General features: G+C 39.4%; 1 protein-coding gene across 1 annotated transcript; it reads left to right on the top strand.

Moving 5' to 3' along the window:
* Positions 1-14,455: 14,455 nt before the first annotated feature.
* Positions 14,456-67,394, top strand: LOC137294982 (uncharacterized). Its single transcript, XM_067826216.1, has 3 exons — positions 14,456-14,589; positions 59,701-60,628; positions 61,610-67,394. Exons 1-3 carry the CDS (start codon positions 14,566-14,568, stop codon positions 62,902-62,904), a joined length of 2,247 nt encoding a protein of 748 aa, XP_067682317.1. The 5' UTR covers positions 14,456-14,565; the 3' UTR covers positions 62,905-67,394.
* Positions 67,395-72,089: the final 4,695 nt, after the last annotated feature.

Genomic DNA, 72,089 nt, shown 5'->3' with positions numbered 1-72,089 from the left:
TACGACTGCATTTTCAACAAAGATTCTAAAAGTACCAAATTGCACTTCGGGTTACCCTGCCCTTAGTCGACAGATAAATAAAATTGATTATCTTGTTTTCATCGCTCTGTGGCTGTAATATTGCCGGTACGATGTAAAATTTAACTAACTTACTCACACCTCCCCCGCACGCACGCACGCACACATACATACATGCAATGAAGACTTTGTACTTTTCCAAACTTATATTCACACTGGTTTATAGATGGAGGTCTAAAGTGGATATTATTTTTACTTATTAGTACAAAGTTTCTATTTCAGCGTCCAGTTATGAAGAGAATTCAGCGGTTGTTGCTGAGTGTTTTATCAGGAGATAACATCACAGTGTCAGCTGTAAATAACAATACTATAGTTTTCTCATCAGTTATGTTTACATCTTAGTTCTAATCATTTATTTCTTGAGCGAGATCAGTGATGTAAATTGTAAATAATGTCAGTGATGGTGTACATCCCTGTTTAAGATCTGTGTAAAATGGGTCAGTTTTGTTAGTGTTCAGTTTGACCTCACCAATTATATACTAGTATATAGAACGGATAGCATGAATCATCTTACCGCTCATAACACACACAGTTAGCTACTCATCATACACAGGAATCTTTCAGTGAGATGGTAATATATTTGGGAATGGCTTTCGTCCGTATTACAGCTCATTTAGATAACCCTGTTATCTGATTAGAACGACGATCAGGCTGCAACTGCGAACTTCAGTTACTCGAAACTTTATACAGTGCTTGTTATCCTAAGCGATATTATCATTATAACTCAGTATTTGCAAAGAAACACGATATTTACCTACCTTTCGTGGGCAAGTATCCATGTGAAATGAAGTGAGTTTTTGTTAATCCCATATATTCTTCCATATAAATTTTCCTTATAGAATTTCATAGACGTATAAGGCCTAGGCATGTAACTATTATAAATAATTATCATGTAATTTCCAAATACATCTCATCACAGATACTGAGGAGTGTAATGCAAACAGACATCCATTGTCTAGGCACCCGTGGCGAGCCACCTCCTCGTGGTGGGTGCTGGGTAACGCCAAGAGCTCGCCGACACCCCCGTTGTGGACCCGGGGGGATATTTGGTCCACCAACCCGTTTGCCGTGGGTTGCGGCCCTGTGTCGGTGGAGGAGGGGGTCCTGGTGGTTGAGGGCAATGGGAGCAAGACCAGTGTTTCTATTGCTCAACATACCCCTTCGACCCTTACTTCACCTAGACGGGAGGTTGAATGGGCCCGGTTCAACAAATCGGCTGGTCACGCCAAGCCCTGAGCATTACTGTATGTAATGTTACACAAAATTTTGAGAATCGTAAGATGTATATTATTAGGTCTTGGCCGATTTTTGGATCTTCTGAATTTCAAATTTTACTAATTCATATTTTTGCCTAGAGTCGTATGCCCAGAAGGCGGTGGCTCATGGGCCAATCTGGTGGAATTATTAATGTTTTAATTCTTCTGCTGGAGTATGTCATCCGAGTATCCTTGGTGCTGTAAGCTGGAGGCCAGCTTACTTTAGCATTGTCCTTGTGAGACTCCGTGGCGGGTGGGGAGCTCGGATGATGAACCATTTAAACTAACCATGGCTTATGAGAACCCAACAAAAAAACCAAAACGTCCACTTGATATTGACCCTGTTGATACTGACCATAGACCGTCTGCATCGATTGAGTATTGGCCACGTTTCATTGTCATTGAGACTCCTGATAAGACACCATTGAAATTGAACCCCTTTGCTGTATCCGAGGGTATTCAAGGTATTGCAGGGGATGTGAAGAACATAAGACGCTTACGTTCAGGTGCCCTGTTAGTAAAGTGCGGGAAAAAGCAACAAACAACTAGTTTGCTGAACATCAAATCTTTCGTGGGCATTCCGGCCACAGTTTCTGCACACAAAACATTGAACTCAAGCAAAGGTATCGTTAGAGATCGAGACCGATTGTTTGATGATATGTCGGAACTTGATATAGGATCTGAAATGAAGGATCAAGGTGTACTCTACGTCAAGCGCTTTTCAACTCGGAGAAACAGTGAAACCATCAAAATGAACACCTATCTGTTTACTTTTTCATGTCCTAATGCTCCGAAATCAGTGAAGGCAGCCTACTGTAACATTCCAGTTGATACATACATCCCCAACCCGCTAAGGTGTCTGTTGTGTGTGCTCACTGTGGTGAGAAGACACACACAACAGAAGATTATGACAGTGATTATAAAAAATGCACCAATTGCTCAGGCGACCATTCTTCCTATTGTAAACAGTGTCCAATTTGGAAAGAGAAAATGGATATCAACAAAATAAAATTTACACAAAATATCTCTTTTTCTGAGGCCAAAAAAAACTGGTAAAGAGATCTGAACTTTCGGAAAGTTATGCTACAGTATCAAAAACTTCATCGGGGTGTAGCTCTTGACTTGGGTCAATTGTGATTCTCCACAGCCTTTGTGCACTGCTATATCATCAGAGACTGAGGAATCTTTTCCTAGTACCTCAAAGTCTTCTTCTGATCAAAAATCATCATCTTAGTCAATCTCAAAGTCTCAGTCGACAGCTGATAGTCAACAAACTGTGAAAAGTAAACCGAAGCCAAATCTGATGCTTCAAAACAACAAAGTGGCAGAGCCTAAAGGGTCACAGAACAAAATCCAACTGTTTAATAAATATGGGTCTCTTGAAGACAAGGACGTTTCTGAAAACGTCCATTCTAGGGCACATAGCTTGTCCCCCTCCAAAAGAGTGCGGGGTAGATCCCCAATAAATCCCGCCAAAAGATAGGTTATTCCAATAATATTGTACAATGGAACTGCAGAGGATTTAAGACTAATTTACATGAATTACAGCTATTAGTCCAAGATTTCACACCTTCAGCGATATGTCTCCAAGATACATATCTAAAACAAACAGATACATTTGACCTTCGTCAGTTTAATGCATATCATTGTTTTTCACCTCCGGGTGATAGAGCCACTGGCGGGTCATCAGTTCTAGTCAGACAAAACGTTATTCAAAGCCCTGTTTCACTTATTACTAATATGCAGGCTGTTGCTGTGAGAATTACTTTACATGTAGCGTTTACGCTATGCTCACTTTATATTTCGCCACCTTCCACATTTGTCAAAACTGATCTTCAGGCTCTATATGCCCAACTCCCGAAGCCCTGTATTAAATGTTTTTCTGATGAACTGAATTCCATAGCTGATGAGTGTATACCAAAGTCCTCTGTAGTTCCACACATAAGAAAACCATGGTTCAGCGATGAGTGCAAACAAGCTAGGAAGGCAAGGAAAAAAGCTGAACATTATTTCCGTTGCCATCATATGGTGCATAATTTCAATAAATTTAAAATTGTAAATGCTAAAGCACGGCGTACTTTTAAACAGAATAAACGCCAATCTTGACAAAATTATGTATCCAAAATAAATTCTCGGACACCCATGTCCAAGGTATGGAACATGGTCCAGAAAATCAAAGGTAAAGGTACTAAATCTACAGTTCATCATCTTAAACATGGAGATCAATTACTTTCTGATAAATCAGATATTGCAAATAAACTGGGCGAAACTCTTGCTAAACATTCTTCCTCTTTTAATTATATACCTAAATTTCAGCAATATCAAAAACAACAAGACAAGAAAACTATTAATTTCAATTCTGATAATGGGGAAGATTATAATGAAACATTTTCTATTCATGAACTCCATACAGCTCTTGATCAAGCTCATGACACTGCTACTGGAGCTGATAACATACATTATCAACTCCTGAAGCACTTACCAGAATCCTGTTTAGAGACGCTCTTATCAATATTTGATGATATTTGGACTTCCGGAAATGTCCTTCTTCATGGCGTGATGCTATAGTAGTACCAATACCTAAACCTGGACATGATCATACGGATCCATCCAATTATCGTCCGATTTCATTAACTAGCTGTGTTTGCAAGACCATGGAACGTATGATAAAAATAATCGACTTGTTTGGTACTTGGAAACTAATAATCTTATCACAGATATACAGTGTGGTTTCCGGAAAAACAGAAGTACTGTCGGTCACTTAGTGCGTTTAGAATCATTTGTGAAAAACGCGTTGATTAATAAACAACATGCTGTGTCTATCTTTTTTGATCTTGAGAAGGCATATGACACAACCTGGAAATATGGCATTTTAAGAGATATACATGATTTCGGTTTGCGAGGTCGTTTGCCTCAATTCATAGCTAAATTTTTAAATAACAGACAATTTCAAGTCCGCGTGGGTTCTACCCTGTCTGATCATTATAATCAGGATCAGGGTGTTCCACGAGGCAGTATTTTGTCTGTCACTCTTTTTAGCGTCAAGATCAACAGTTTATCTAAACGTTTAAACGATTGTGGATGATTTTAATATTTCGTGCCGCGGTAAGAATATGCATACTATTGAACGGCAACTGCAGCTGTGTTTAAACAAAATTGATAAATGGTGTCTTGAAAACGGCTTTAAATTTTCTAAATCAAAAACCAATTCTATACACTTCTGTCGTAAATACAAACCCCATAAAGAACCAGAACTATTTCTCAGTGGTGCCCCAATCAAAGTCGTCAAGGAGACCAAGTTCTTGGGACGTATTTTCGACTCATATTTGACACTTTTGCCGCATATTAAATCCCTTAAAGCCTGAAGGCACTCGATTTATTAAAGGTTGTTTCAAATTCAAAATGGGGACTGGATCAATCTGGCTTGTGCCACTGTCATTGGATCCAGAACAATATCTTCTAGATTACCAGATAACAGTTCTATTTTTACGACATCGTCTTCTATGGGTTACCAAGCCACGTAGTCATTTCTGGTAACACAATGGCCGATTTTGCTGCCAAGGCAGCACTCAACAAATCTGTGACACCACTTCTTATTCCTTACAGTGATTACAAAGCCATGATTAGATCTTATATCCGCGATCTGATGCAGAAGAAGTGGGACACCCAAGTAGGTACAAATAAATTACATGAAATAAACCGTATATTGGTTACACCTACTTGGGTTGTCAGTCTAGATTTGAAGAGGTTATTTTAAGACGATGTCGTATTGGCCATACACGATATACTCATTCATACCTTTTAAAGGGTGAGGATCCTCCATTTTGTATCTCTTGTGATGAGAGAGTTACAGTCAAGCATATCCCGCTTGACTGTGTTGAATTCTCCATCACAAGGGATAAGTATTTTACAGTTAAAACAATTAAGGATCTTTTTACCTGCGTTAGGTCTCATTTAATTCTTGATTTTTTAAAAGAAATGGATTTTTTGGTGGAATTTTGAAATTATGTTGTGTAAAGAGATGTATTTTAATTATTGGACGTTTGGACTGGTAACTTGAATTGTTGGTGGCTGTACTCTCAAAGGGGGTTGAAGTATTGTAAAATTATTGTCCTCCCGAGAGGGTACGTAAGTCCAAAAACATTCACAGTAAATTTAAACTTTCCACTGTAGTATATCTGTATTTTTAATTTTTGGCTAGATATGTCTAAATTGTTAACAGCTGAGGGGATGATGTAAATCCGACTAGGCTCCATGCAGGTAGCAAAGGTACTGTAAGTTCCCATGATCCCTAGTATGGTGATCTACCTTCAGTTGTTGGCAACCTATAGCCTGATTTTATATTGTATTGTCCGAATAGTGATATTATTTTTAGACTTTCCACACTAGTTTTAATCTCATTTGTGATATTCTGGTTGTTTTACTGTCCTTCGCCGACAGGTTTTTATACGATACATGTATTTCATTTCAGTATTAAATGTTCTCGTCACGATATGGCTGAGACATTGCCGATGTGACGTTAAATTTTAACTCACTCATTCACCCACTCCACTGTCTACATTAGGTCTTCTTTCGTATGTTTTACCACCAAACAGACATCCATTGTCTACATTATGTCTTCTTTCGCATGTTTTACCACCAAACAGACATCCATTGTCTACATTATGTCTTCTTTCGCATGTTTTACCACCAAACAGACTTCCATTGTCTTCATTATGTCTTCTTTCGGTAATTATAAAGGGTTCACATGTTTCGGGTTTCAGAGGCCGTTTATAACTTTTTATGTGTGAATTTAATGTTTCTTGTTGGCACCCGTGAACGGCCACCTCCTCGTGGTGGGTGCTGGGTAACACGAAGAGCTCGCCGACACCCCCGTTGTGGACCCGGGGAGATATTTGGTCCACCAACCCGTTTGCCGTGGGTTGCGGCCCTGTGTCGGTGGAGGACGGGAGTCCGGGGGTTGAGGGCACTGGGGGCCTGGAATCGTGTTCCCTTTGCTCAACATACCCCTTCGACCCTTACTTCACCTAGACGGGTGGTTGAATGGACCCGGTTCAACAAATCGGCTGGCCATGCCAAGAACTGTGTATGGACTATATATATGTCAATGCACAATTTTTATTTGGAATTGTTTGATTTTCGGACTTGGCCTTATTATTATAGTGACATTATTTGGATTTTGCAATATGATAATATGTACTTGAATTTTGCCTAGAGTCTTATGCCCAGAAGGCGGTGGCTCATGGGCCAATCTGGTGGATTAGTTATTCATAATTCTTCCGCTAGAGTATATCATCTGAGTATCCTTGGTGCTGCAAGTCGGAGACCCACTTGCGTTTAGCACTGTCCTTGTGATACTCCGTGGTGGGTGGGGAGCTCAGATGATGAAATCTAACTAACAAAACATGGCTTACGAAAACCCTCAAAAAAGAGCAAACGTCAACTTGATACTGATCCCGTTGAAACTGACCATAGACTGCCCAACTCAATTGATTACTGTCCACGTTTTCTTGTTGTTGAGACTATTGACAAGACCCCTTTAAAGGCATCGCTGGTGATGTTAAAAACATTAGGCGATTACGTTCTGGTGCCCTTCTGGTTAAGTGTGCAAAAAGGCAGCAAGCCACCAATCTTATGAGCACAAAATCTTTTGTCAGCATTCCAGTTACTTTCTCGGCTCACAAAACACTTAACACGAGCAAAGGAATTGTCAGGGACCGTGAACGTTTGTTTGCTGACATGTCAGAACTTGACATCGCCTCAGAGATGAAGGAGCGAGGTGTCCTTTTTGTCAAACGTTTTACAACCCGTAGAAATGATGCTACTGTCAACACAAACACATGTTTGTTTTCGTTCTCTTCTCCAAATGTTCCAAAATCACTGAAAGCAGGATACTGTAATATCAACGTTGAAATGTACATTCCAAACCCTCTTCGATGTTTCAAATGCCAAAAGTTCGGCCATGGGGTTAATAACTGCACATTGTCTGTTGTTTGTGCTCACTGTGGTGAAAAGACACATACAAGAGAAGATTGTGACAGTAACGTTAAGAAATGTACAAACTGCACTGGTGCCCATTCATCCTTTTCTAAAGAATGTCCTGTCTGGAAGTATCACATGGAGATCAACAAACTACAATTCACCCGAAACATTAGTTTTGCAGATGCCAAAAAACTGGTCCAAAGTTCTGAACCTAAAGAAAGCTATGCTTCTATAACTAAAACACCGTCGGAAGCACGTACAACAAAATCAACCACAAGCTGTCAAACTAACTTGACGTGGATTACATCAGAAGCTCCTCTGATAACTTCACCTACAATATCTACCCAAACGCCAGAGTCACATTCGTCTCAAATCCAATCAGTAGCATCCTCTGATCATGAGGCATCTTCTCAGTCAACTCCAAAATCTTCGGAAACCGTTAAAACTAAATCTAAAAGGCCAGATCCTTTGAAAAAGCTAAGTGGCAGAGCCCTGAAAGGGTCACAAAACAAAATTCAGTTGTTTAATAAATATGGGTCACTTGAAGACATGGACGTTTCTGAAAACGTCCGTTCTAGGGCACATAGCTTGTCCCCCTCCAAAAGAGTGCGGGGTAGATCCCCAATAAATCCCCCTAGTTTATTCCAATAATATTGTACAGTGGAACTGCAGAAGATTGAGGACTAATTTACATGAATTACAGCTATTAGTCCAAGATTTTACACCTTCAGCGATATGTCTCTGAGAGACATATTTAAAACAAACAGATACATTTGACCTTTGTCATTTTAATGCATATCATTGTTTTTCACCTCCGGGTGATAGGGCCACTGGAGGATCATCCTTTCTAGTCAGACAAAACGTTATTCAAAGCCCTGTTTCACTTAATACTAATATGCAGTCTGTTGCTGTGAGAATTACTTTACATGTAGCGTTTACGCTATGCTCTCTTTATATTTCACCGTCTTCGACGTTTGATAAAACCGATCTTCAAGCTCTATATGCCCAACTCCCGAAGCCCTGTATTGTAATGGGAGATTTAAATGGGCACAACCCACTCTGAGGTAGTGTAACTACAAACACTAAAGGTAAGTTGTTGGAGGACTTTTGTTCTGACAACGATTTATGTATTTATAATGATGGCCCCAATACGTATTTACACCCTGGTACAGGGACCTATTCTGCTCTTGAGTTGTCACTGACAAATTCAGAACTACTTAATGAATTCGAATGGTCAGTCCACGATGACCTCTGTGGAAGTGACCATTTTCCTACTATATTAAAAGCTGTAACTCCATCTGATGTTCCTCCATCATCAAAACGAAATTTTAAAAAGGCTAACTGGACTTTATATGAAACACTGTGTGCTGAAAAGCTTAAAGCTGAACGTTTTATTGACGTTCCTGATGCTATTAAATGTTTTTCTGGTGAATTGAACTCCATAGTTGATGAGTGTATACCAAAGTCCTCTGTAGTTCCACACATAAGAAAACTATGGTTCAACGTTGACTGCAAACAAGCTAGGAAGGCAAGGAAAAAAGCAGAACATTATTTCCGTCGCCATCCAGTGGTGCATAATTTGAATAAATTTAAAATTTTAAATGCTAAAGCACGGCGTACATTTAAACAGAATAAACGCCAGTCTTGGCAAAATTATGTATTAGAAATAAATTCTCGGACACCTATGTCCAAGGTATGAAATATGGTCCAGAAAATTAAAGGTAAAGGTACTAAATCTAGTGTCAATCATCTTAAAAATAGATATCAAGTACTTACCGATAAATCAGATATCGCAAATAAACTGGGTGAAACCCTTGCTAAACACTCTTCCTCTTCTAATTATTTACCTAAATTCCAGCAGTATCAAAAACAACAAGAAAAGAAAACTATTAATTTCAACTCAGATAATGGGGAAGATTATAATGAAACTTTTTTTATTCATGAACTCCATACTGCTCTTGATCAAGCTCATGATACTGCTGCTGGAGCTGATAACATACATTATCAACTCCTGAAGCACTTCAGGTATTGATATTTGGACATCGGGTAACTTTCCTTCTTCATGGCTTGACGCCATAGTAGTACACATACTTAAACCTGGAAGTGATCATACCGATCCATCCAATTATCGGCCGATTTCGTTAACTAGCTGTGTTTGCAAGACCATGGAACGCATGATAAATAATGGACTTGTTTGGTACTTGGAAACTAATAACCTTATAACTGATATACAGTGTGGTTTCCGTAGAAACAGAAGTACCGTCGATCACTTAGTGCGTTTAGAATCATTTGTTAAAAATGCACTAATTAATAAACAACATGCTGTGTCTATCTTTTTGATCTCGAAAAAGCATATGACACAACCCAAAAATGTGGTATTTTAAAAGACTTACATGACTTCGGCTTGCGAGGTCGTTTGACTCAATTTATTGCCAACTTTTTAAATAACAGACAGTTTCAAGATCGAGTGGGTTCTACCCTGTCTGATCATTACAATCAGGATCAGGGTGTTCCACAAGACAGTATTTTGTCTGTCACACAGCATAAAGATAAATAGTTTATCAAAAGTTTTAAACGATTCAATTGATGGATCGTTATGTGTGGATGATTTTAATATTTCTTGTCGTGGTAAAAATATGCATACTATTGAACGGCAACTGCAGCTTTGTTTAAACAAAATAAATAAATTGTGTCTTGAAAACGGTTTTAAATTTTCTAAATCCAAAACTAATTGTATACATTTTTGCAGAAAATATAAACCACATAAGGACCCTGAACTATCTCTAGATGGCACTCCCATCAAATTTGTAAAGGAGGCCAAGTCCTTGGGCCTAATCTTTGACTCCCATTTAACGTTTCTGCCTCATATCAAGTCCCTTAAAACTAAATGCCTGAAGGCTCTTGACTTGTTGAAAGTTGTTTCCAACTCAAAGTGGGGAGGGGATCAAGCAACCCTCTTACACCTATATCGATCACTGGTCCGTTCTAAACTTGATTATGGCTCCATCGTATATGGTGGAGCCTGCAAAAACAACCTTAAACTTCTTCATTCTGTCTACCATCAAGGCTTAAGACTTTGTCTTGGGTCTTTCAGAACTTCACCTATTGATAGTCTCTACGTTGAGGCCGATGAACCATCTCTTACTCAACGTCGTATAAAATTGTCTTTACAATACATTACTAAATTATATTTTAATGAATCTAACCCTGCCTATAAATGTGTGTTCAATCCCCTTTATGAGGATTTGTATAACAAAAAGTCTTCTCTTGTTCCACCTCTTGGGCACAGAATTAAACAATTTATATCTGCTGCCGGTATTGAGCTGGAAAGTATATCGCCTTCCCGTCTTCTTTCTTCTCCTCCTTGACAATTGGTTAGGCCACAAGTTGACTACATTATTTAAGCAATTGGTTAGGCCACAAGTTGACCTAACATTATTTAAGAAATCAGAAACAAATGACTTACAATATAAACAAGAATATCATCAATTAAAGCACAAATATAACAATTACAAACCCTTATTTACAGATGGGTCCAAGGACGGTGGCGCTGTGGCTTGTGCCACTGTCATTAGATCCAGAACAATATCTTCTAGATTACCAGACAATAGTTCTATTTTTACAGCAGAAGCTAACGACATATCAACAGCTCTTAAATATATTCAAAGACACCCTAAACGTAAACAATATATAATCTAATCCGATTCTCTTTCTTGCCTTCAGGCTATTAAAAATATTTCTTGCAAACATCCACTTTTAATAGAAATCATTGAATTGTATAATGATCTTGCTACTGGTCAATACGACATCGTCTTCTGTGGGTTACCAAGCCATGTAGGCATTTCTGGTAACACATTGGCTGACCTTGCTGCTAAAGCAGCACTCAACAGATCTATGACACCACTTCTTGTTCCTTATAGTGATTACAAAGCCACAATTAGATCTCATATCCGTGAACTGATGCAAAAGACGTGGGACACCCAAGTGGGTATCAATAAATTACATGAGATAAAACCTTACATTGGTTATACCCACTTGGGGTTGTCAGTCCAGATTTGAAGAGGTTATTTTACGACGATGTCGTATTGGCCACACTAGATATACTCATGCGTCCTGTTAAAAGGTGAGGATACTCCATGATGAGAGAGTCACGGTCAAGCATATTCTGCTTGACTGTGTTGAATTCTCCATCACAAGGGATAAGTATTTTACAGTTAAAACAATTAAGGATCTTTTTACCAGCGTTAATTCTCATTTAAGTATAGTTTTTTTAAAAAGAAATTGATTTTTGGTCGAATTTTGAATAATATATTTCTGTAAAAAGATGTATTTTAATGACTGGTAGTTTGAATTAGTAACTTGAATTGTTGGTGGCTGTACCCTCAAAGGGGGTTGAAGTATTGTAAAATTATTGTCCTCCTGAGAGGGTACGTAAGTCCACAAACGTTCAAAGTAAATTCTAAATTTCCTGGTTTTTAATCGTAGTACAAGTGTTTTTTTTATTGTTGTATGACTAGATTTCCGAAATTGCTGACGGCTGAGGGGATGATGTAAATCCAGCTAGGGTCCATGCAGGTAGCAAAGGTACTGTAAGTCCCCATGGTCCCTAGTATGGTGATCTACCTTCAGTTGTTAGCAATCTATAGCCCAGTTTTATATTGTATTGTCCTCTAAATTGTTTTAGGCATAGCTACTAGTTTTACATTCTTTTCTGTGATGTTCTTGTTGTTTTACCGTCCTTCGTCGACAGGTTTTTATAATACCCATAAATTCCATTTTACTGTTACGTTCTCGTCACGACATGGCTGAAATATTGCCGATGTGACGTTAAATTTTAACTCACTCACTCACTCACTCTTCTTACGCATGTTATACCACCAAACAGATATCCATTGTCTACATTTTGTCTTCTTTCGTATGTTGTACCACCAAACAGACATCCATTGTCTACATTATGTCTTCTTTCGCATGTTTTACCACCAAACAGACATCCATTGTCTACATTATGTCTTATTTCGTATGTTTTACCACCAAAGTCAGTTACACTCATTCATGTGAGATTTGCGAAGAAAAACTACAAATATGCCTTTGTATATTGTACGTTTTAAATAATAGTTTTATTACAAAATGTTATTTGATTTATTTGAGGATACGTTTACACAATGGAAGAAACATTTCACAGGTATTCTAACCATAGCAGATATCGCGTTACTATTTTATGAGTCACTAAATTAGGAACACAAACTGTATTTTCATAAGACAAGTTGAAACTTGAATATGACTGTACAATAGAAATATTTTTGTTATTTGATATGTCATAGTAGGTGACGTCAACACAAGCATAAATTTGTTACACTTTGTTTTTCACACAGGGAGGTTAGTTTAACAACATAGAATTGAATTAACGCAATAAAAGTTACTGACATCATCAAGATGTGAGCGACAGTCACATTTGTCAAAACGTAATGCTGGATTTTTGAAGTTCTCAGCATGTTGTGTAATCCCATCGACTAGTTATGTGTATATGAGCATGTCGACCCGGGTTAACACGCACTTCACCAGAGTCTAACCAAACAGGTCTTGTAAAAAGACCATTGTATTATGGCTAGATGAGCTAGGCAGTTACCTTAAGTCAGTGAAGCGCGAGCCTTTATTTTTTAACAAAGCATTACCTGGTAAGTTTAGATTGATTTGAAAGTTTAAAGTCTATATCTACAATGTGACATAATTCAAGAGTGAGTAAGTTATTATTTTACATCACATCGGCAATATTTCAGCTATATCGCGAGGAGAACAGTTAACACTGAATTGTAATATGTGAATATTATACAGACCTGCCGACGATGGACAGTAAAAGAACAAGAATATCACAATTAAAATTAAAACTAGCTTGGAAATTTAAAAGTAATATCACTATTTGGATGATACAATATAAAAACAGGCTATAGATTGTCAACAACTGACGGTTGATCAACTGACGGTTGATCACCAGACTTGGGAACATGGGGACTTACAGTACCTTGCTACCCACAGGGACCCTAGCTGGATTTACCCCATCCATTCAGCTGTTAGAGATTGCAAGAAATGTTAGCCAAAATTAGAGCAACGAGAATACTACGTTTAGTGAGTGAGTGTTTAACGTCACATCGGCAATATTACAGCCATATCGTGGCGAGAACATGATTATAAAGAATATGTATGTATTATAAAAAACCCGTCAAAGTACGGTAAAATAGCTAGAGTATATCTCAATTCAAAGTTACAACTAGCGTATGAGGTTAAAATTAACAGGACAATTTGGACATGACATATTATAAAAATAGGCTATAGATCGCCAGCAACACTAGGTAGATCGCCATACTAGGGGCCATGGGTACTTACAGTACCTTTGCTACCTGCGTGGACACTAGCTGGATTTACATCATCCCTTCTGCTACTGGCGATTGTAGGAGAATTTAGCCGAATTTCTAAAATAACAAAAATACTACATTTAAAAAAATGCCTGTTAAGTTCACATTGATTTGAAAGTTTTGGGACTTACATACAATGTAAAGTTATATCTTTTTAAGTTTTAAAAGGTTAAGAAGGTAAATTTTAACAACATTTTAATTCTGCATTTAATTAACAGTGCTACACAACTTTGACGAGCATAACAATATATATACAAACATTTCTAAATTAACATTTTTTTACAAAATAGTAAACCATATGGTTCCTGACTGTCCTTGTGCTCTTGCTCCAGGGAATGTTTCTGATAACAGTAACTACAATCTTAGGAATAATGAAAATTATTAGACTATGAGATACATTATTATAGTGGACACTATCACTGTTCCTAGACTTACTACAAATTTGGTAACCAAAGTAAAGTCAATATTGATCTATAAGACAGTTAGGAAAGAAACTAGGAACTTGTGCATTTGCCATATCTGCAATGACATAAAGCGAACGTATCTCTTTCTTACACTCCACCTTAAAGAAAAAAGACATGCCACCTTATCAGTAGAACAGTGTTGGCTGAGTGGATAAGTGGCAGAAATCGACTGTTAACTGAACTGAACTTACTGAAACTGCCTATAACGGGCGGCAACCCACGCGCAACACTTCAACTGGATTACCAGATCAGATTACCAGACCGGACAAGTGGGACGACTCCAATGAGACGACACCCGTGCCCGGGATATCGAAAGTCCACGCACTATGAGCGTGTAACAAAATATTTGACTGTTACACATTGACATTACCAACGATGGTTGACTATTCCACTAGACAGGTATCGTTCATTTGCCTTTGTTTATTATTAATTATACAGAATTTCAGAATTTTTTTTACAAATGTCGCATTACATAAAAAAGAAAGGTTTGTATTTTTCGTTCTCATAATTATTTTACTTGTCATAGACCACTTGTAAATGTACATGAAAGCCGGGTATGTAACCTGTGATAAATTTAACTGTTTAATCACAGAAAAGATAATTGACATTTACCTAAAGTTTAAACATATTTGTATTTCACAACAACTGACACATGGATAGACGAACACGCCTGGTAGCTTATGTGAACATTGCTTCACAAAACACTAAAGTCATCATATCATTGTTCATCCTCCAAATTTTTATATGGTGCTGTTTTCGCCATAACATTTGAAGCCGTTTTCGCCAAGGGGAGGTTCCATTATGCCAAAACGGTGCCGTTTTCGCCAGGTGACGTTTTAGCCTGAACCCTTTTCCTACCTGCATGGACCCTAGTTGGATTTACATTATCCCTTCATGTAGCCATAATCAAGCTTCGAGCGGGCAAGTGATCTGTATAAGAGTAGGAGATTGGCTTCATCTTCTCCCCACTTTGAGTTTGACAACCCGTGAAGGTCCCGGGGTAGAATGGGCCTTCAGCATCCCATGCTTGCCATAAAAGGCGACTATGCTTGTCGGAAGAGGCGACTAACGGGATCGGGTGGTCAGGCTCGTTGACTTGGGTGACACATGTCATCGGTTCCCAATTCGATGCTCATGTTCTCGGTCTTTGGATTGTCTGGTCTAGACTCGATTATTTACAGACCGCCGTCATAGGGCTGGAATATTGCCGAGTGGGGCGTAAGACTGGGTTCGGAATAGATTCTGTATTGTTTATGTTTAACATGCCTTTCAATATACTAGTATTTAAGAGCCGTTAATATAGCGTTTGCTTCCGTTGTGAAAATAGAACTATTGCATGAAATAAAACCGTATATTGGTTACACCTACGTGGGATGTCAGTTCAGATATGAAGAGGTTATTTTACCACGATGTCATATTGGCCCTACTAGATATACTTTTAAAAGGTAAGGATCCTCCATTTTGTATCCCTTGTGATGAGAGAGTCACAGCCAAGCATACCCTGCTTGACTGTGTTGAATTTTTGCATCACAAGGGATAAATATTTATTTCAATGTCCAAACTATCAAGGATCTTTTTACCAGCGTTAGTTCTTATTTAGTTATTGGGTTTTTAAAAGAAATTGATTTCATTCTTGAATTTTGAGAAATATGTTTCTGTAGATAGATCTATTTTAATAATTGGTAGTTTAGATTAGTTACTAGGATTGTTAGTGGCTGTACCCTCAAAGGGGGTTGAAGTATTGTAAAATTATTGTCCTCCTGAGAGGGTACGTAAATCCCAAAACATTTGATGTAAATTAAAGTCTACCAGGTTTTTAATCGTAGTATTCATGTTATTTTAATTTTGGCTAGCATTTCATACACTCTCCAGCAGCTGAAGGGATGATGTTAATCCAACTAGGGTCCATGCAGGTAGCAACGGTACTGTAAGTCCCCATGGTCCCTAGTATGGTGATCTACCTTCGGTTGTTGGAGATCTACAGCCTGTTTTTGCATTGTTTTGTCCAGATAGTGATATTAAGTTTAACTTTCCACGCTAGTCTTAATGATAACTGTGATATTCTAGTTCTTTTACTGTCCTTCGTTGACAGGTTCTATAATGTCGGTATGGTCGTTTTCATTGCTCAATGTTCTCGTCACGATATAGCTGAGATATTGCCGACGTGACGTTAAATATTAACTCGCTCACTCACTCACTCAATAGCTGTGATGATTCGGGTCGAGCCAAGTGCAACTCTCTATTCAAAACAGCACACTATAAATAACTCTATTCATAACACCTTGCCGGTGTTGGACTGAATAGACACACATAGCTGAATAGGTCACCCTGACTTGCACATCCAATGGATGACACCTTTGTTTATTGTCTAACACGGCGTTTCTGGGCTACTTCTTGCCCCTTCTTCGGGTGATAGAGACAGAAGAACAAGACATATTATATACATTGTGTGCCAGTATTTACAGGAAGAAGATGCATATAAGGCCGGGCGGGACAACTTAGGAATGGCCAGCGAGTCCTAACTTGACACACAGAAGGGAGCAAGCTACAAAGACATATTTTATATCATTGGAAAGATCTCGAGGAGATGAACACGAAAAGGTCATTTGCCAGTGTGTTCACTTGTTAAAAAGCTCACAAATTGGCTCTGAAAATGCATTTCTGCAGAAATTTCTGGTAGAAATTATTTTCCCGCAGAAATTTTTTTCCTGCTGAAATTTCTGGCAGAATTTTTTTATTTCACTACCAGAATTATCTTAATTTAACAAAATTAGAGAGTATAAGGAATGATACTGCTGCGTGAGTGGTAGTTTCATGTTTATTCCAAGTAATAAGCACTTAGTGTGATCAACTGATCTGATATTTTTGTTTCGCTACCAGAATTATCTTAGTTGAATAAGATTAAACACAATCGTTATATAATTCAATATAGATTTTCTTTAAATGATGCCATTTAACCTGTTTAAAGCCTATTAGTACCAGACAACCGAGTATTTCACAGTGTGAATTTAACCGTATTTAATTATAGCGTTTACAATTTAAAAGGCTTATGCATTATTCCCATCCTTTTCATTACAACACAGTTGTAACTTCTTAGTGGATTCACGTCGTGCAAGATTAATTTAACAGTATCGGGGTGCATTTCCTAATCCCAATAAGCCTACATTGTTTTTGTATGCGACATGGGTTGAAGGCGAATAGAGACGAAACCAGACATATACTACATACATACAATAATAACAATATAAGACGTGTGAGCCATAATTTGAATTCATCAACATGCCCGAAAAGACCAGCGTACCAGATGAGATGATAAACAATACCTATGTGACAATGCATCAGTGTTCAAAGTGTCAATACCCGCGAAAATGTAATTGCCTCGTTGAAACAATGATTTATGCGGAAGTGGCCACCGAGTATTCACACCTGTTAATCCCATTCAAGAATGACTAATGTGGTACAATGTCCCCTTTATATTTGTTATTCCTACCTTTTTTTAACCAAGACCCTAGTGAGTGAATTATTGTCCCATCATGACAGAAGCTAGTGAGATAAGTTGATTGGCGTGTTTTCGTAACACAGGCCAGTGTTTGAAATGTTAAATTGTATAAATGTGTCTGTGATGATGTCAGTTTATATCACTGTTCTAGTGTACCGTCGGCATATTATCAGTTACATGTTTTTAAATAGGAATAGAAAGAACTATGTTGGTCACTGGTGGGTTCGTACAAAATACAGCGTTAAACAGTTTGAAAATATTCCAATCATTATGATTCATCCATCTAAGCATACACAATAGAAAAAGTTGTTATCCATAAATATTATATATTGAAATGTTGGGTTTTGTACATACAGACCTTGAAACTGACAATTTTGCACACAGTTCCGTCCGAACCAATCATCCGGGAAAAATGGAGGTAGTTTGTTTGCAACCCACAGACGTAATAACATGTCATGTGTACAGGAATCGCACCTGCCTGTATGTGTAATTACATAATGTGACAGAGACAGACCCCAGGTGCACGAGTCATAAAGCAGTGTAGTTTGTTTACGGTGTATAGCCTGATAGGTGTTGGTAAATGATTGAAGTTGAGTACTGCATATTGTCGTTAGCAGACAAGCAAAGTGCCAGGTGACAATAAACAGACGTTGCGCTTTGTCTGTGACATAGGCTGCTTGTCACAATCAATGTATTCTTTGTTTCCATATACATGATTTAAAGCAGTTCAGTTTTCAGACTGAACTATGAAAATAGCATTTCTAATACTACACATATTTTTTAAAACATGGGTTGAAAATATGCAGCTACTGTACCAGTCTATAGTTATTACTGCCGAACCATGATGCTTGTATCCACAAGAAACATCTCTTGTTCTCCCACTTCGACCGCAAAAATAATCTTGTACACATCACTTGTGTTTATACGAGTTCGAGGCACCCGTGGCGAGCCACCTCCTCGTGGTGGGTGCTGGGTAACGCCAAGAGCTCGCCGACACCCCCGTAGTGGACCCGGGGGATATTTGGTCCACCAACCCGTTTGCCGTAGGTTGCGCCCCGTGTCGGTGGAGGACGGGATCCTGGTGGTTGAGGGCACTGGGGCTTTTAACTGCGTTCCATTGCCCAACACACCACTTTAGCCCTGACTTCACTTAGACGGGTGGTCGAATGGGCCCGGTTCGACCAATCGGCTGGTCATGGCAAGCCCTGTGCATGGAGTATATATATATCATTGCACAAATTTTATTTGGGTTTTTACTTTCGGTCTTGGCCTATTTGTTCATTGAGCTTTTCGAATTTTAACATGCATTTTTGAAGTTCTGAACTTTTGCCTAGAGTCTTATGCCCAGAAGGCGGTGGCTCATGGGCCAATCTGGTAGACTAATTATTTCTAATTCTTCTGCTGGAGTATATCATCCGGGTATCCTTGGTGCTGTAAGCTGGAGGCCCGCATGCTTTAGCATTGTCCTTGTGATACTCCGTGGTGGGTGGGGAGCTCGGATGATGAACCGTATTACACTAACCATGGCTTATGAAACTCCAACAAAAAAAACAAAACGTCCACTTGATATTGACAGTAAAACAACTAGAATATCACAAATGGAATTAAAACTAGCATGGGAAGTTGAAAACAACATCACCATTTGGACAATACACTATAAAATCAGGCTATAGATCGCCAACAACTGAAGGTAGATCACTATACTAGGGACCATGGGGACTTACAGTACCTTTGCTACCTACATGAACCCTAGTTGGATTTACACCATCCCTTCAGCTGCTGGCGAGTGTACAATATGCTAGCCAAAATTAAAACAACAGGAATCCTACGATTAAAAACCCTGGTAGAATTAAATTTACTATCAATGTTTTTGGACTTACGTACCTTCTCAGGAGGACAATAATTTTACAACACTTCAACCCCCTTTGAGGGTACAGCCACTAACAATTCTAGTTAGGAATCCAAACTACCAATTATTAAAATACATCTTTTTACAGAAACATATTGCTCAAAATTCAATCAAAAAACCAATTTCTTTTACAAAACCAAGAATTAAATGAAAACTAACGCTTCTAAAAAGATACTTAATTGTTTTAACTGTAAAATACATATCCCTTGTGATGGAGAATTCAACAGTCAAGCAGGAAATGCTTGATTGTAACTCTCTCATCACAAGGGATACAAAATGGAGGATCCTCACCTTTTAACAGATACGCATGAGTATATCTAGTGTGGCCAATACGACATCGTCGTAGAATAACCTCTTCAAATCTGGACTGACAACCCAAGTGGGTATAACCTATGTAAGGTTTTATCTCATGTAATTTATTTATACCTATTTGGGTGTCCCACTTCTTCTACATCAGGTCACGGATATAACACCTAATGATGGCTTTGTAATCACTGTGAGGAATTGGCAGTGGTGTCACAGATTTGTTGAGTGCTGCTTTAGCCGCAAGGTCAGCCAATGTGTTACCAGAGATCCCTACATGGCTGGGTAACCCACAGAAGACGATGTCGTATTGGCCAGTAGCAAGATCATTATACAATTCAATAATTTCAATTAAAAGTGGATGTTTACAAGAAATATGTTTAATAGCCTGAAGGTAAGAAAGAGAGTCGGAATATATTATATACTGTTTACGTTTCGGGTGTCTTTGAATATATTTAAGGGCTGTTAATATTGGCGTGAGCTTCAGCTGTCAAAATAGAACTATTGTCTGGTAATCTAGAAGATATTGTTCTGGATCCAATGACAGTAGCACAAGCAACTGCGCCACCGTCCTTGGATCCATCTGTAAATAAGGATTTATAATTGTTATATTTATGTTTCAATTGACTATATTCTTGTTTATACTGTAATTCATTGGTTTCTGACGTTTTAAAATGAAGTTAATGTTAGGTCAACTTGTGGCCTAACCAACTGCCAAACAGGAGAAGAAAGAAGACGGGAGGGAGCTATATTTTCCAGCTCAATGCTAGAAGCAGCAAGAAATGGCTTAATTCTGAGCCCAAGAGGCGGAAGAAGGGAAGACGTTCTGTTATACAAATCCTCATAGAGAGGATTAAATACACAATTAAATGCGGGGTTAGACTCATTAGATGCTAATTTTGTAATGTATTGTAAAGATAGTTTGATACGACGTAAGTTGAGAGAAGGCTCATCAGCTTCGACGTATAGACTGTCAATAGGAGAGGTTCTAAAAGAACCGAGACAAAGTCTTAGGCCTTGGTGGTGAACAGGATCAAGTAGTTTCAGGCTGCTTTCACAAGCTCCACCATATACGATGGAGCCGTAATCAGGTTTAGATCGCACCAGTGATCTATCTAAGTGAAGGAGGGTAGTTTGACCCCCTCCCCATTTTGAATTTGAAACAACCTTTAGTAAATCGAGTGCCTTCAGGCATTTGGCTTTAAGGGATTTAATATGCGGCAAAAAGGTCAAATGTGAGTCGAAAATAACTCCCAAGAACTTGGCCTCCTTGACCACTTTGATTGGAGTACCACTGAGATATAGTTCTGGGTCTTTATGGGGTTTGTATTTACGACAGAAGTGTATACAATTGATTTTTGATTTCGAAAATTTGAAGCCATTTTCAAGACACCATTTATCTATTTTGTTGAAACACAGCTGCAGTTGCCGTTCTATGCATATTTTTACCACGACAAGAAATATTAAAATCATCCACAAATAAAGATCCATCTATTAAATCGTTGAAAACTTTAGATAGACTGTTGATCTTGATGCTAAAAAGAGTAACTGACAAAATACTGCCTTGTGGAACACCATGATCCTGATTGTAATGATCAGACAGGGCAGAACCCACACGGACTTGAAATTGCCTGTTATTTAAAACGTTGGCTATGAATTGAGGCAAACGACCTCGCAAACCGAAATCATGTAAATCTCTTAAAATGACATATGTCCAGGTTGTGTCACATGCTTTCTCAAGATCAAAAAAGACAGACACAGCATGTTGTTTATTAATCAGCGCATTTTTAACAAATCATTCTAAACGCACTAAGTGATCGACTGTACTTCTGTTTTTACGGAAACCACATTGTATGTCTGCGATAAGGTTATTGGTTTCCAAGTACCAAACAAGTCGATTATTTATCATGCGTTGCATGGTCTTGCAAACACAGCTAGTTAGTGAAATAGGTCGATAATTGGATGGATCCGTATGATCACGTCCAGGTTTAGGTATTGGTACTACTATGGCGTCACGCCATGAGGGAGGAAAGTTACCCGATGTCCAAATATCATCAAAAATATTGAGTTTCTAGGTAGGATTCTGGTAAGTGCTTCAGGAGTTGATAATGTATGTTATCAGCTCCTGTAGCAGTATCATGAGCTTGATCAAGAGCAGTATGGAGCTCATGAATAGAAAAAGTTTCATTATAATCTTCCCCATTATCAGAATTGAAATTAATAGTTTTCTTTTCTTGTTGTTTTTGATACTGCTGGAATTTAGGTAAATAATTAGAAGAGGAAGAGTGTTTAGCGAGGGGTTCGCCCAGTTTATTTGCGATGTCTGATTTATCAGCAAGTAACTGATCTCCATGTTTAAGGTGATGGACTGTAGATTTAGTACCTTTGCCTTTAATTTTTTGGACCATGTTCCATACCTTGGACATGGGTGTCCGAGAATTTATTTTAGATACATAATTTGAAACAGGGCTTTGAATAACGTTTTGTCTGACTAGAACTGATGACCCGCCAGTGGCTCTATCACCGGGAGGTGAAAAAGAATGATATGCATTAAAATGACGAAGGTCAAATGTATCTGTTTGTTTTGAATATGTCTCTTGTAGACATATCGCTGAAGGTGTAAAATCTTGGACTAATAGCTGTAATTCATGTAAAATAGTCCTCAAACCTCTGCAGTTCCACTGTACAATATTATTGGAATAAACTATCTTTTGGGGGGGATTTAACGGGGATCTACCCCGCACTCTTTTGGAGGGCGACAATATATGTGCCCTAGAATGGACGTTTTCAGAAACCCGTATTTATTGAACAAGTGAATTTTGTTCTGTGACCCTTTAGGAGCTCTGCCACTTTGATGTTTTGAAGCATCAGGCTTTGGCTTCGGTTTACTTGTCACCGTTTGTTGACTATCAGCTGTCGATTGAGACTTTGAGTGTGACTGAGATGATGATTTGTGATCAGAAGACCTTGAGGTACTAGGAAGTGATTCCTCAGTCTGTGATGACATAGCAGGGTACAAATGCTGTGGAGAATCGCAATTTACCCAAGTCAAGGTAGTTTGGCAGCCTGTGGTTGATGTTGTTTTAGAGCTAGAACCCGATGATGTTTTTGCTACTGTTGCATAACTTTCTGTAAGATCAGATCTCTTTACCAGTTTTTTGGGCTCGGAAAAAGAGATATTTTGAGTTATTTCTATTTTATTGATCTCCATTTGCTCTTTCCAAATAGGACACTGTAATCGCTGTCACAATCTTCTGTTGTGTGTGTCTTCTCATCACAGTGAGCACACACAACAGACAATGTGCAAGTATTTACACCGTGTCCATGTTTCTGGCATTTAAAACACCTGAGCGGGTTGGGGATGTAGGTATCAACTTGTATGTTGCAGTAGCCAGCCTTCACTGATTTTGGAGCATTTGGACATGAGAAAGTAAACAGATACGTATTTGTTTTTACGGTTTCGTTGTTTCTGCGAGTTGAAAAGCGTTTGACATATAGTACACCTTGATCCTTCATTTCAGATCCTATATCAAGTTCCGACATGTCATCAAACAATCGATCTCTATCTCTCACGATACCTTTACTTGTATTCAAGGTTTTGTGTGCAGTGACCGTGACGGGAATGCCCACGAAAGATTTAATATTCATCAGATTTGTTGTTTGCTGCGTTTTCCCACACTCGACTAGCAGGGCACCCGAACGTAAGCGTCTTATGTTCTTCACATCCCCAGCAATGCCTTGAATACCTTTGGATACAGCAAAGGGGTTCAACTTCAAAGGTGTCTTATCAGGAGTCTCAATCACAATGAAACGTGGCCAGTACTCAATGGATGTAGACGGTCTATGGTCAGTATCAACAGGGTCAATATCAAGTGGACGTTTTGGTTTTTTTTGTTGGAGTTTCATAAGCCATGGTTAGTGTAATACGGTTCATCATCCGAGCTCCCCACCCACCACGGAGTATCACAAGGACAATGCTAAAGCATGCGGGCCTCCAGCTTACAGCACCAAGGATACCCGGATGATATACTCCAGCAGAAGAATTAGAAATAATTAGTCTACCAGATTGGCCCATGAGCCACCGCCTTCTGGGCATAAGACTCTAGGCAAAAGTTCAGAACTTCAAAAATGCATGTTAAAATTCGAAAAGCTCAATGAACAAATAGGCCAAGACCGAAAGTAAAAACCCAAATAAAATTTGTGCAATGATATATATATACTCCATGCACAGGGCTTGCCATGACCAGCCGATTGGTCGAACCGGGCCCATTCGACCACCCGTCTAAGTGAAGTCAGGGCTAAAGTGGTGTGTTGGGCAATGGAACGCAGTTAAAAGCCCCAGTGCCCTCAACCACCAGGATCCCGTCCTCCACCGACACGGGGCGCAACCTACGGCAAACGGGTTGGTGGACCAAATATCCCCCGGGTCCACTACGGGGGTGTCGGCGAGCTCTTGGCGTTACCCAGCACCCACCACGAGGAGGTGGCTCGCCACGGGTGCCTCGAACTCGTATAAACACAAGTGATGTGTACAAGATTATTTTTGCGGTCGAAGTGGGAGAACAAGAGATGTTTCTTGTGGATACAAGCATCATGGTTCGGCAGTAATAACTATAGACTGGTACAGTAGCTGCATATTTTCAACCCATGTTTTAAAAAATATGTGTAGTATTAGAAATGCTATTTTCATAGTTCAGTCTGAAAACTGAACTGTTTTAAATCATGTATATGGAAACAAAGAATACATTGATTGTGACAAGCAGCCTATGTCACAGACAAAGCGCAACGTCTGTTTATTGTCACCTGGCACTTTGCTTGTCTGCTAACGACAATATGCAGTACTCAACTTCAATCATTTACCAACACCTATCAGGCTATACACCGTAAACAAACTACACTGCTTTATGACTCGTGCACCTGGGGTCTGTCTCTGTCACATTATGTAATTACACATACAGGCAGGTGCGATTCCTGTACACATGACATGTTATTACGTCTGTGGGTTGCAAACAAACTACCTCCATTTTTCCCGGATGATTGGTTCGGACGGAACTGTGTGCAAAATTGTCAGTTTCAAGGTCTGTATGTACAAAACCCAACATTTCAATATATAATATTTATGGATAACAACTTCTTCTATTGTGTATGCTTAGATGGATGAATCATAATGATTGGAATATTTTCAAACTGTTTAACGCTGTATTTTGTACGAACCCACCAGTGACCAACATAGTTCTTTCTATTCCTATTTAAAAACATGTAACTGATAATATGCCGACGGTACACTAGAACAGTGATATAAACTGACATCATCACAGACACATTTATACAATTTAACATTTCAAACACTGGCCTGTGTTACGAAAACACGCCAATCAACTTATCTCACTAGCTTCTGTCATGATGGGACAATAATTCACTCACTAGGGTCTTGGTTAAAAAAAGGTAGGAATAACAAATATAAAGGGGACATTGTACCACATTAGTCATTCTTGAATGGGATTAACAGGTGTGAATACTCGGTGGCCACTTCGGCATAAATCATTGTTTCAACGAGGCAATTACATTTTCGCGGGTATTGACACTTTGAACACTGATACATTGTCACATAGGTATTGTTTATGATCTCATCTGGTACGCTGGTCTTTTCGGGCATGTTGATGAATTCAAATTATGGCTCACACGTCTTACATTGTTATTATTGTATGTATGTAGTATATGTCTGGTTTCGTCTCTATGTCTTCGCCTTCAACCCATGTCGCATACAAAAACAATGTAGGCTTATTGGGATTAGAAAATGCACCCCAATACTGGTACTGGTACTAATAGGCTTTAAACAGGTTAAATTACATCATTTAAAGAAAATCTATATTGAATTATATAACGATTGTGTTTAATCTTATTCAACTAAGATAATTCTGGTAGCGAAACAAAAATATCAGATCAGTTGATCACACTAAGTGCTTATTACTTGGAATAAACATGAAACTACCACTCACGCAGCAGTATCTTTCCTTATACTCTCTTATTTTGTTAAATTAAGATAATTCTGGTAGTGACATAAAAAATGTCTGCCAGAAATTTCTGCGGGAAAAAAATTTCTGCAGGAAAAACATTTCTTGCTTGCTCCCTTCTGTGTGTCAAGTTAGGACTCTATGGCCATTCCTTAGTTGTCCCGCCCGGCCTTATATGCAAACAAATCACAGAGGACAGATGAAATGCAGTTATGAAAACAATGATAACAGGGATAAAGTGAAGCTAACAGATGTATACACAGCAGAGTGACATACAGATAATATGATTTACAGGAAACTTGAGGTATACATGTGTATACAATCAATGAGGTAGATCAAATGGACGTTATATAAACAATGATGATGGGGAAATGTAAACACAACAGAGTGATATACAGATGATTAAATGACATCAGGGGTGGCTTTTGTGATGTTCCAGACATTGAGGAGATAATCCGCCCTTCTAAAGCACATCAAAAACAACCCCACCCATTCCCTTGACTGGCAACAGACTAGCATCCTGGCTACCAACGTTCACGATTGACGCAAACGAAAACTACAAGCCACCAACATCAGGAGATTAACCCCAGAGATTAATGTGTATATCTCCCCGATGCCTGAAACATCATAAAAGCCACCCTTGATGTCATTTAAAAAAAGAAATTGTCATCCATATACTCGTACTTATTATATTCACTAACTTCTAAATGCCTCTCAAGAATCACATCCAAGGATGGCTCGAGCCCATAAACCATCGATACTTTGCTTCATAGTGGGACCCTTAATAAGCTTAAACATACCCCTAAGGTGCGTGAATTAAAATTTAACGTTACATAGGCAATATTTCAACCATACCGCGACGAGAACCATTAATATGCATAATAGTGAATGGTAAAAAATCTGTCAACGAAAGACAATAAAACAACTTGATTATCACAGATAGTAATTAAATATAAAATAGTCTAACTATAGAGGACGGATTCGTCAGGTGACCAGCAGTGTTGACAGCTGGGTGTGTTGTGTCCGAGATAAAATTGGTATAAGTCAAGAAATAGGGAACATACTGCCACATATTTGGCGTCAGGACGAGACGGATATATGAGTGAGTACCATGGCAGTTTCAACTGATGTTTGGAGGGCCACCATCGGAACGTTTTGTCAAAGATTGAAAAAACGTGACTGGAAGACCTCCATCATTACGCTACCGCCGGGTATCAAGATGGGTGCGAGATTGTTTGTGTACTTGTGTATGCTTATTGTCTTGTCGGGTGACGTTGAAAGCAATCCTGGACCGAGAACTGGTGGTCGGTACTACAGTAGTGACTCCAGTAAGAACGGAGTACAAACGTGGCGGGCGAATGTTTACTGGGTGGGAACGAACAGGCACAGTCCGACCTGACTAGTATGGCTGCCATTGCAAAGACCTTGAAACAATTCAGGATGAGATATCAACTATGAACTCAAAGATTGATATATTTCTCAAGACTTTGAAGATAAATTAGTTGACCTGAAGGCAGAAAATGAGGATTTTAAACAGAAACTGTTTGATTTAGAAATTAAATCTGAAAACATCGAAGCACAGTTGTTACGGTTAAGAATTTACTGTGACAACAATGTATGAATTCCCCTTGTAAACCAGCAAAACTGAACAAAGACAAGTTTAAAATATTCAGATATTTTTTACAGATTGAGATAGAAATGCAGCAGAGAGGGTTTGGGTGGTCCTGGCACAGTCAGGCTGGTGAAGCTCATCATCAGCTCAGGGCCCTCGCCCCCTCTACACGCAGCCCAGACAGCGAATGGGACTTCTCCCAGGAAACACTGCCTAGTCGAACCCACCAAGAACTTTCCGGAGAATATGGAAGCTCCCCAACACTGCAGCCTTCTGCATTACCCAGATTGTCAGAAGGACTGTGCTCCCGGTGGAGAACCCGGGCACTCTCCTCATCTGCGCTAAGAGATCAGGAGGTACCAAACCAAGGGCACCGAGAACAATGGGGAGCCTGACGACAGTGTACTTGGGATGCAAGCGAGACATTTCGAAGGCGAGGTCCGCATATTTATCATGCTTTTCCTGAATCTTGCTAATCACACTGCTGTCAAAAGGGACAGAAAATTCAATGACACAAATAATTTCATTGGTTTTATCAAAAAGGACAAGATCAGGTTTGTTGGCTGGAATTCGTCTCAGGCTGTATATTGGCCTATTCCAGAGAAGTTTGAAAGCATCATTTTCCAGGACGCCCTGGACATGTTCAGGGTCGTACCATGGATGGACCTCGAAGTCAAAGCCACAGGCATGGCGGAGACGATAATAAAAGCAGCGAACCATGCCATCATGTCTTTTAAGATATGCAGTTTGTGCCAAGGAAGGGCATCCACTGACAAGGTGTTGGACAGTCTCTGTAAATTCATTGCAAAGACGACATTTCATATTGATATTTTCTTTAAGAATAACATTCTGGCGATTGCGAGTGGGAAGTGACTGGTCCTGAGCAGCAAAAAGGAAGCCCTCAGTTTCACATTTGAGACCAGCCGACTTCATCCAGGCGAAAGAGTCAGTTGGATTGCTGTTCTGTTCCACACACTGCATGTAAACACGATGCAATGGCTTCTCAGAAAGCTTCTCCACAAAGGACCGACTCTGAGCAGACTTGGTGAAGGACTTCACCTGGTTTACTCCCATCACTGTACCGTCCAGCAGTACATCGCCATGAGCAAAATCAACTTCAAATTTCAAATTGTGTCCAACAACCTTGGCACGCTTAAAATAGCTATGGAATTCCTTGCTTTCATCGTGAGTCTTGACGTGCATCACCAGAGGATCATCCGATAAATAAATATGTGCAAAAGTACACAATAAAATTCTATCATGAAGAGCTTCCACATTAATCAAACCATGACCTCCAGAATTGATTGGCATGTATAAACGATTAAGAGAGGAACGAGGGTGGTGTGCTCTGTTATCAGACATGATCCTTCTGGTCAGGTGGTCAAGACTCTGGATGTCTTGTTTTGTCCAATCAACTACTCCAAAGGAATAGGAGAGGACTGGCACAGCAAAATTATTGGTGGCTTTGACTTTGTTTCGAGCATTTAACTCTGAACTCCAGATTTTCTTTAAACGATATTTATATTCAACCCGAAGTTTATCTTGAATCTGGGCATTCTGGAGCTTGTCTCGAACTTGCATTCCAAGATAGGCGTAGGCCTGATCTTCCACGAGATGCTCAATAACTCCTCCCCCTTGTAACTTGACCGATCCATCATTAGTTACCTTGCCACGTTTCAGATGAAGAGTATTACATTTGTCGAGCCCAAAAGTCATGCCAATATCATTAGAGAAGGACTCGACAAGGAGAACCTGTTCTTTCAAATTGGTATCTCCTTTGGCAAGGAGCTCGATGTCATCCATTTAGAAGAGATGAGTAAGAGGTGTTGGGGATCTGTGCTGAGGAGGCCCGGGATGGTAACCTTCCTCCCTATTGAGCAGGAAACTCAAAGGATTTAGAGACAGACAAAAAAGCAAAGGACTGAAGGAGTCCCCCTGGAAAATTCCCCTTCTGATTGGAATAGATTCCGAAGTCTGCACCTCTCCTTGCGAGTACATCTCAAGTTGAGTCGACCAGCAACTCATTAAAGACTTGAGTAAATCAAGTAGTCGTTCAGGGAGGTCAATACACTGAAGAGACTTCAGAATCCATTCGTGAGGGACAGAGTCATATGCCTTTTTGTAGTCTATCCAGCACATGGAGAGGTTCCGGTGGTATGTCTTAGCCTCTTCCAAAATCATTTTCTGTACAAGAAGTTGATCCTTGCACCGACAACATCCCTTCCTCGCCCCCTTCTGCTCTCTGTAAATTATCTCATTGGACGAGCAGTAAGATGACACGAGGTTTGTCAAACACCCTGTGAATAATTTATATTGAGTATTCAAACACGTGATAGGGCGGAAGTTTTTGGGATCAGTCAAGTCTCCCTTTTTGGGGAGGAGTATTGTGCGACCTTTGCAGAACCATGGAGGAACATCACCTTTGTCCACAAGAGAATTGGAACAGTGAAGTAATGGTGCTTGGACACAAGGAAACAGTTTCCAATACCGGTTTCGAATGCCATCAGGCCCTGGAGCTGTATTAGATTTGGACTTCTTTATAACAGTCTTCAGGCAATCTGGTGAGATGTAACAGACAAACGACCTGGTTAATTTCTCATGCATTGCATGGTCATAATCATCGACCCATGGTGCCTCCAGGTTACAGTCGCCGGGTACAGACCACAACTGTTTCCAGAACCTTTCATTGGCAGCCATGGGAGGCCGTTTATCATGCTCATCAACACCACTTGTCTTGAGTTGCCTGTAAAATTGCTTTTCATTATTTCTAAATAGTTTATTTTCTTTGATAAATTTGTTTCTCTTTTCCCATTTTTTCTTTCTTTCAGTCCAAATTTTTATTTTTGCCTTAAGGGAATCGACAATTTGGAGAAGTACCTTTTCTTTTGTTGTTTTGTACTGTAATTTTAATTTTCTCCAAATTGTCTTTTGTCGTTTAGACATGGGATTCCCTGATGATCTTAATTTCAGGCACAGCTCTATCCAGGAAATATATTTTCTAGTTTCTCTTAATTTTACTTGAAACCGGTTTTTTCTTGGTTTATTGTTAATAGTATTGGGAGATTTTTCTTTGGAAACTGTGTGAAGTTCCTCCAAAGTTCGAGCTGCAGCATAGACACAACAATTTACTTCATGTAATGAACAGTCCGCAGGGAGTTTTAGAGAGATAATTTCATTAAGTAAATCAATTTCCTTTTTGGGAAAAGACACGTTTAGTTGTTTCACTGGCCTCCGTTTCTCTAAAGGTAAATCACAAATTTCCTCATAAATAGATGTAAACAAAATGTACACAGGATTTTCGGTAAGGTCTGCAACTGAAGAAGAGGAAGAGTGAGGGTCCAAAATTTCGGGGCCAATTGGCTCTTTGATGGCTATGGCAGAATGTCAACACAGAGATCAGTGCGACAGTACATAATGTAGATTCAGGCGTTGACGGGATTTCAAGCGTGGCAGTGATGTGAATGAGTCTGAGTGTCGCCCTCAACATGGCAACCGGCCCTTTTATATATGTACAGTCATTTCCCGAAAGTTCGGGCACAAACGAACATCGTCAACACTGTAGAATGCCCTAGAATAAGTCTCCCGGAAGTAAACATCGAAAACTAGGAGCAGATAAATTCCAAAAACCAGAATCTTAAAAGTGTTGACCAGATATTAAAACGAAATGTGACCCATCATAATTAATATTCAAAACACTAAATTTTGTGAGCCAGTAATAATTATTACTCAATTAATAACAAAAATATACAGAAAATACACACTTGTAACACAGTCACGTAGATCAAATTTAATATTTCATGGACTCACTGAACAAAGGCGGAAATCGTGGGAGGATAGTGAAGCCAAAGTGAGAAACTTCGTTCGTAATACCCTTAAACTAGAAAGCTCTGATACTTTACCGATAGAGCGGGCACATCGATTGAAAGCCAAAACAGCAAATCGCCCTATACAAAGATAAAAGTAACATCCTTAAAGCTGGAAAATCGCTCCTGAAAGGTGATGCAAACTTTCGAATAGCCGAGAATATGACGTGCGATAACTCCTACAGCATGATGTCAGAGACATCCAGTCCAGGGCGACCGGATACTGCATAGGAGCTTGGCCGTGGCCCCAGTGATGCTCATATGATGAAACTGCTTCCTTCTGTACCTGGAACGTAAATGGGTTGCGATCAGCTCTAATCTTTCAAGACTGTGTATCCTTTGACGAAATAGGCTTTACATAAATTATGTGTAATGATACACAAGCTCTGCTTAGCACTACATTGCCTAACTATTTCTGCTTTGCACGCAAAGCAAAACGTCGCCACAATCACAGGAAAACTGTAGCATAAACCGGGTTGCGCAGCATAGAGAAAATGGCCAGCCTTCTTACATGCGAGCGAAGCGAGCAAAGGTTGGCAACATACTTTCCTCGCTTCAGTTCGAAAAATATTTTTCGTGTGAAAAGTAACCTCAAAATACTTGATTCTATCCATCACCAAGGTCTAAGATCTTGGATCATTCCGAACTTCTCCTGTTGACAGTCTATACGTTGAAGCAGACGAACCTTCTCTTGGCCACCATCGTATTAAATTATCTTTACAGTATCTCACTAAACTGTATTCAAATAAGTCCAATCCTGCATATAACTGTGTCTTCAATCCCCCGTATGGGGATTTGTACAATAAGATGTCTTCTCTTGTTCCGACTCTTGGACTGAGAGTTAAACCTTTTCTTTCTGCTGCTGGCATTGAGGTGGATAATATAGCTCCTTCTCGCTTGTTTTCTTCTCCCCCTTGGCAACTGGTTAGACCACAAGTTGACCTTACATTAAGTAAATATAAAAAATCAGAAACTAATGACTTACAATACAAACAGGAATATAATCAATTAAAAAGTAAGTATAGTACATATAAATCCTTATTTACAGATGGGTCCAAGGATGGTGGCGCAGTTGCTTGTGCCACTGTCATTGGATCCAGAACAATATCTTTTAGATTACCAAATAGCAGTTCCATTTTTACAGCAGAAGCACATGCCATATTAACAGCCCTAAACTATATTAAAAAACACTCTAAATATAAACAATATATCATTTATTCAGACTCTCTTTCATGCCTCCAGGCTATTAAAAATGTATCTTCTCAGCATCCACTTTTAGCTGACATTGTTGAATTGTATAATGAACTTGCTACTGGCCAATATGACATCGTTTTCTGTTGGTTACCCAGCCATGTTGGAATCTCTGATAACACAATGGCCGATCGTGCTGCCAAGGTAGCACTCAACAAATCTGTGATACCGCTTCTCATACCCTATTCTGATTATAAGGCTGTCATAAGATCATATATCCGTGATCTAATGCAAAAGAAGTGGGACACCCAAGTAGGTATCAATAAATTACATGGAATAAAGCCCTATATCGGTTATACCCACTTGGGTTGTCAGTCCAGATTTGAAGAGGTTGTTATACGACGATGTCGCATTGGCCATACGCGATATACTCACGAACACTTGTTAAAAGGTGAGGATCCTCCGTTTTGTATCCCTTGTGATGAGAGAATCACTGTTAAGCATATCCTGCTTGATTGTGTTGATTTTTTTATAACGTTAATCATCATTTAATACTTGGAAATTTTAACTATAAATTGTATATTTATATACTTATCCTATCTCACGATTTGCACTTCTCTCTCTTGCTTCGACGCTGAGTGGAACGAATTAGAACTTTCCTGTAGGCCTCTCTTGTCCACATGCCCGTGTTCCCCAGGCTGCTCTCCTTACAGGACGGGTCCCTTAGCCCATGCAGAGCATGCAGCATGCTCCCCTATCTACCCACGTGACTACCTCAGAGAGATCATTCTTTCTTGGAGCCCACATCTAAATCTGTGTAGTGGGGAGGCTGGATGGGCATACATCGCGTGAGATAGGATAAGTATATAAATATACAATTTATAGTTAAAATTCCAAATTTTTAAACTTATCCTATCTCACGTATGCACTTATCCCACGGTTGGACGGCGGGTAGCAGATTACCCTATGTCTCAAAGCGCTGACAGTATTACTGTATAGGCTAATGACAACCGTAGGTAGCAATGAACAAGATAGGTCGCATCCAACTAGCATAGAACCTATACTAGTGGTGGGTTCTCCTGAACCCCTTGGCTTACTAGACGCCATCGCTCCCAAGGAGTGGGTACTCCTGAACAATGTGGTGTTCGGCCGCAACCCTCGCATATGCAAGGAGACGCAACTAGGCGAGTCATGTCACTTCGTTGCGATTTATCAGAGTACCCCCGTAATTAAAGTCTTATGACTAGTAATCGGGCCCGTACCTGCTTCGAGACAGGCCCCAGACCCCATCACAAAGAGGGGAAAAGGAAACTGAATCGGAAAGCTCACAAGTTTAACGTTCAGTACCAAAACAACACCACATGGCTTCCATTACTTACCACAGTAAGACCTTAAAGGTGTGCTAAGGAACTTAGATGCTATGAACGCTACGAAATCCGTAAAGGAAATCGGGAAGGACTCACTACACTGACGTGATTGCTCCGAGGAGTAGAGGTCAGCAAGCGAGATTGTTGAACTCTTCTACATCGAAAAAACAGGATCTAGCTACTGTAGATCCGTATAGACACTAATAGCAATCACCCAATAAATTGAGTAAAGAGTTCAATTCCCAGAAGAATTCAGAACAAAACTCAGAAACAAAGTTCAAAATTTTATCCAGTATGTACACGAGAAAGAAAGCATAAACGCACTCTTCCTCATCTGCGTTGACGGGCCAAAGACAGCAGCTGGGCCAAGACAAGGGGTCCGAACTGGTGAAGACCTTGGACATCAGTGACCGACAAATCCCTCAGATAATGCGAAGAAAACACTGTATCAGAGCACCAAAAGCAACCCTCCATGATGGACGTCAAGGAACAGTTGCTGTGTATAGCCATCGTAGAGGCTGCTGGGGGTGGCAGTGCAGCAAAAGCATACGCCCTCAGTATAGTAGCACGCATCCAAAAAGATAAAGTTGTCCGTGAAACCTCAGCCTTGGATGTAGATGACAGCGGGATGAATAATAGCCTCTTAGATGGCGATCTTGGGAGGCAGCTAGGAAGATCCGTAGAGCTCTGACAGGGCAGAGAGATGAATCTTCCACATCATCAGGCCCAAAAATCGTTGACAAAGGAGGGATAGTAAAACGTCTATCTGGTTGTCTTGGTAACTGGTTTGTTGCGACAAAGTCCCAACGCAATCCCAGAAATACTCTGCCATGCCGTTTTCGTTCAAACTGCACACGATTCACATCAAGTCCATGCAACTCTGAAATACGAGCCGCAGTAGCCAATGCTACTAAAAAGAAAGTTTTGAACGTTATCTGTTCAAACGCCTTATCATGTAATGGTTCATAGTCAGTGGACACTAAATGACGGAGGACAACTGACAAATCCCATGCAGGAGGTCTGAACTTCCTGGACTGGTCAGCAAGCCTGAACGAGCGAAGCAGAGACTGGAGCTCGGGAGTAGTAGACACCTTTGTTCCAGTAGTTGTAGCAAGAACCGAATTAATGGCAGCCAAACAGGTTGACAATGTAGTACCTTTAAACTTCCTCGTAGTTCGTAAATGCTGTAGAAATTCTGCAATGGCTTGAGGTGATGTAGTGGTGGGAGAAATTATTCCCCTAATACCAAATAATGTTCAAATTTCTTCCATTTATTGTTATACAATGATCGAGTTGAAGTCCTGTGTGCAGAAGTTATAGCTGCAGCTACTCTCTGAGAGTAACCCTTGGCTCTCAGAGATTTCTGTAAATGCGCCATACGTGCAGATCCAGGGTCTGAGGTGACCCGTGGTACACGTCTGAATGAGGATGACGAAGTAAGTCGTTGCGGGTGGGTAGCGGTGCTGGATTCGGTTCTGCTAATTGCTTTAGATCGACGAACCAACTTCTTGCTGACCAAAAGGGTGCAACCAAGACCAGACGAATCTTGCTGGTTGTAAGTAACTTCTGAACAACTTTGGGAAGTAGAGCCAGGGGAGGAAACGCGTAGGCGTTCAGTCCCTCCCAAGATATTGCTATTGCATCGTCGTCCCACGCCTGAGGGTCCGGAATAGGTGATACGAACCTTGGAAGCTGATGGTTGTACCGAGTGGCGAATAGATCTACTTCTGGTTGAGATAGGGGGCAGATCATTGAGTGAAATATCAGAGGTAGTAACATCCACTCTGTTGGTGACGGCCGTTTGGGACGAGACAAGGCGTCGGCTATGACATTCCTCACTCCGGGAATGTGTCGGGCTCTTGCCACAATGTGAAGAGAATCGATTAGGTGGTAAAACTGACCCTGTCGAGCCTTGATGGTTGATGTACCATAGCACTGTTGAATTGTCCGATTGAATCAGTAGATGGGACGACTGGAGTTCTGCTGCCCAATGTTGAATGGCTAGAATGACCGCACTAAATTCCAACTCGTTGATGTGAAGGGTCTTTTCTGCCGATTACCACTGCCCGGCCACTCAATGAGGGAGAAAGTGGGCACCCCAACCCTCGAGGGATGCGTCGACGAACAGGTGAAGAGTCGGTGTGAATGGCACCATAGAGACTCCAGCGCAAACATTCTGTTCGTTGAACCACCAACGAAGAACTGGCCGTAGCTGCTCTGGAAGACGAATCATCTCCCTGGGGTTGTCGTTCCTGATGAATGGGCACAAAAACATTTGGGGAGGGCGAAGTTGTAGTTGGCCCCTGTAAGTCAGTGCTTGTGCCGACGTTAACAACCCTAGTAACTCTTGCCATTGGCGTAGGGTTCTGGGTGAATTCCATGCTAGGGGTAGACTGCGCCGAATCTTGTCCCATCTGTCCTGAGGTACAAATAACATGCCCTGAATGTTGCGTGTCCAATATCGCCCCTATGAATTGTAATCTCCGAGTCGGTATTAATTCCAACTTCTCGTAATTCAGGAGCCACCCTAATTGCGTTAGCAACTTGATGGTGAACTGCCTGTGGAGATGAAGGACAACTGGATCCTGTTGAGCTTGAACAGAGTCGTCGATGTAGCTCTCGAAAGTGATTCCCCGACAGTGCAGGTAGCTTGTTATCGGTTTGGTTACCCGAGTAAAAAGCCATGGGGCCGTAGATATTCCAAATGGTAGTACCATCCACTGGTAATGACGTCCTTGGAACGTGAACCGAAGATACTTCCGGTGATCTGGATGTATTGGTATGTGAAAATAGGCATCTTGCAGGTCGAGGGAAATCAGATAGTCCCCTTTCTTCAAAATGGTTCGTAGCAGGTTGACTGACACCATCCGAAAGTGGGGTGGTGGTGACAGAAACCGGGCATTGAACTGTTTCATGTTGAATATCAAACAAAGTTTGTTTGAATTCTTTTTTGGGACCAGAAATATTGGGGAGTAGAACCCTGGAGTAACAATGAGTGGGTGGAGCTGTTCTACAGCATGCTTGTCCAGAAGTGTCTCTATGGTGGCCTGAAGAAGCAAATTTAGATCAGGAGGATAAGTGCGTTGAAGAGGAGTGACTGTGAGATGGGGATTCCTGACAAGCGGCATCTGATATCCATGAGTGAGAATCGCCGAAACATATGGATCTTGGAGAATCTCCCAGTTGGGTGCAAACTTTCCTAATCTTCCGCCCACCGGTGAGTCGAAGATCTGTACGATTGGGGACGGTAGGACCAAGTCGGGCAGCAATCTCTGTGAGTCACTGCTTAGAGGTGCCACTTCCAGTGTCGGGACCTGTCTTGGTGGGAGGACGAGAGGTGCCACCCCGGGAAGGTTTTCTACTCCTGTTCCGTGTTTGAATAAAGGGTCTGTCACGAAAGCAGTCTTTCAAATCTGGGTTGGTTGGAGAGAAACGAGGCGTTCTGCGTAGTTTCAATGAACTTTGCAGCTGAGATTTCTGCATTTTCAGTAATTCAACAGAGACCTGAAAATGAGTGTCCTGATGCACCTTGTTTGAAACTCCAATGTTACCACCAAAAAGCATATCTGAGGAAAAAGGCTGTCTAAACAATTCAGCCTTGAAGCGTTCATCCCAAGATGAAATGTTGAGGGGGCCTCTCCTGCGCACTGCAAGTACGTACCCGAAAAAATGGGATAATTGGTCTAGAATGACCTGAGGCTGGTCTAAGACCAATCCCATGCATCCCCTGATATAAGCATCTTTGTCAGTATATCCGTGATCAACAGCTACAGCAACGGCATCCACTGCCGAAATAGCACAATTGATAAAGGGTAGTGTGCGACGAATAGTCATATCCATATGTGCCAATTCCCTATCTTCCACAAAGAAAGGTGAAGCAGCGCGTTTGCCACATAGGGTAGAAATATCCTCGTCAACTGATGGAGACGAAGCCAATCCAGAAAACCCATGGCCGTGAGCAATGGATGGCATAAACTTGGGTGAAGACAAACCATCCTTCACGCATTTCAATTTCTTACTTTTCATTTGCAGAATGCACGGTCGTGGTGCCAAGGTAATGGTCGATAGGTCTCTATTCTTCAGAGCATAAGACACATTAAGGTCATCCGGAGATCTGCTCACCGACAGCTGAAGCTTTTCAACAATCCAGGCAAGTACATGCAAAGGTTCTACTAAATCAAAACTACCCTCTGGGGTAGAAATATGCGAATTATTTGGAGAGCGGGATGAGGGTTGATGAGATACACCAGTGGAAGACAGGTTACCAGTTGATGCAACTGGAACTGAACTTGACGTAGTCGAAGGTTGACATTGATTCCAAGCTACTGTAATAGCCCGAAGCATTGTATTTAAATTTGGCCCTTGAGAGGAATCCTGATTAGGATTCCATGATTCAGGCAGAATTGTCGCCCCCGTCATATGATCCGAATCAGTTTGACGTGAAGGAGAGCGACGGTCCCTGGAACTATACCGGCGTCTGGATGGGGAGCGAACTGGTGAAATCAAACGAACCATAGCATGTTGACTAGTCGGGGAGACAGAATGGGATGACCTAACTCCATCTGGCGATCTGGATCGATTAGTAGAGCCTGGCCTGCCATCCCGATGGGATGATCTTGAGCGAGCAGGTGAACCTGAACGCTGAAGTGATCTAGTCCGGGAAACAACCCCAGAACGCTGATGCGAATCACATAAGTGGCATGAATCGGGATGAGCTGACGAATCAAATTGATGAGGCAAACCAGTTCGTGTACTTGAATCAATTCGATTCCATGACTCGCTTTGTCTAGAAGCCGTGGTTCGAGAAACTGCCTCAGTATGATTAAGTGAAGCCGAACGGTGCACTGAACTGGTGAACCCGTTCACGCAAACCTATACATGGTGAATTGAAACGGCCATGTGAATTGATTCTATCTGGTGAATTGATTCGACCATGTGAACTGATTCGATCTGGTGAATTGATTTGGCCCGGTGAATTGATTCGATCTGGTGAATTGATTCGGCCTGGTGAATCAGTTTGGCGACGTGAATCCAAACGGGAGGAAGTTCCGATACCACCATTTGAATCAATACGTGTTTTAGTATGATCAATAGAAACAGACTGACGACCAACGCCACTCTGCTATGGTGAACATGACCGCTCAGTCGATCTACGAGATGGATTCGCCTTGAATGACTTGGAGAAACGGAATTATTTGGTAATGCAGGTGATGCAGATCGGTGAACCGAAGCGACTGTTCTCACGTTTTGAGATGAACCAGAGGCCCTAGAAACCAAGAGAGTAGACCGCAGATCGGGGGAGACAGTAGATACTAAAGGTTTATCCATAACAACTACCCTAGAGCCGGCCTGAGACGTTGAGCCAGGTGAAGAATGCGTCCCCAAAAGCTTCCGAACATCTTGCGAAAGGTAAGAATCTCGGAGAGCGGGGATTTCAAACGACGAGGGGTGAGGGTAGGACGATCCAGGCGTGGTTTCTTGGTAGGAGTGGGGCCTTGGTCAGCAGATGCATTCCTAGCTCTATCTGCAATCCTACGAGCACAAACCTGCTTATAAGCCTTGAAATCTTCTGTTGATAAACCTGCACACTTCTCACAACGTTTCTCCCAAGAACATTGACCCACACAATCAACACACGATATGTGTGGGTCCAAAGTCGAAAAAATAGTTTTACACTGAGCGCAAAACTTACGCTTCTTGTTTGGAGGATCTGTTTTCCTCATAATACAAAACAACTCAAACTCTATACAAGAACTAAGATACGTCCACTCTGTCGTGCGACAAGAAGAAGAATGATCTCTCTGAGGTAGTCACGTGGGTAGATAGGGGAGCATGCTGCATGCAGGGACCCGTCCTGTAATGAGAACAGCCTGGGGAACACGGGCATATGGACAAGAGAGGCCTACAGGAAAGTTCTAATTCGTTCCACTCAGCGTCGAAGCAAGAGAGAGAAGTGCAAATCGTGAGATAGGATAAGTTTAAAAATTTGAATTGTTAAAGGAAATAGAATTGCTACATAAATTCTGAACATGTTTTGTACATAGATAATATATCTTTTATGCATGGTATTGTAAATTAGCAACTGCGATCGTTAGTGGCTGTGCCCTAGAGGGAGGTTGAAGTAGCGTAAAATTATTGCCCTCCCAAGAGGGCACGTAAGTCCCAAAAACTTTCAAAGTCGATTTTGCTCAACCATACTTTTTAGTCGTAGTCTGTTTGTTGTTTTAAATTCTGGCTAAATCGTCCTATCATCGCCAGTGTCTGAAGCGCTGGTGTAAATCCAGCCAGGGTCCATGCAGGTAGCAAAGGTACTGTAAGTCCCCATGGACCCTGCCATGGTGATCTACCTTCAGCTGCTGGTGATGTGTATAGCCCGTGTTTTGTCTTGTCTTGTCCAAATAGTTCTATCAGTTTTACCGTTCCACACTAGTTTTATCCGTAGCTGTGATATTCTAGTTGTTTTACTGTCCTTTGACGACAGTTTTTTTTATAGTATGCACATTTCCCATTTCAATTTCCAATCTGTTCTCGTCACGATATGGCTGAAATATTGCCGATGTGACGTTAAATATTAACTCACTCACTCACTCACTCACTTTTCATGTGAAAATAAAATATTGCCACCATCAAAAGTATACACCTATGTCCTAACTGTGTTGTCTCACATTTCCAACCCCATGTTGAACAACTACTAAAGTGAAATATTTTTTATTAAACATTTTAAGCGCTACTCGTGGTAGATCAGACCGTTCTTCGCCTCCATTCCCCCTTCCAGCTTCCGGTTCAACGGAGTGAAGGAACAGGAGGGTATTATTCCATATGGAATACTTAGTTACCTCCCCTGCTTCACTCGCCCATTACGCCAGCGATGTTTTTATGTAGAATAAATGTTACGAGTGAGCGAGTGAGTTACTATTTAACGTCACATCGGCAATATTGCAGCCATATCGTGACGAGAACATACGTGACAAAAAAGAATATATATGCATATTATGAAGACCCTGTGTACGATGGACAGTAAAACCACTAGACTATCACAGTTAGTATTAAAACTAGCGTCGAAGCTTAAAAAATGATAGTATCACTATTTGGACAGTACAACATAAAAAACAGGCCATAGATCGCCAACAACAGAGGGTAGATCACCATACCAGGGACCATGGGGACATACAGTACCTCTGCTACCTGCATGGTCCCTGGCTGGATTTACACCATCCCCTCAGCTGTTGACGACTGTATGCAAGATTAGCCACAAATTAAAATGACACATATTCTACGATTTAAAAAGTGGAAGATTAAAGCTGACTCAAACCGTTTTCGGACTTACGTACCCTCCCAGGAGGACAATAATTTTACGGTACTTCAACCCCCTTCGAGGATACAGCCACTAACAATCTAGCTGCTAATTCAACTTCCAATCATAAAATATTAATCTATTTACAAGTCATGTAACAGGTCCAATTCTTTTAAAACGCAATGATTAAATGAGCACTAACATTACTAAAAAGATCCTTCATAGTTCGTGATTTAAAATAGTTATCCCTTATGATGGAATATTCCACACAGTCAAGCAGGACATGCGTGACTGTGATCCTTTCATCACAAGAGAAGATGCAGAAGGGAGGATCCTCACCTTTCAAAAGGTATTCATGAGTATATCTCGTATGGCCAATACGACATCGCCGCAAAATGACCTCCTCAAATCTGGACTGACAACCCAAGTAAGTATAACCAATATAAGGTTTTATTTCATGTAATTTATTTACATCCACTTAGGTGTGCCACTTCTTTTGCATCAGATCACGGATATACGATCAAATTGTAGCTTTATAATCAGACTATGGAACAAAAAGTGGAGTCACAGACTTGTTGAGTGCTGTCTTGGCAGCAAGATCGGCCATTGTATTGCCAGAAATGCCTACATGGTTTGGTAACCAACAAAAGACGATGTCGTATTAGCCAGTAGCAAGATTAATATACAATGCAATAATGTCAATTAAAAGTGGATGTTTACATGATAAATGTTTAATCGCCTGAAGACAAGAAAGAGAGTCTGAATAGATTATATATTGTTTACGTTTAGGGTGTCTTTGATTATATTTAAGAGCTGTTAATATTGCGTTAGCTTCAGCTAAAAAAATAGAACTGTTATCTGGTAGTCTAGAAGATATTGTTCTGGATCCAGTGACAGTGGCACAAACCACTGCGCCACCGTCCTTGGACCCATCTGTAAATAAGGATTTATATTGGTATATTTATGTTTCAATTGATTATATTCTTGTTTATATTGTAATTCATTAGTTTCTGATTTTTAAATGTAGTTAATGTTATGTCCACTTGTGGCCTAACCATCTGCCAAGGAGGAGAAGAAAGAAGGCGGGAGGGAGCTATGTTTTCCACCTCAAAGCCGGTCAAAGAAATAACGGTTTAATTCTATGTCCTAGAGGTGGGACAAGAGAAGATCTTTTCTTGTATAAATCCTCATAAAGGGGATTGAAAACACAGTTATAGGCGGGGTTAGTTTCATTAGAGTATAATTTAGTAATGTACTGTAAAACTTAATACGGCGCTGCTCAAGAGATGGTTCACCAGCCTCAACATAGAGACTTTCAATAGATGAAGTTCTAAAAGACCTAAGACAAAGTCTTAGACTTTGGTGATAGACAGAACCTAATAGTTTCAGGCTGCTTTTGCAGGCTCCACCATGTACGATGGAGCCATAATCAAGTTTTGAGCGGATAAGTGATTTAGGTAAGTGAAGGAGGGTAGTCTGATCCCCTCACCACTTTGAATTAGAAACGACCTTTAATAAATCGAGTGCCTTCAGGCATTTGGGTTTTAGAGATTTTATATGGGGCAAAAAGGTCAAATGTGAATCCAAAATAAGGCCTAAGAACTTAGTCTCCTTGACAACTTTGATAGGAGTGCCACTTAGAAATAGTTCTGGGTCTGTATGAGGTTTATATTTACGGCAGAAGTGTATACAATGGGTTTTTAATCTAGAAAATTTGAAGCCATTTTCAAGACACCATTTATCTATTTTGTTTTTAGATGTGCATAAGGTTTGAAATAAGGACCAATCTGCTTTGAAAAAATTCCATCGTGTGTGAGATGGAGAATCAGTTGGCGAAGTTTCTGATAGTATCGTTGGAAAGTGATCACTTCCACAAAGGTCATTGTGGACTGACCATTCAAATTCATTAAGTACATCAGAGTCTGCAAGAGACAAATCTAGAGAAGAGTAGGTGCTCGTTGCAGGATGCAGGAAAATACTTGAGCCATCATTGTATATACACAAATCATTATTGGAGATAAACTCTTCCAGTGTTTTACCTTTAGTGTTAGTATTTGTACCACCCCAGAGGGGGTTATGGCCATTAAGATCACCAATTATAATGCAGGGTTTCGGAAATTGATCATAGAGATCTTGAAGATCAGACAAATGAAGTGTAAAAGAAGGCGGAATCTACAGCGAGCATATTGTAAAGGCAATAGGAAGAGTTAGTCTCATTGCAACGGCTTGAAGGTTAGTTTTTAGTGTTACTGGGCTGTGAATAACATTCTGCTTAACAAGGATCAGTGATCCACCAGTGGCCCTATCACCCGGAGGTGAGAAAGAATGATATGCTTCGAACTGACGCATATTAAAAGTATCTGTCTGTTTTAGATAAGTTTCCTGCAGACAGAAGGCTGATGGTGCCAGATCCTGAACTAATAATTGTAACTCATAAAAATTTGCCCTTAATCCTCTACAATTCCACTGTACTATATTGTTGGAAGACATAATCTTTTAGGTGGGTTGATTGGGGAACTACCCAGTACTTTTTTTGATGGCGACAAGCTGTGGGCCATAGAATGGACGTTTTCAGAGACGTCCATGTCCTCGAGAGACATATTTGTTATATAACTGAATTCTATTTTCCGAGCCACTTCCACTTTGCTTTTTCGGAGCATTGTACTTCAGTTTAGTTTTGCTTTTAACAGCTGACTGACTATCAGATGATGACTGAGGCTGTGAACATGATTGAGAAGATGACGTATGATTAGATGATGGTTGTGACACTTCCTCTGGCATACTAGGTATTAATTCCGCAGTTTGAGATGAAGTAGCAAAATACAAATGCTGTGGAGAGTTGCCTTTTACCCAAGTCAAGTTTATTTGGCAGCTTCTGGTTGATTTAGATACTTTAGGACTTGACTCGATTGGTGTTACTGAAGCATAACTTTCTGTCAGTTCCGATCTCTGTACAAGTTTTTTGGCATCAGAAAAACTGGTGTTCTGGGTAAATTTGATCTTGTTGATCTGCATTTGTTCTTTCCAAATTGGACATTCTGTAGAGAAAGATGAATGATCACCTGAACAGTTGGTGCATTTCTTAAAAGTACTTGTACAATCTTCAGTTGTGTTTGTCTTCTCACCACTGTGAGCACACACAACAGACAATGTGCAAGTATTTACACCATGGCCATACTTCTGACATTTAAAGCATCTCAGCGGATTAGGAATGTAGGTGTCAACCGTGGCATTACAGTAACCTGCCTTCAAGAACTTGGGAGCAGTTGGTGACGAAAAGGAAAACAGGTAAGTATTTGTGGGAACGGTTTCACCTTGGTCTTTCATTTCAGTTCAGACATGTCAGAAAACAACCGATCGCGGTCTCTGATGATACCTTTGCTCGTGTGTAACGTCTTGTGAGCAGAAATAGTAACCAGAATGCCAACAAACGATCAAACGATTCTGTACTCATCAAACTGACTGATTGCTGCCGTTTCCCGCACTCAACCTGCAGTGCACCTGAACGTAACCGTTTAATGTTCTTAACTTCCCCGGCAATACCTTGATAACCTTTGGCAACTGCGAACGGGTTCAATTTTAATGGTGTTTTGTCAACAGTTTCAATCACAAGAAAGCGTGGCCAAAAGTCAATTGATCTGGACTGTCTAAGGTCATTATGATCAACATCATAGGATAGGGTAGAACCACGCGGACTTGAAACTGTCTGTTATTTAAAAATTTGGCTATGAATTCAGGCAAACGACCTCGCAAACCGAAATCATGTAAATCTCTCAAAATGCCATATTTCCAGGTTGTGTCATATGCCTTCTCAAGATAAAAAAAGATAGCATGTTGTTTATTAATCAGCTTGTTTTTCACAAATGATTCCAAACGCACTAAGTGATCGACAGTACTTCTGTTTTTACGGAAACCACACTGTATATCTGCTATGAGGTTATTTGTTTCCAAGTACCAAACAAGTCCATTTTTTTCATGCGTTCCGTGGTCTTGCAAACACAGCTAGTTAGTGAAATCGGACGATAATTGGATTAATTGGATGGATCCGTATGATCACGTCCAGGTTTAGGTATTGGTACTACTATGGCGTCACGCCATGAAGGAGGAAAGTTACCCGATGTCCAAATATCATCAAAAATATTGAGAAGGGTTTCTAGGTAGGATTCTGGTAAATGCTTCAGGAGTTGATAATGTATGTTATCAGCTCCTCTAGCAGTGTCATGAGCTTGATCAAGAGGAGTATGGAGTTCATGAATAGAAAACGTTTCATTATAATCTTCCCCATTATCAGAATTGAAATTAATAGTTTTCTTTTCTTGTTGTATTTGATATTGCTGAAATTTAGGTATATAATTAGAAGAGGAAGAATGTTAAGAGAGAGTTTCGCCCAGTTTATTCGCAATATCTGATTTATCAGTAAGTAATTGATCTCCATGTTTAAGATGATCGACACTAGATTTAGTACCATTACCTTTACTTTTCTGGACCATGTTCCATACCTTGGACAAAGCCTAGGGTGTACGAGAATCTATTTTGGATACATAATTTTGCCAAGACTGGCGTTTGTTCTGTTTAAAAGTACGTAAAAGTAAGTATTTAAAAATTTTAAATTTATTTAAATTATGCACCATAATGTTCCGTTTTTTTCCTTGGCTTCCTAGCTTGTTTGCATTCATCAGTGAACCATGGTTTTCGTGTGTGTGGAACTGGTATGGGAGGACTTTGGTATACACTCATCAGCTATGGAATTCAGTTCATCAGAAAAACATTTAATAGCATCAGGAACGTCAATAAAACGGGTAGTGTAAATACAAACACTAAAGGTAAATTGTTGGAGGATTTTTGTTCTGACAATGATTTATATATTTATAGTGATGGTTCCAGCACATATTTACACCCTGGTACAGGGACTCATTCTGCTCTCGACTTGTCACTGACAAATTCAAAACTGCTAAATGAATTCGAATGGTCAGTCCACGATGACCTCTGTGGAAGTGACCATTGTCCTACTGTACTAAAATCTCCATCTGATGTTCCTCCATCACCAAGGTAGAATTTTAAAAAGGCTAACTGGGCTTTATATGAAACACTGTATGCTGAAAAACTTAAACATGCACGTTTTATTGACGTTCCTGATGCTATTAAGTGCTTTTCGGATGAACTGAACTCCATAGCTGATGAGTGTATACCAAATTCCTCTGCAGTTCCACATATTTGAAAACCATGGTTCAACGATGACTGCAAACAAGCTAGGAAGGCAAGGAAAAAAGCAGAACATTATTTCCGTCGCCATCCTATGGTGCATAATTTAAATAAATTTAAAATTTTAAATGCCAAAAGCATGACGAACGGCGTACTTTTAAACAGAACAAACGCCAACCTTGGCAAAATTATGTATACAAAATAAATTCTCGGACACCCTTGTCCAGGTATGGAACATGGTCCAGAAAAGTAAAGGTAAAGGTACTAAATCTAGTGTCCATCATCTTAAACATGGAGATCAATTACTTACTGATAAATCAGATATTGCGAATAAACTGGGCGAAACTCTCTCTTAACATTCTTCCTCTTCTAAATATATACCTAAATTTCAGCAATATCAAAAACAACAAGAAAAGAAAACTATCAATTTCAATTCTGATAATGGGGAAGATTATAATGAAACATTTTCTATTCATGAACTCCATGCTGCACTTGATCAAGCTCATGACACTGCTAGAGGAGCTGATAGCATACATTATCAATTCCTGAAGGACTTACCAGAATCCTGTTTAGAGACGCTCTCGTATACATTTGATGATTTTTGGACTGCCGGGAAATTTCCGTCTTCATGGCGTGACGCCATAGAACTACCCATACCTAAACCTGGACGTGATCATACGGATCGTCCGATTTCATGAACAAGGTGTGTTTGCAAGACCACGGAACGCATGATAAATAATGGACTTGTTTGGTACTTGGAAACAAATAACCTCATAACAGATACACAGTGTGGTTTCCGTGAAAACAGAAGTAGAGTCGATCACTTAGTGCGTTTAGAATGATTTGTTAAAAACGCATTAATTCAGAAACAATATGCTGTGTCTATCTTTTTTTATCTTGAGAAGGCATATGACACAACCTGGAAATATGGCATTTTGAGAGATTTACATGATTTCGGTTTGCGAGGTCGTTTGCCTGAATTCATAGCAAACTTTTTAAATGACAGAGAATTTCAAGTCCGAGTGGGTTCTACCCTGTCTGATCATTACAATCAGGATCAGGGTGTTCCACAAGGCAGTATTTTGTCTGTCACACTTTTTAGTATAAAGATAAACAGTTTATCGAAGGTTTTAAGCGATTCAATTGATGGATCGTTATTTGTGGATGATTTTAATATTTCTTGTCGTGGTAAAAATATGCATACTATTGAACGGCAACTGCAGCTGTGTTTAAATAAAATAAATAAATGGTGTCTTGAAAGCGGCCTTAAATTTTCTAGCACTCTCATCATTAGTGCATATATTCACTTCAGTCCCAAATCCTCCAAAGGAATTCATTGATAAATTAAACAATATATTTTATAAATTCATCTGGAATGATAAGCGCGATAAGATAAAGCGAACAACACTTATTAGAAAATATGAAGAAGGGGGACTCAGAATGGTTAATGTAGAGGTATTCATTAACAATAAATATCTCCAAAATAAGAACACTAGCCCTAGTACCTTTCCATTCAAGGATATATTTCTGCTTGGAGCCAACATTGAAAATTATGTGAAAATAATTAATCCCTATTGGAAAGATGTGTTGGCAGCATGGGGAATATTTTATAGAACACATAAAACTGATTTTACAGATATTAATCAAATCTTATCTGAACCCCTTTGGTTCAACCATCAATTCCAAAATAGTAATTTTATTATAAGACATTGGGATTTTAAGGGTATTCACTCTATAAGAGACTTATGTAATGATCAAGGTATTTTGTCATTTAATGAACTTAAGAAAACTTACAAAATCAAAGGCACAGTTCTTGATTACTACCAGGTTCTTTCAAATATAACAAGAAAATGGAAAGATACTATTAGAAATAATCAATTGATTGTTCATAATCACTATCTCAGCACACCACTGATATGTTTACTTTCAGCACCAAAGAGGTCAAGATATTTCTATGATAAGCTTATAAGTACTGAAAATTCTACATGTGAAAAATGGCAACAACTCTTTGACACTGTAATCCCATGGGAATATATTCCCATGGGAAGATTATAGAAGATGCACAAAAGATACTAAATTGATTGACTTTCAATTTAAATTTATTCATAATATTATATACACAAAAAAAAAGAATTACTGAAAATGAAATTAGTTGGTGATGAACTTTGCTCTTTTTGTAACTTAGTGTCTGAAAATTTGATACATATTTATTGGGAATGTGAATGTGTGAAAACATTCTGGTTGAAACTGAAAGAATATATTGACAATAAAACAACAGAAACATTTACCCTGACAAAATATACAGTCTTAATTGGTGGAAATAATACTGACTTAATGAACCATATACTTCTTGCTGGTAAAAAATACATTCATGTATCAAGTATTAAAAACACCAAGTTATCACTGGATGCATTTATAAAAATACTGAGTGATATTTTCAAAACTGAAAAGTTTATTGCTACTAAGAATAATAAAATGTTACCATTTGACAGAAAATGGTCAGAACTGCTGCCATATATCCAGTATGTATAACTTTTATCCATATGAACTTTTGTCTTATTGTGTACTTGTGCTGTTGCATCATTTATTTGTGTAACTGTCTACTGAGTTGAATGGATAATAATAATAATAAAAAAAATAATTTTTTTTTCTAAATCCAAAACTAATTGTATACACTTCTGTAGAAAATATAAACCACATAAAGATCCTGAACTGTTTCTAAATGGATCTCCCATAAAAAATTTAAGGAGGCCAAGTTCTTGGGAATAATTTTTGACTCACATTTAACTTTTCTACCATATATCAAATCCCTCAAAACTAAATGCATGAAGAAACTTGACTTGTTGAAAATCGTTTCAAATTCTAAGTGTGGAGGGGATCAAGCTAACCTCCTGCAGCTTTATGGATCACTGATCCGGTCAAAACTTGATTATGGCTCCATTGTATATGGTGGAGCATGTAAAAGCAACCTAAACCTAAAACTTTTAGATTCTGTTCACCATCAAGGTCTAAAACTTTGTCTTGGCTCCTTTCGAACTTCACTTGTTGACGGCCTGTACGTTGAGGCTGATGAGCCATCTCTTGAGCAGCGACGTATAAAACTAGCTTTACAGTATGTAACAAAATTATATTCCAGTGAGTCAAACCCTGCATATAACTGTGTTTTCAGTTCTCTGTATGAGGATTTATACAAAAAGAAATCTTCTCTTGTTCCACCTCTTGGTTTAAGAATTAAACCATTTCGTTCTGCAGCCGGCATTGAGCTGGAATATATAGCTGCCTCCCGTCTTCTGTCTTCTCCTCCTTGGGTGAGTGAGTGAGTTTAGTTTTACGCCGCACTCAGCAATATTACAGCTATATGGCGGCGGTCTGTAAATAATCGAGTCTGGACCAGACAATCCAGTGATCAACAACATGAGCATCGATCTGCGCAATTGGGAACCGATGACATGTGTCAACCAAGTCAGCGAGCCTGACCACCCGATCCCGTTAGTCGCCTCTTACGACAAGCTGAGTCGCCTTTTATGGCAAGTATGGGTTGCTGAAGGCCTATTCTACCCCGGGACCTTCACGGGTCTTCTCCTCCTTGGCAGTTGGTTAGGCCACACATCGACCTAACATTAACTACATTTAAAAAATCAGAAACTAATGTGATGATAGTACTATGTATGTTCAACATCAAAAAATGATGGTGCCGACCACGGTGCCGTTGTTTTGGATGACGTCACACAATTGAAGAAGAGGTGCGCGATAAGGAAAGCGCGGGCCACTGGTTGACTGACGGTTGCATTCACTAAACCCGCCTGTCACGCTAAAAATAGATATACTTGTCCGTTATTTACACACAAATCTAGATCAGGCCAAGCAATTCTCGGTGTACAGTCACGCCACGTTAACGTACCTGTGTATGTTTAATAGCTATGAAGGGCCATGGCAAAATGGTATAACTCTACGCTTTGCCTCTCGTACACAGCAGGTGAACCAAATGTGATTACAAAATCAGTCAAATTGTGATTTAATTATTGTTGTAAACTTCATAAGTGAGTTTATTTAAGCCATTGAAACATCGACATATACATCAGAAGACAATTAGTTAAAATGAATCCTCAGTTATTACTACACACAACCGTTGTGCGCTTAAAAAAGCAGGTCACAATAAGTAGTTTGCATTTGAAATCAAGGAGTGATCATCTGGTTTAGACAGGTTGAGACATGTTGAAGATGTATATGTATTTCAAACTTACCGCCCACACCCTTTCACTTACAGCTAGCTCACATTGCTTTGTCATCAGTCCACGATAAACTAAGCTGCGATACACATACATGACCTCACACACTAAATTACAAAACTTATTAAACATTGAGAATATTTTACGCAAACTCAGTGTATACCGCAAACCGATATACAGAGAGACAGAGAGGCGACAAACTCTCGCACCCCTCTACAGCGATATGGCAACTATATGGTTACTCGATGATTTCACCAACAAACAGCTGTGAAGTATTATCATAACGTGTTATCCAGATATCTCTTACAATGCATTCCACTGGGTCCACAGCGCGGGGCTTTGGGTAACGGTTGGTCGAGTTAATGATAAAGGGGTGATTCACTGACCCATTTAACGTGAGTAGGCTTAAACTATGAATGAATGCCACCTCGCTAACCCCCCGGTGGAAATGAACCCTCCCTTCGCTGACTTTTGTGAAAGGTTTTACTAATTTCAAATCACGCCAGCAGAAGACGAGCGACCGAACAGGACGTGAGAAGAGAACGCGCTGCGCTGACATTGCATCAGAAAACCTGTCTTGTTTCTCATTTCATTAGCTGACACCGCTCAAGAAGTTCGCGTTTTTTACAAGCTCTCGGGAGACAGATACTTTGTGCCGGTCACAGCTTCTCTCCTACCGTTAGCGAGAGACAGGTGTAGTGTTAAAGCTTGGTATGAATGAATTATATCCTTTGCTTTAAAACTGATGTATTTATCTGTTTTAAGTTATACATCCCCACTAGGTACTATATATTGCTCGTGGGTGAGAATTATTTCTTGTTCATTCACCGGCTAGGGAGGCTGACTGATGGTTCTAAACCCGACTGTAAGAGAATAATGGAAGTGTACACGTCTCATATGGAGGTCGCTCCCGTAGCTCACTTCGAATTGAGTAAGTCATGGTAAATGAGAAAGTGTCCCCATTCAAATGATGCGAGAACCTGGTCTCTGATGTTCGCAATGCATCTTGAATAGAGTTACTGAAACCAGCTCTCAGTGACTAAGGGAATTCTCATTATGACGTGACTCACTCATTAGTGTTAGACAGACTAAATGTATTTCCTATTTGAAGTAAGGTGATATCATACAGGGTTATTTTGCTATATAACATTCTTACGGGAAGTAAATGAATGAAGTGATAGTTTAAGGGAAATCGCCACATGTTACTTAAGGGTAATTTGATTATGATTTAATAAGATCTGTCGGCACCGGCTAGGGAGGCTGACTGATGGTTCTAAACCCGACTGTATGAGAATAATGGAAGTGTACATGTCTCATATGGAGGTCGCTCCCGTAGCTCACTTCGAGATGGGTTAGTCATGGTAAATGAGAGAGCGTCCCCGTTCAAATGATGCGAGAAGCTGGTCTCTGATGTTCGCAATGCATCTTTGAATAGAGTTACTGAAAACCAGCTCCCAGTGACTAAGGGTACTCTCATTATGACGTGACTCACTCATTAGTGTTAGATTACTTGGTGTACGATTGTCTGGTTTGAACAGGTTACACATGTTGAAACATGTCTGAACTACATATGACGATAACATTGCTAACGGGAAGGGGTAAAATACTGCTCCTTGTTTATTCTTTAAGTTATGCTGCTAAATGTTAAATCTAAAAAATACATATGATGTGTGCATATGAACTATATAACATGAACTCATACTTTAGCATGAGTGTGAAAAAAGGCTGGCACAAGATTACAATTTCATTCGGTAACCAGCAGCTGAACAATTCGGAAGGTTTTGAAGAGATCTCTCACAGAAACAACTGATACCTATCACCTAAGGGTAAGAGCCAATTTCCTATGATTAGTTTCAACTGCATGTTCAAAATAAGAATTCTCATCCGCCATGTAATGTTTAAATATGTACATCCCTAAGTACTATAATAATATAGTTTCTATATTAGCAAATGTACTTACATAATAATGTTTTGAGTAAAGTGCACATTATAAATAAAGTTTTACATTCCTTTTAGATGGAGCAGAAGCGAGATTTCCTCAACAAGGTGAAATCCTTACAAGAGCTGGAAATATGGGCTTCAAATCACCACTGTGCAAATGATCCCGAAGTGAACCTAAAACGCATTGAACTGTTAGCCACCCGAAATGTGAAAACGTCAGAGCAGCGTACTCAACGGCAACCAACACATTCCATGCTGCACCATTGTCACCTGTGTAATCGGACATTTACACAGAATAAATCCCTTTTACGTCATGTTCGGACCGTACATGACAACAAGAGATTTCAGTGTGAGCAGTGTAAGAAGTCTTATTCTCGCCTCGATGCACTTCATGGTCATAGCTGTCAGTTATTCTGATGTATGTTTAACATTTGGTGTTTGTATGTCTGTGTGATTGTGAATATATTTGAATGCTTTATGTAAACTCTATGATATAAAGGTTATACAGGTATTAGTTCTATTAACTTACATCGTAGGTTTGAGTAGAATTTTGTGATTATCATATTATGTTTGTGTGATCATGAAATAAATAGTTTAATGTTTATTTAGATTTGTGTTATTTTTTATGAGTGTTGTTATATTACCGGTGACTTAGCATTCAAAGATTACTACTTCTATCGCAGGTCTCCATATATAAAACATGGATTTTGGCATGCTTAAGAACAACTCAACTCAAAAGTTGGCTAAGTATGAATCACAAAGGTTCCCATAAATAAATTTGAAAAAAAAAACCCCAACCCTGCCGTGTTATGTACACATTTTATTACGTAAAGACATCAATACAGGGATAAACACAAACATACATTACATTCTTGTTAGTGATTAGATATTCGGTGTACATATGTGTCATATACAACCACAAGTGTTTTTTCATGACTTCTCAAAGTTCATCGTCTGAAGGTTCATTGTCAGATTGTTCATCAAGTTCTATGTCTTCAACCTTGGACAGGTCCACCTTGGAAAGGATATCCTTCACTATTGGTTTCATCCACTGTGTGATTTTAGCATCCATATCTGCATGATCCATGTCAGGGTCCAGAGCTCTCACTTTCTCAAAAAGAGGCTTGAAGAGCGGTCCATAACCAAAATAGCTGGCGAACCTGATGGCTCTTACAAGTCTTTCCAAGAATGTCTGTTCCCAGCACTTCTTCAGTTTGTTCTCAATCCATCTCTCACTCTTGCCTTTATCTTCGTATTCCTCCCTCTTTCTCAAGATGTCGCCCTTACAGCTTTTCAGTGTCTGATCCCACATGAATTCAATACCCTTCACTTCTCTCTCTTTGTCAATGCCAGTGGCGTTAGATGTTTCAATAGGGCGTAGGATGTCATCTTTGCTTTCACTGATGGATTCAGTTTTAGTCCGTTTCTTTAAAGGTTCACCATCATTCTCGGGACACCAAGTTCTCACATGACGCTGGAGGTCGTGATTGTTCTCAAATACAATTCCACACTCGTCACAGGAAGGCATGTTCTCGTCTTCAAGGTTGTCTTCAAGGCTGTCAGTGGCAACAGGGTCAGAGATGTTCACCTTTGCAGTGTCTGCTGTAAACTGATGCAAGAACTCATTTGGCTCCTCTTTTATACTCTTGCTGAAAGTCTCCAACTGTCTCGATACTGGCGGTCCTTTTCTCTCCATTTGAGATGGTCCTCTGTCATCTTTTGATAGTATATTTGGTTGTAGTCGTTCTGATTCAAGAGTAGTGGGTCGTAGATCAAGTGTCAGATTCCCATACGGTCTTTGAACAGCTGTCTCATAGGCTGACAAAAACCTATCCGCATTGTTTGGGAAAATGCGTCTAGCAAACAGTTGAACCTGAAGTCTATCCACTGGCGAATTAAAAAGGGTCACATAGTGCGAATTCAGAGCAATGTCACGTGATTCTTTCCCTCGTGGAAACAGATTTTGTAGCAGCAAGAAGATAATGACATTTTTGTGATGAGAGGTTCGGGTAAATAGCTGACTGACACGTTTGTCATCCTTGGCTTCAGACATCAAGTCATCCAACACAATCATGTTGTTGTTTCTTGCATCTAAGTAGGTGTCGTCAAGTACATTGTAACTTAAAGGAATTCCTTTCACAAACATCACATGGGGTAACTGTTCACAGATCACCTGGTACAGGGGCTGCCATTGAGTATAGCACCAGATAATGTGATTAGGTGCTGGCTGTATACATCCTTGCATGAGAAGGTTGTAAACAAACATAGATTTACCACTGCCAGTAGGACCCACAACAACTGCATTAGAGGGGATGGCAAACTTGAAATGTTCTAAACCATTGTATCCCTTAAGTAACGTTGCTGTTGGTGGCGGTGGTGTCCTTGGTGGTGGTGGTGGTGGTGTCAGTGGAGTCCTTGGTGGTGGTGGTGGTGGTGTCAGTGGTGTCCTTGGTGGTGGTGGTGGTGGTGGTGGTGGTGGTGTCAGTGGAGTCCTTGGTGGTGGTGGTGGTGGTGGTGGTGTCAGTGGAGTCCTTGGTGGTGGTGGTGGTGGTGGTGGTGTCAGTGGAGTCCTTGGTGGTGGTGGTGGTGGTGGTGGTGGTGGTGGTGGTGTCAGTGGAGTCCTTGGTGGTGGTGGTGGTGGTGGTGGTGGTGGTGTCAGTGGAGTCCTTGGTGGTGGTGGTGGTGGTGGTGTCAGTGGAGTCCTTGGTGGTGGTGGATATGCTGCACTGGATTTAGTCAAGTGTGTATTCCGCCGGTGACGATACATGGCATCCTTTCTTGAAAATACCTTTCCACATTCAGGACATGACGTTGACCCCATGGTGCATAGACATCATCTGAACATAGAACAAGTTTGTCCTATTTATACCTCCTGGACATCTGTCTCTGGGACCCAGCTGTTGAATTTTTTAGGATAGCCCATCCATTTCACAAAAACCTCTCTCCGACCAGCTCGTTTCCTCTTCTTTAAAACTTTCTCCACACGCCACATGGTGTTTGCAGGCTTATAGACTTTCTGAAGTTCATTTGCATAGAAGGAACCAGTGACGTGATCCCCTGCCATATCCTTGACTTTATAGACTGGTAACCCATCTCTGTAGTAGCGTCTTCTTATAACGAATATTTCCTCTGTCCATTTCTCCTGATAGTCGCGTTGAAAGGGGCGTCTCAAATGTGACAGCCTTACTTGATCTCCTACTTTGAACTTGAAGGGTTTCCGTCTGCTTTCATTCATCTTCTCTGCTTTGTGTTTGACTTGTTTGATGAGGGGATCAATGTACTGTTCTTTCCAAACAATAGGTTCATTGACTTTGTTGATATCAGCAGGTGGTCGTTCATTCAGCGATCTATGGGGTCTATGGTTGTAGTCCCTTACAAGATCTTGTAAAATGTGTAGATAGTGGTATGTTTGCTTGTAAGTAAAGTATCTGTACATGGTTGTCTTGAGAGTCCGTATCACCCTCTCTGCATAAGACGCCTTTGTCTCATTTTGAGTGACATAGTATCTAATTCCCTTGCTGGCTAGGAAGGATCTCACTTTCTTGTTATCAAATTCGCGACCTTTGTCAGACCTTATGATATTTGGTAGAGTACCTCTGGAAAATATCCTCTTCAGTGCTTTAATAACAGCATCTGGAGTTTTAGTTTTCAATGGTTGTACCCAAAGAAAACGAGTAAACACATTGATAACTATCAGTAAATATTTCACTCCATCATTTTCTGAAGCAATATTTGAAACATCAGCCAAATCAATATCCCAGCGATCATTCAATCCCGTAGCTATCACTCTGTTCCGTTTGAATCCGTATCTCAAAGGTCGCTGAAGTGAATAGCCATCTTGAGATGCGAGCCATTTCTTGATGTGATGTGAACTGATTTCAAATTTGCCATCCTTTTTCACCATGTGATATAACTTAGTTGGCCCCGAGAAGGAGGCTGGATGTTTGGGATTAAAGTAAATACTGGACAAATAGCCTTCCCATCCTTCATCTGGCATGATTACGTGTTAAATGAAGTAAAATAACACAAAACCCACATTTATAAGCTAACACTATAAGCTTTAGGGTTGTCTCCTACTTGGTTAATTCTATAAATACCCCTTGTTGTAATAAGGTTAACAAATTAGGTCAGCACCATGGTCGGCACCATCAATTTTTGATGTTGAACATACATAGTACTATCATCACTAATGAACTACAATACAAACAAGAATATAATCAATTAAAACATAAATATAGCAATTATAAGCCCTTATTTACAGGTGGGTCCAAGGACGGTGGCGCAGTGGCTTGTGCCATTGTCATTGGATCCAGAACAATATCTTCTAGATTACTAGACAACAGTTTTATTTTTACAGCTGAAGCTAACGCCATACTAACTGCTCTTAAATATATTGAAAGACACACTAAACATAAACAGTATATAATCTATTCCGACTCTCTTTCTTGCCTTCAGGTTATTAAAAATATTTCTTGTACACATCCATATTAAATTGAAATTATTGAATTGTATATTAATCTTGCTACTGGCCAGTGCGACATCGTCCTTTGTTGGTTACCCAGTCACGTAGGCATTTCTGGTAACACAATGGCTGCTAAGGCAGCACTCAACAAATCTGTGACACCACGTCTTATTTCATACTCAGATTATAAAGCTACAATAAGATCTTATATCCGTGATCTGATGCAGAAGAAGTTGGATACCCAGGTAGGTATAAATAATATAAATTACATGCAATAAAACCTTATATCGGTTATACTTACTTGGGTTGTCAGTCCAGATTTGAGGAGGTCATTATGCGACGATGTCGTGTTGGTCATACGAGGTATATTCGCGAATATTTATTAAAAGGTGAAGATTCTCTGTTTTGTATCCCTTGTGATGAAAGAATCACAGTAAAGCATGTCGTTCTTGACTGTATTGAATATTCCATCACAAGGGATAATTTTTTTAACGAACTTTGAAGGATCTTTTTAATAATGATAGCTCACATTTAATTATTGCATTTTTGAAAGGCTCAGATTTGCTAAATGAATTGTAAATAGATAAATATTTTATTCTTGGAAGTTTGAATTAGTAACTTAGAGTGTTAGTGGCTGTATCCTCGAGGGGGGTTAACTCATTAAGCCCGAGAGCCACTTCACTGCTCAACACCTGGAACCCCGTGCTGATTGCCTGGCTGGCTGTGGCGAGACTAATTAGGGTTATTCACGCCTGACATCACTGGCAGGTTTCGGAGATTACAGGAAACTGTCTCGTCATACGAGCAAGTCCTGATTGTTTAATTGTTTAATTGCGTCGTACAGGTATACGTTGAAAAAAAGCAGGAGTGAATACATGTAATATATGTAACGTTTTACGCAATTTTATTACACTTTCTCTTGTAGACTTTCGGTGGCGAGTGCATTTTCTTAACACATGTTTGTATTCTTTTTATGTAAGACATAATTAAACAAATTGTCCCTCCCATATCATTGTGTGAGGTTGAATTGTTCGAAACACCTATGTCAGTGGCAGTAAAGAAGAATTTACGCACATGCCTAATAATCTTCTATGAAAGAAGCGTTTTCGCTGATGCGTTGCAAGTATATACTGAATATTTTAAGGTAAGTACAAATAAGCTAATGTGTGACTTACATGGAACAGATTCACAGTTTGTCACTTTGGTTCATCTAGATTTAACGCAGTAAATATACGTTATCACACGAACATACATGTATGCACATTGTATATTGCTATTCCTTGCACATACATAAGACAAAGGGTTATGGGATGGGCGTCATCAAAGTTCCCGAATAGGACGTTTTGTATCTTAACTGTTCAATATAGTCCCTGATTTGTTATCTATGACCAATCGTATCATGAGATACCTGTCACAGAGCACATGGCAGGTGATGGGGCGTGGGCTAAATACTTATATTTGTTTTGAATTTCAGAAGATTGACAATGGACTCCACAAAATGAATGACTAATTTAATTTAGAAGAAAGTTTTGTAACCTTGTCACCGTCAATTCAATCAATGTGTAAACATAGTATCTTAGTATTCACTCCCAATGACGAGTAACAAAGACTTACCTCTTGTAACATCTCATAATCCCCTTTCTCTCAGACATGTGTTCATTTGCCAGTATAAGCCCCCGACATTGCAAGCAATTGTTATCAAAACACATTAATAGTTCTCCTGATTAATACAGAAAGTAACCTCTCTCGTAAGAAAAGCCAATCTTTGATCATTACTGCTGAATTGATGGAAATAATAGGTACAAAACAAATCTAAAATTCAAAACCCCCAATACGCGGCTCTGGCTGAATGGGAGGTGCTTTTTATCACCCCCAATACGCGGCTCTCGCTGAGTAAGAGGTGCTTTTTATAACCCCCAATACGCGGCTCTCGCTGTGAGAAGCTAATTAATTTGCCCCACATACGCGTCTCTCGGCCTTAATAAGTTAAAGCATTGTAAAATTATTGTCCTCCTGAGAAGGTACGTAAGTCCCTAAACATTTAAGATACATCAAAACGTTCCACTGTTTCTAATTGTAGAATACCTGTCTTTTTAATTTATGGCTAGATTTCCTGAATTGCTAACGACTGAAGGGATGATGTAAATCCAGCTAGGGTCCGTGCAGGAAGCAAATGTACTGTAAGTCCCCATGGTCCCTATTATGGTGATCTACCTTCGTCGTTGGTGATATATAGCCCGTGTTTTATATTGTGTTGTCCAAATAGTAATATTAGTTTTAAGTTTCCACACTAGTTTTGAAATTGTAACTGTGATATTCTAGCTGTTTTACTGTCCTTTGTTGACAGGTTTATTTATGAAATACATATCATCCATTTCAGTGTTAAATGTTCTCGTCACGATATGGCTGAAATATTCCCGATGTTATGTTAAATATTAACTCACTCACTCACACGCAATGTCCCAGCAGTACAGCTGACATTCAGGCACACTCTGATTCTACTCGAATATCTCCTTATTCTATCAGATAAATACCTTTATGACTTTTTAGATTTTGTCCTCGATTTATTATTGATATGAACATTACCAAGCTAATCTAAATTGCACAATGAATAACATTTTCAGTGGACGTTCGTCTTTGGTTCCGGAGCATTCATCAGCTGGGCCGTGACTTCATTCTTTTGCCACCAGTCTACCTATCTCTTCCTGACGACATCTGCCAACTTCCAAGATAATGGGTTTCTATTGGCGTTTATCATTACACTGTGTCAGTGTACCATGTGCTGTCTACTCACCGACCTACGTCTGTGGCACACACGTTCCTCAGAGGCCAAAAAGATATTATGGGTGAAGGTTTCCTGCCACGCTTTCGCTACCATGGCAACAAACTACAGCATGACCATGGTGCATGCGTCGTCAACATTCGCCATAAAGCTCCTGGAACCAGTAACAAGTGCCATTTTTCAGCGTCTAGCTTTAGGAACATCTATAGCACCATCCGCCTATATAACACTTCCTATCATCATAGGTGGCGCTGTTGGTTTCTGTGGAAATTCCTTTAACACACCCTTAACAGCTGCTGGTATTGTTGTGGCCTTCACGTCCAATCTAATCCTGACTTTGAGAAACGTTGCCATCAAAATGGAACAAAAGGACTCTTCCAATTTAAACATCCAGCTGAGATCAAAGACATTTGTATTCGGCATTGCAGCTGTTTGTGTTGTCTTTGCTCTTGGCACTAACTCTCTTACTTCACAAAAACGTCTGTCTACCTTTATCTCATTCTTGGTTAACACAGGGCTCTGCTCCAGCGTCTTCCACGTCATCTACTCCTACATCTCCACCAACGTCGTGCTTCTCTACATGTCCGTAGTCAGTCACTCTGTCGCCAACATCTTTAAAAGGGTCCTCGTTGTGCTGATGCTTTACTCAGCAGGACAAAGGGAGGCAACGCTTGCTAACTTTATTGGACTTGGTATCTGTGCCTTTGGTTTAACTATCTTTGTCTTGGACAAAAAAGGAATCGCCTTCTCCATCATCGGTCTACCATCAAGTAAGTATTTTGCTATTTAATAATTGCAATGTAGCATTTTAGACAACAAATTAATATGAACATTTTCAATACGCGTTGACTATATTTACTGGGGTCGTTGACATCTACAAGCATTTACTTGTATTATTGATATGGAACGTTTCAGGCAAATAGTCTACCTTTAGGACACAGTTGCTTCTTCGGTGTGAGTAGAGAAACAAACTATACGGATGCATGGGAAAGTATGATATTAAAAGCACATAACTGGACCATTTTCATGTTTTGAATATACTTCCTGATATTTGGAAATATACTATTAAACACTCTAGAAATAGAGTCATTTTAATGACGCTTTGATTTTAGATATAGATTTACCTAAACTGTGTCTTAAATGGTAAGAATATTACTTTTGATTGGAATCAGATATTTATCAGTTATAGAAATGGTTAGAAGGTTGTTAAACTACTTGATTGCCAATAAATGTTTTTACACGGCATTATCTATAATAAAAATGAACTATTTACAATGAAACTCGTTGACAATTCTGTTTGCTGCTTTTGTAATGAGCTGAATGAGAATATGTGTCATGTTTACTGGGAATGTAGAGTAATACAAACATTGTGGAATGAACTTGAAGTCTGGCTGAATAATCATATTGAGAATACAACTAAAATAACAAAATGTCCTGTTTGGTTTGGAACATTACACACAGATAGATTATTAAACCCTATTATCCTAACTGCTAAAAAATGTATCCATTCATGTGGGATTAACCAACACACTTCAAAACGTCAAAAGCTCATGTTAATTTTCAGAGAAAGTTTCAGTGTAGAAAAGGTCATTGCGATAAAAAAATAATAGTCTCCAAAGTCATGACAGAATGTGAAGATCTATATTTCGAATAAGGAACAAGGAAATTGGATTCTAAATTCGGTCATATATATATATATATATATATAAAATTATCCACATGCATACGTATTCTTTCTGTTTACCTCTCAGAAATCGTTGGAAGGTGTTTACTGGGGCTTTCCGGTCTCTGCTTCTGTGCTATCATTGTGGGATCCTTCATCAGCACAAGCAACATCCATGATGTATATCGATATTTCATACCAGGGAGTACTTCCGAATGCAGCGAGTTCGCAGGGAAATCATTTGAAGGGAATGCATTTTCTAAGTATATCCCGGAGTTTTCCACGAACACGCCAGTGGTGGGAGAAATTCACCAAAGAAAACTAATCCTGACTCCAGAAGAAACGGATACACTTTCTCCAAGCCTGATATCGTCTATTGCAGTCATTAGGGAGGCGCAGAGAATTCATTTCAACTTGTTTTCTGATCTACTATCTCCTTACAAATATGCAATACTATTGGACATTGCAGCTTTTGAAAACAAAGGTGACCCTGCTATAACAACGGGTGAGGTGTATCTCCTGAGGCGTCTGGGTATAAAACTTTTGTATTACTGTAACTTTTATGCTTGTACCAAAAAGAATCTTGACTATGCCAAGAACCTGACCTCAAGCTATTCCCACAATGACCTTGTTGTGTTAATTCATGGAGGTGGAAACCTGGTGGGATATTCTCCAAATGATAAACTACGCCAACAAATATTTAAAAGGTTTTCAAACTTTAAGATGGTGTTGTTTCCCCAGAGCATATTTCTGAGGAAACATTTTGAAAAAGAGCTTGAATTCTGTAAGAAATTGTACACAAATCAAGGAAACTTCACCATGATACTAAGGGACAGGCAGTCTTTGAGATACGCAAAGACTTACTTCAAAGGTAATTCAACACTAATGATGGCTCCAGATATGGCCTTTCAGATTGGGGCTGTTCCAAGATTTATCTCCCCTTCTTTTGATATTCTGTGGTTGAAACGTTTAGACGAAGAGACTCCTGGATATAAATTGCCAAAACTTCCGTCAGGGATTACAGTACACTGTTCCGACTGGAATGATTGGAAAACACCAAAAGGAGATACAGCAATGGAAACTGCTTTCCTGATGGCCAATAATGGCTTGATATTTCTCCAGCGAGGTCGTGTTGTCATTACAGACAGATTACATGGTCATATTCTCAGCACTTTACTGGACATTCCTCACGTGTTGATTGACAACTCATACCGGAAATTATCTTCATATCACAACACTTGGACACGTGGTCTGGCAAACACAGTGCTTACACACAACGCCACACACGCCCTGGACCTAGCTGTGGAATTGCTGCAGAAATATGGTGACCTTCTGCCTCCTATAGCTCCATATATGGATGTCGCTGAGAACAGCACACCATAAGCCATCCTGTGACATCGGTTCACTCCCAAAAGACAGACCTCCCATAAGACAGACTCAATGAGTACATTAATCAGCTGAGCCATGTTGTCCACCCATATTTAAATAATGAGCTGACACAGACCCCCAAATCAAGTCAAAGTTTATTCTCTTGAGTCACATGCGTGACATAAAACTTGCTTTGTTTGTGAAATGAGGCTTGCATGCACTCCGTTAATTTAGTTTTACAAGCATTAGTTTGTATGTGATAAACATAAGTAATAGTGGGATGTTAATAATATGCAGTGAGATATTTGTTTCGTAATTCGTTTAGGACATTGCATTCTCACATACAGTGAAATTTATCCCCAAATTTTACTCTTACATGATGTACATAATTTATTTTCTTGATCATTTTACCATCTACCAGTTTCAATAGGGAGTTTATGGTTATAGGTTCTACGTTTTGTGAGTGAGTGAGTTAATATTTAACGTCACATCGGCAATATTTCAGCTATATCGTGTCGAGAACATAGGACTGAAATGGAATATATGTGTATTATAACAACCTGTCAACAAAGGACAGTGCAAATAGAATATCACAGAAAAGTGTGTAAAACTAGTAATTCTACCTAAAACAGTTTATCTATAGAGGACAATACAATATAAAAATGGGCTATAGGTTGCTAACAACTGAAGGTAGATCACCATACTAGGGACCATGGGGACTTACAGTACCTTGGCTACCTGCATGGGCCCTTGCTGGATTTACATCATTCCCTCAGCCGTTAGCAAATTGGGAAATCTAGCCTTACATTAAAAAGACACATATTCTACGCTTAAAAACGTGGAAAGTTTGAATTTACTTTGAATGTTTGTGGACTTACGTACCCTCTCAGGAGGACAACAGTTTTACAGTACTTCAAACCCCTTTGAGGATAACAAGCACAGTTACGAATTTAAACTTCCAATAATAAAATATTTATCTATTTACAATTCAGTTAATAAATCTAATTCTTTTTGAAAATGCTATGATTAGATGAGAACTTGTGTTATTAAAGGATCCTTCATAGTTCGGGAATTAAAATAGTTATCCCTTGTGATGGAATATTCAACACAATCAAGCAAAACATGCTTGACTGTGATTCTTTCATCACAAGGGATACAAAAAGGAGGATCTTTAAGCAAATATTTATGTGTATATCTTGTGTGGCCAATACGACATTGTCGCATAATGACCTCTTCAAATCTGGACTGATAACCCAAGTAGGAGTAACCAATGTAGGGTTTTATTTCATGTAATTTGTTAGTACCTACTTGACTGCCCCACCTCTTCTGCATCAGATCACGGATGTAAGATCTAATGGTAGGTTTATAATAAGTGTATGGAATAATAAGATGTCATATCACAGATTTGTTCAGCGCTGCTTTAGCAACAAGGTCAGCCAGTGTGTTCCCAGAAATGCCCATGTGGCTGGGTAACCAAGAAAAGTGAGTGAGTGTGTTAATATTTCACGTCACATCGGCAATATCTCAGCCATATCGTGACGAGAACATTTAACATTTAAATGGAATGTATGCATTTGTTACAAATCTGTCGACAAAGGACAGTAAAATTATTAGAATATCACAGATATACATGTAAAACTAGCAATTAAATATAAAACATTTTAGCTAGAAGGGACAACGTTTATAAATCCCGGTAAGCTTCAATTTACTTTGAATGTTTCAGGTCTTATGTACCCTCTCAGGAGGACAATAATTTTACAATACTTCAACCCCCTTTGAGGGTACTGCCACTAACAATCTCAGTTACTCATATCACCTACCGATAATAAAATATTTAGTTATTTACAAGTCATTTAATAAATCTAATTCCTTTAAAAACGCAATGATTAAATGATAACTGACATTATTAAAAAGATCCTTCATAGTTCGGGATTTGAAATATACAGGCACTAACAAGCACAGTTACGAATTTAAACTTCCAATAATAAAATATTTATCTATTTACAATTCAGTTTATAAATCTACTAAGTAATTCTTTTTGAAAATGCTATGATTAGATGAGCATTTGTGTTATTAAAAGATCCTTCATAGTTCAGGAATTAAAATAGTGATTGTGATTCGTTCATCACATGGGATACAAAAAGGAGGATCTTCACGTTTAAGCAAATATTTATGTGTATATCTTGTGTGGCCAACGCGACGTCGTCGCATAATGACCTCCTCAAATCTGGACTGACAACCCAGGTAGGAGTAACCAATGTAGGGTTTTATTTCATGTAATTTGTTGATACCTACTTGAATGCCCCATCTCTTCTGCATCAGATCACGGATGTAAGATCTAATGGTAGGTTTATAATAAGTGTATGGAATAAGAAGTAATGTCACAGATTTGTTGAGTGCTGCCTTTGCAGCAACGTCAGCCAAAGTGTTATCAGAAATTACAACATGGCTGGGTAACCAACAGAAGACGATGTCGTATTGGCCAGTAGCAAGATCATTATATAATTCAATAATTTCTATTAAAAGTGGATGTTTGCAAGAAATATTTTTAATAGCCTGAAGGCAAGAAAGAGAGTCGGAATAGATTATATACTGTTTATGTTTAGTGTGTCTTTGAACATATTTAACAGCTGTTAATATGGCGTTAGCTTCAGCTGTAAAAATAGAACTGTTTTCTGGTAATCTAGAAGATATTGTTCTGGATCTAATGACAGTGGCACAAGCCACTGCGCCACCGTCCTTGGACCCACCTGTAAATAAGGATTTATAATTGCTATGTTTATGTTTCAATTGAATATATTGTTGTTTATGCTTTTATTCATTCGTTTCTGATTTTTCAAATGTAGTTAATGTTAGGTCGACTTGTGGCCTAACCAACTGCCAAGGAGGAGAAGAAAGGAGACGTCAAGGAGCTATGTTTTCCAGCTCAATGACAGCCGAAGAAAGAAAGGGTTTAATTCTGTGCCCGAGAGGTGGAACAAGAGAAGACCTTTTGTTGTACAAGTCCTCGTAGAGAGGATTGAAAACACAGTTATATGCAGGGTTAGATTCGTTAGAGTATAGCTTTGTTATATATTGTAAAGATAATTTTATACGGCGTTGTGTAAGAGATGGTTCATCGGCTTCAACATATAGACTGTCAACAGTAGAGGTTCTAAACGAGCCAAGGCAAAGTCTTAGACCTTGGTGATGGACAGAATCTAATAGTTTTAGGTTGCTTTTGCAGGCTCCACCATACACGATGGAGCCATAGTCAAGTTTTGAGCGGACGAATGATCTATATAAGTTGAGGAGGGTAGCTTGATCCCCTCCCAACTTTGAATTAGAAACGACTTTTAATAAATCCAGCGCCTTCAGGCATTTATTTTTTAGGGACTTGAGATTGGGGAAGAAAAGTTAAATGTGACTCGAAAATTAGACCCAAGAACTTTGCCTCCATAATGACTTTGATCGGAGTGCTTTCTAAAAACAATTCTGGGTCTTTATGAGGTTTGTATTTTCTACAGAAATGTATACAATTGGTTTTTGATTTAGAAAATTTAAAGCCGTTTTCTAGACACCATTTGTTTATTTTGTTTAAACACAATTGCAGTTGCCGCTCAACGGTATTCATATTTTTACCACGACAAGAAATATGAAAATCAACCACAAAAAGTGATCCATTTGAAACCTTGGATAAACTGTTTATCTTGATACTACAGAGTGTAACAGACAAAATGCTGACATGTGGAACACCCTGATCCTGATTATATTGATCAGACAGGGTAGAACCCACACGGACTTGAACTTGCCTGTCCTTCAAAAATTGTGATATAAAAAGAGGTAAACGACCCCTTAAACCGAAGTCATGTAAATCCTTCAAAATACCATATTTCCACGTGGTATCGTAAGCTCTCTCAAGATCACAGAAAACCGATACTGCATGTTGTTTATGCACTAGAGCATTTTTAACAAAGGATTCTAGTCGTAGCAAATGATCAATGGTACTACTACTTTTCCTGAAACCAGACTGAATATTTGTGATCAGGTTATTGGTTTCAAGATACCAAACTAATCTATTATTCACCATACGTTCCATGGTTTTACAGACACAGCTAGTGAGAGATATTGGTGTGTAATTAGACGGATCTGTATGATCCCTGCCATGTTTTGGTATTGGGACTACAATGACATTACGCCATGAAGGAGGAAATTTTCGAGACGTCCATATTTTATCAAATATATCTAAAATTGTAATCAGACATGGTTCAGGCAAATGTTTCAGGAGCTGATAATGAATATTGTCATCACCCGCTGCAGTGTCATGAGCTTGCTCAAGAGCTGTATATAACTCGTGTAATGAAAAGACTTCATTATAATCTTCACCATTATTGGAATCAAAATTAAGGTTCTGGTATTTCTGAAACTCTGGGACATAATTGGCCAACGATGAATTTTTGGCAAGAGTTTCGCCAATTTTATTTGCAATTTGAGTTTTGTCAGTTAATAAATTATCTCCATCTTTAAGATGGTGAACAGCTGATTTTGAACCTTTGCCTTTTATTCTCTGAACCATGTTCAACACCTTGAATATATGTGTGCGTGAGTGAAGTTTGAAGACATAGTTCTTCCAAGAAAGGCGTTTATTTTGTTTGAAGGTACGACGTGCGTTCGCATTTAATATTTTAAATTCATTTAAGTTGTGAACAGTTGGATGGTGACGGAAATACTTTTTCAGCCTTTTTCCTCGCTTTCCTAGCTTGTCTACAATCTGTATTAAACCATGGTTTTCTTACACGTGGAGTCGTAGAGGACTTGGGTATACACTCATCAGCAATTTCATTTAGAATGTCAGAAAATGTCTGAATGGAATCAGGTTCATCGTTGAAACGTTCTGGTCGTAGTTTCGAGTTACACATAGTTTGATACAAGGACCAATTAGTCTTCGAAAAATTATATCTTGTAAATGATGGAGAATCAGATGGAGTTGTTTCTGAAAGTATCGTTTGGAAGTGGTCACTTCCGCAAAGATCATTGTGAACTTTCCATCCAAAGTCATTAAATAGGTTAGAATCTGAAACCGACAGATCTAAAGAAGAATATGTGCCAGTGACTGGATGCAGGTATGTGCTTGAATCGTCATTAAATATGCACAGGTCGTTATTAGATATAAATTCCTCAAGTATTTTACCTTTACAATTGGTGTGTGTACCTCCCCAGAGTGGATTGTGGCTGTTAAAATCACCCATGATAACACAGGGCTTCGGTAGTTGATCATAAAGGGACTGTAGATCAGTGCTGACGAAGGTGGAATATACAGAGGGCATAAAGTAAACGCAACACCAAGAGTGAGTCGAATTGCTACAGCTTGAAGATTATAGTTTTGAGTGTAACAGGAATGTGTATAATATCCTGTCGCACAAGGATAGAAGATCCTCCAGTGGCCCTATCACACGGGGGAGAAAAACAATGATAGCCTTTGAACTGACGTAATGTAAAACTGGCTGTCTGTTTCAGATACGTTTCCTGCAAACAGAATGCTGAAGGTGTAAAATCTTGGACTAATAGCTGTTACACAGTAATTCATGTAAATTAGTCCTCAATCCTCTGCAGTTCCACTGTACAATACTACTGGAATAAATTATCATTTTGGTGGTTAATATGGATCTACCCCTCACCTTTTTCGAGGGCGACAAGCTATGTGCCCTGGGATGGAAGTTTTCTGACACTTCCATGGCCTCAAGCGATCCGTATTTATTGAATAATGTTACAGGATTTTCTGAACACTTCTGGGGTGTGCCACTCTTTTCTGAAGATTCTGTTCTGGAGTCAGTTTTACTTTGAACAATATTCTTCGAGTTTGTTTTTGATCGTGATTTGTGAGATGGCTGAGACAAAGAATGTTCTCCAGATGCAGATGACGTCTCACTAGAGGTCTGTGACGCGGCTTTAGATACCACCTGAGTGTTGACAGAAGATGTCAAGGTTTGCGTAAACTGTTCGGGTGCAACAAACTGAGCATTATTTGTTTTAACCCACGTCAAATCTGTCTGGCAATGTATTGACGAGGCAGTTACTTTTGAGGTATATTCAGGAGTTCTGACAACTGATGCAAATGATTCAGTATGTGCTGCAGATTCCACAAGTTTTTTGGCGTCAGAAAAGCTGATGTTCTGGGTGAATTTAATTTTATTGATTTCCATTTGTTTTTTCCAGTCTGGACACTCTTTGGCGAAAGACGAATGATTTCCCGAACAATTTGTACACTTTTTATGGTCACTGTTACAGTCTTCTGTGACATGAGTATTCTCACTACAGTGGACGTATGTTATGGGCTTGGTACAAGTGCTAACACCGTGCCCATACCTTTGACATCTAAAACATCTCAAAGGATTTGGGATGTACACGTCAACTGAAATACTACAGTAACCTGCTTTAACTCATTAAGGCCGAGAGCCGCATATATGCGGCAAATTAATTAGCTTCTCACAGCGAGAGCCGCATATTGGGGGTAATAAAAAGCACCTCTTATTCAGCGAGAGCCGCATATTGGGGGTTATGAAAAGCACCTCTTATTCAGCCAGAGTCGCGTATTGGGGGTTTTACATTTTAAATTCGTACATTACCTATATTTTCAATCACTTTAGCAGTAATGATCAAATATTAGCCTTTCTTACGAGAGAGATTACTTTCTGTGTTAATCAGAAGAACTATTAATGTGTTTTGATAACAATTGCTTGCAATGTCGGGGGCTTATACAGGCAAATGAACACATGTCTGCGAGAAAAGGGATTATGAAATGTTGTTACAGGAGGTACGTGTTTGTTACTCGTCATTGGGAGTGAATACTAAGATACTATGTTTGCACATTGACTGAATCACGGTGACAAGGTTACGAAACCTTCTTCTGAATTAAATCATTCATTCATTGTAATAGTTCATATAATGAATCGTAGACATAAATAGCACTACTGTATTACACTCATGTTCGTGTAGATTTGAAATAAACCAAGTTACTAATGTAGATCTAATTCATTTGCGACTATTGATTTTTAAAGTTGACTATAATGCATAATCGAATATGAAGTGATAACTCTTGCATCTACTCATAATATACATATATAGTACACATAAACCATACAAAGGTAACTGGGGTATTTTGTTCAAGCTGTTTCATGCTTATTTGAAATGTGATTTTTCAATGCAATTTACATAAGCATTGTGTAATAAACGTTTGTATTTGATCTCTGTAATTATCTTATCCTGTGTAATCATCACGTGTATCAGATCCATCGTCAATAAAAGGAGGAGAATATATCAGTTACGGAATTGATGCGTATAATCATTCAATCAGACAACACTAAATATATGAACACCTCTTTCAACCTCAAAATAACAGCCTCTGGTCGAATGCATGTCCAGGTAAACTTTTGTCCTGTGACAAGTGTAAAACAAACTTATGCGCTGTTACATCATGTGGAGTCACGCCCATTGCCAATCTTCTGAACCTCGTTTGCTTTCAAAACAAATATAAGTATGCCCATCTTCATAAATATTTGGGAGAGATTCAACTACATCACAATAAATAAGTATCGTGTTACTTTTTTAATTCTATAATACATGTACTTGAATTTTGATATTTATTTATTCATAACAATGTATAGATTATATTGAAATGTTCAGCAAGCCATTATGTTTGATGTACAAGTAGTGTGCGCAAAAAGTATACGCAAATAAATACTATCTCTACTCAATGATTGGATTGGGTTATTCAGGGTAAAAATAATCGGATTGTAGCGCTTTGAACGCTTAGAAAAAAAATAAACTCGTCAAAGTGCTTGTTAGTCCTACGTGTACATTTCAGGCATTCTTACGATTATGTATGTTCACGATACACAAAGTTTTTCATGATAGCTGATAAAGCTGATAAAGCCGAAATCTGACAGGTATCTCATGATACGATTGGTCATAGATAACAAATCAGGGACTATATTGAACAGTTAAGATACAAAACGTCCTATTCGGGAACTTTGATGACGCCCATCCCATGACCCTTTGTCTTATGTATGTGCAAGGAATAGCATTATACAATATGTATGCATGTATGTTCGTATATTTTCTGCGTTAAATCTAGATGAACCAAAGCGACAAACTGAATCTGTTATATGTAAGTCACAGACTAGCTTATTAGTACTTTCCTTAAAATATTCAGTATACACCAGCAATGTATCAGCGAAAACGCTTCTTTCATAGACTATTATGCATGTGCGTAAATTCTTCTTTACTGCCATTGACATAGATGTTTTGAACAATTTAACCTCACACAATGACATAAGAGGGACAATTTGTTTAAGTATGTCTTACATACAATGAAACGGACTGGCAAACGTCGAGACATCAAATGCAGATGTTTAAGCTGTGATGTGTTTTTGTGCGTTGACTGTTTTGAGGCCTACCACAAAGACTTGTTCCAAGGACAATAACGCTTTATGCACTAGTTGTGTTGTACAAATGGTACGGTATACCATTCTTGTCTGTTGTTGGGCACAATGTATGAAGCCCGCGTGATACTGCTGGAATATAGCTAAAATCGCTGTAAAACTAAATTCACTCATTCTTTTCAATTGTTGCATTTCAGTCGTTATTCTTTTACATGTCCAAAATACTAAGACATGTGTGTTCACCTTCTGAGAACGAATACACTCATCATAGTGTCAGTCTACTCCCATATGTCTTATGTGTTTCTTTCATACATCATTACAGTAACTGATGTTATGTTTACAATACACAAATTATTGCATGATAGTTGATACAGCCGAAACACAACATAGCCATTGGTCAACGATAAAGCCAATAATCAATCTCTACCCTATCACTTTGAGTGTCCAAACGTGCTCTTCAGAAATTTAGGCCACGCCCCATCACCTTGCCCTTCCTATGTGACAGGTTCTCACCATACGATTGGTCAAAGTATCAGCCAATATAATGAGTAACTGAGATATAATGCGTTACATTCGGGGGATATTTTATCCCTTCACATGACGGGAAGCTTTGTTTAGCATCGAGTAATGATAAATGTATCATGCAGTATGTATGTGTATGAATGGTGATGTATGTTTGCAGCGTTAAGTTAAGATGAACAAAGTGACAAACTATAAATCTCTATATGTTCCATGTTACTTACACACCTATTGATAATTTCCTTGAAATAGTCAGTAAGC

The sequence above is a fragment of the Haliotis asinina genome, chromosome 8 (genome assembly GCF_037392515.1).
Source record: "Haliotis asinina isolate JCU_RB_2024 chromosome 8, JCU_Hal_asi_v2, whole genome shotgun sequence".
NCBI lineage: Eukaryota > Metazoa > Mollusca > Gastropoda > Lepetellida > Haliotidae > Haliotis > Haliotis asinina.
This window is presented reverse-complemented; position numbering and strand designations above follow the sequence as displayed.

Bases quoted from the DNA above. Each gene is read 5' to 3' on its own strand.
- LOC137294982 (XM_067826216.1), top strand. From the start codon at position 14,566: ATGGTTGACTATTCCACTAGACAG. The intron at 14,590-59,700 runs GTATCGTTCATT...TAACATTTTCAG, and splicing joins TTGACTATTCCACTAGACAG to TGGACGTTCGTCTTTGGTTC. The intron at 60,629-61,609 runs GTAAGTATTTTG...TTTACCTCTCAG, and splicing joins CATCATCGGTCTACCATCAA to AAATCGTTGGAAGGTGTTTA.